The 72089-nt window shown below is 45.9% G+C and overlaps 2 protein-coding genes across 2 annotated transcripts; both read right to left on the minus strand.

Moving 5' to 3' along the window:
* Positions 1–22330: 22330 nt before the first annotated feature.
* On the minus strand, positions 22331–24016 carry LOC137824785 (uncharacterized). The gene has a single exon (XM_068630465.1). The coding sequence runs from the start codon at positions 24014–24016 to the stop codon at positions 22331–22333; it is 1686 nt and encodes a 561-aa protein (XP_068486566.1).
* Positions 24017–44877: 20861 nt separating this feature from the next.
* LOC137824786 (uncharacterized) lies at positions 44878–45816 on the minus strand. The gene has a single exon (XM_068630466.1). The coding sequence runs from the start codon at positions 45814–45816 to the stop codon at positions 44878–44880; it is 939 nt and encodes a 312-aa protein (XP_068486567.1).
* Between the last annotated feature and the right edge of the window lie 26273 nt (positions 45817–72089).

Raw genomic sequence — 72089 nt, forward strand, 5'->3', positions numbered from 1 at the left:
AAAAAAAGAAGAATCCTTAAAAAAGGCTTGCATAGATAAAAATATAGTAGATTATTTTACATACATGCCAAGATATCACCAAGTGAAGGTCAAGTCATCTATAGGCATCTACAAAGACAATTTTTTATGTGAGGTAGTGCCTAAAGAAACTTGTCATGTCTTATTGAGACAACCTTTGCAAAGAATTGAAATTTCCATGAACAAAGGCTGTATCAACGAGACTACCTTCACACATAAAAGAGAAATTCTTCATGAAGGAGAACTCATGGGTCAAATTAGAGTTGATAAAACTCTAGAGCTTTTAAAAGGAAAATTATTGTCACCCATGAGAAAAGATGCTCAAAGACATTACCCTAGATACATTCCGTGTTTTAAAAATACATCTAAGGCGATGTCTCATGAACTCTATACTCCTTCACCTTTAGCAAATGATCCTTGGGAAGCCTAAATTTCATATTAGATCTTCGTAGGACAACAAAAGGTTTTGATTCCATTTTCATGGACATGGATAAACTCACCCTAACTCGCCTGTTCCAGTAAAGATCATGCTCCCAAGTTAGCGATGCACTGGGCAGTACCATGCATAACTAACTTAGCCAAAAAGGGAGTCAGAAGTAGCGCCCAAGTCAAGGAGGCTCCAAATGATGGCACGTGTACGACTGGATGCGAGCCACGTGTCCCAGGTCTGTAACTGCCAGGAGAGAGAAAGTGACCAGGTATATAAGAGTTCTCAACGAACTTTCTGAGGTACGCACATTCAGATTATACTCTTTACGCTTGCGAATTCTAGAGCTTACTGTGAGAGAGAACATTGCACGGTTCCTTGAGATTTCTTGAGTGTTCTTGCTCTTAGTATTTGGTGGTTCGGTCACTGACTTGGGCGTTGAAGTGCGATCGGCCGCAGCGGCGCCGCTCTGTTCTTTTGCTGGTTCTTGAGGTAGATCTTGGAGGAGGACGGAGGTTCGAAGCGGTGCACAAGTCGATCCTTTGACGAGGCAGGTTCCAACGTTCTGGTCAACAGGCAGGATCATCAGGCGCCCACCGTGGGGTCGTGTAAAACCTGTTCCCATCCACAACGTGAGTTCTTGGAGGTTTTCATGATTTTCTGTGTGGTTGTGTGCTGGTGCAACCGTGGTTTGCTGTTAGCTTGAGATTTGTTCGGTGTTTTCGCATTTCCCACCGTTCGTTTGGATTTTTGTTCGGTGTAGTGAAGTTTTCTGTTGTTTACGTGCGATCTGTTCGGTGGAATTTGAGTTCCTTCGCTCGTTTGGTTATCTGTGGGAGAAGCGGTGGTTTATGGTGGAGTTGCAGGTTTCTTTGAAGCTGAAGTAAGTGTTGTTCGCTGCATTCTGTAATTCGCTAAGTTTCATGAGAAAAATGAGAAGCAATCGTTCAAGTCCGGTTGCGCCCGTCGCTGCTGAAGGCGCCGCCGCCATGACCATGGTGCAGATGGCAGAGATGATGCGTTCGTTGTAGACAACTGTGGAAGCCTCGCGCATAGAACAGGCGAGAATGCATGAGGACCTGGTTGCCTCTCGCGCCAGGAATGATGAGCTTAGCAAGGTGACTGAGGAGCTGCGTCAAGCCCTTCAGGAGCAGCAAGGGCGTTCTACTGCTGAAGAGGTTGCGCCGTCGTCGCCACCTCGTGTTTTTCCTATGCCTTTTGTTCAGGCGATTACTGACACGCCCATTCCTACGAGTGTGGTTCCTGTTAAGGCTGTTTTCACCGGCGTGGAGGATCCTGAAGCTCATCTCACCACGTTCCATACACAGATGATGTTGTCGGGGGGATCAGACGCCGTGTATTGCAAGATGTTCGTGAGCACGCTCCAGGGAACGGCGCTGGAATGGTTTGTGAGCTTGCCTAACGGTCACATTACCAGTTTTCAACAGTTCTCGAAGATTTTTGTCGAGCAGTACATTGTGAATAAGGCACCGCCCAGGGTGTCTTATGATTTGTTTGACATAAGGCAATATCAGGGAGAGTCCCTCAGGGACTACCTGAATCGCTTTGGGGCGCAGATGGTCAGATCGCCGGCCAAAGATGAAGAAATGCTGGTCTACGCATTCAAGAAGGGCGTGTTGCCGAGACCATTCTGCGAGGCGTTGATTAGGGCACACCCCGCCATGTTTGCTGAGGTTAGGCGACTTGCGGTGGCCCACATCGCCGACGAGAGCGAAGTCGCCGAGAAGAGAGGAAGCGTGGCTCCCGCTAGGCCACGTGCCCAGACCAGGATCCAGCCGCAGAGGGTGCTGGAGACAGCGGCGGCCAGGAGGGATCAAAGGACTCGCCATCCTTATGATCCAAGGAAGAACAAGGGCAGGGGCCAAGGGTGCCAGCAACCAGCACGCCGGGAATACAATCGCCCGCCTAAGCACAAGTTTGTCATGGGATTGGCGGATCTGATCGCCATTCCCAACATATCCGCTAGGTTGAAAGCGCCAGAAAAGGTGGGCGACAAGGTGTTGGGACCAAAGCCAGACGCCTGGTGTGAATTTCACCAGGGCTTTCGCCATACAGTGGACTCGTGCTTAGCATTAGGATACCAGCTCGACGATTTGGTAAAGAGCGGGTTCCTAAATGACTATTTGCTGGACAGAAGGACGGGGGGCGCGTCGAGCTCCCAACCAGCAGGTGCTGAAGCTCAGCAGCACGAGATGCCCACGCACGGAGAAATCCACACCATTGCAGGGGGTTTCTCAGGAGGTGGATGCACCGCATCACAGAGGAGGAAGTACGCAAGGTCTGTGATGACGGTGGATATGTTTGAAGACCACTCGCCAGAAGTGGATATTACATTCACCAAGCAAGATCTCCGGGATGTTGTGCCTCATGACAACGATCCCATAGTAATTTCGTTGATAACAGCAGGAAGAAAGGTCCACAGGGTGCTGGTGGACCAAGGAAGCTCGGCAGATGTGATGTTCTGGCCGACTTTCACGCAGTTGGAGCTGCCTCTTGACCAGCTGAGGCCCTATGGAGGGTGTTTGTATGGGTTCGCTGGTGACCAAGTGGAGGTCAGGGGGTACATAGAGTTGAGGACAACGTTTACAGATGTGGCGGGTTCAAGGACGGAGAAAATCAAATACCTCGTTGTAAACGCTCCTTCAGCATACAACATCCTGTTGGGAAGACCCACGCTCAACAGGATAGGTGCCATACCGTCGACCCGGCACATGAAGGTGAAGTTGCCGTCCATGGAGGGGGTGGTTATCACCATCAAGTCCGATCAGAAGGAAGCGAAGAAGTGCTATGAGAATAGCCTGAAAAACAAGAGATCGGTGAGTTACGTAACAACCACCCCGCCTCCTGGTGTGAAGCCCAGATCGACGGTAACAGAAGAGGTCGCCGGAAGGGACGTGGAGATGGTAGACGCTGAGCTGGGGGAGGGAAATGCTGGTCTGGAGGAGGAAGAGGCAAGGAATCGCCCTGAGGAAGCGAGAGAGCTGGGAATCGCCAGGGCGGTGATCGCCAGAGAAACCAGACCAAAACCCGTCGAGCAGTGGCTCGAGAGAGAAATCGGGGGAAAGATCTTCAAGCTGGGAAGATCCCTGGAGGTTGAGCTCCAGGACCAGATTGCCAAGGTGATTGAGCGGCATCTGGACGCGTTTGCATGGTCCGCTTCGGACATGCCCGGGATCGATCCCGACTTCCTGTGCCATCATCTGGTGATGGACAACTTGGTAAGACCAGTGCGACAGAGAAGAAGAAAGTTCAACGAAGAGAGGAGGCAGGCGATCAGGGACGAAACGCAGAAACTCCTCGCTGCAGGCCACATCAGGGAAGTTCAGTACCCTGAATGGCTGGCAAATGTCGTGCTGGTGAAGAAGAGTAACGGGAAATGGCGCATGTGCGTCGATTTCACTGACCTGAACAAAGCTTGCCCAAAGGATTCGTATCCTTTACCAAGCATAGACGCCCTGGTAGATAGCGCTGCAGGGTGTAAGTTGCTGAGCTTCCTGGATGCCTTCTCGGGGTATAATCAGATCAAGATGCATCCCATTACTGCTACAAGGTGATGCCGTTTGGGCTGAAGAACGTGGGGGCCACGTACCAGAGGCTGATGGATCGAGTACTTGCACCGATGCTGGGAAGGAACGTGCAAGCGTACGTCGATGACATGGTCGTAACCTCGCCGGAAAAGAGCAAGCACGTTGCAGACTTGGAAGAATTGTTCACGACGATCGCCAAGTTCAGATTAAAGCTTAATCTAGAGAAATGCATTTTCGGCGTGGAGGCTGGAAAGTTTTTGGGTTTTCTCTTGACTGAAAGAGGCATAGAGGCCAACCCTGATAAGTGTGCCGCCATCTTGGCGATGAGGAGCCCAGCTACGGTGAAGGAAGTTCAACAGCTGACAGGTCGGATGGCAGCCCTGTCTCGCTTCGTGTCAGCTAGCGGAGAAAAGGGCCATCCCTATTTTCAGTGCTTGAGGCGCAATAACAAGTTTGCTTGGACGAAGGAGTGCGAGGAAGCCTTCGTCAAGCTGAAGGAATATCTGGCGAGCCCGCCGGTTTTGTGTAAACCGCTGGTGGGAACCCCTCTCAGGTTGTATTTTGCTGTAACTGAGAGGGCGGTGAGTGCGGTGCACGCCCAGGATCAAGATCGGGCCCAGAAGCCTATTTATTTTGTGAGTAAGGTGTTGCAGGGCCCCGAAACGAGATACCAGGCCCTGGAAAAGGCTGCGCTGGCTGTGGTATTTTCGGCGAGGAGGTTGCGCCACTATTTCCATAGCTTCACCATTCTGGTGATGACTGACCTGCCCATCCAGAAGGTCTTGAAGAAGCTTGACGTTGCAGGAAGGATGGTGAAGTGGGCAGTAGAATTGTCAGAGTTTGATATTAAGTATGAGCCCCGAGGCCCGATCAAGGGGCAAATCATTGCGGATTTCGTGGTCGAGCTCTCGTCTGAGGCGACACGAGTTGAAGGGGACGATTTCCGTTGGGTACTCTCGGTGGATGGATCGTCGAACCAGCAAGGTAGCGGTGCTGGAGTCATTTTGGAAGGACCCAACGGCGTGCTGATCGAACAATCTTTGAGATTTGCTTTCAAAGCCAGTAACAATCAAGCAGAATATGAGGCGCGGATCGCCGGGATTTTGCTGGCCAAAGAGATGGGAGCCAGGGTGTTAATGGCTAAGAGTGACTCGCTGCTAGTCACAGGGCAAGTAACAGGTGAGTTCCAGGCTAAAGACCCACAAATGGCGGCTTACTTGGAGTATGTGCAGGAATTGAAGAGTTCCTTTGCCTCCTTTGAAGTGGTGCATGTGCCAGAGAGCAGAATGCCCGAGCTGACTTGCTAGCTAAGCTCGCCAGTTCAGGCAAGGGGGGTAGGCAGAGGACAGTAATTCAAGAAACTCTGAAGACGCCGAGAACATTTGTAGCAGATCACCTGGTCCTTCAGATAAGCAAGTCGACGGAGAAAGCAGCGAGAAGTCATAAGTCCCTGACGCAGGAAACATTGAGATCGCCGAGAATTAGAGCATGTCGAGGGGAGAAAGTGAACATGACGCAGGTCTGCGCTATCCATGAGCCAGACACCTGGATAACACAATACAAGCGGTGCCTGGCAGATGGCCTTCTCCCACTGGAACCGACAGAGGCTAGAAAGGTAAAGAAAAATTCTAGCAAGTTGATCCTGCCGGCAACTCGAACGTGGAGGAATCGCTTCGTAGCACTCTCTGCCCTGTCTACGCGACTGCGTCTTCTGCAGAACCACCCTCAGAACCTTCTCTTGGATCTCCAAAATTGCCCTGCAAAACACACAGACGGCGCCTCTGGCGGCCGTTTGCACTCCGACGATCAAGTTAGTCCACAGAACCACCAAAGATGAGAAAACTAGCAGTGTGTGTGAAAAACTCTTGCTCTCTGTTTTTTCTCCTCCTTTCCCACTCTCACCCTGATTCTCTCTTTTATGTCTCTTTCCCTGCTTCTGGGCATAACAGAATTCTGTTATGCTTTTCTGGCATATGTCAGAACCCTGTTATGCTTTTCAGAGAAAGCGTACCTTCAGAATCAGCAGTGGGAGCGTGAGAGTCTGTGCATGTCTGCGCGTCTCTGCGCTTGGCTGCGCCTGTCTGTACCTTTAGCGGTACGGAGTGCACTTTTGTCTGGACCGGACCCCTCTCAGATGGTCACACGTGGAGGCCTGCAACTCACATCTAACCACTCACGTGTCACTTACTGGAAGGGCTCTAGCGCTTCTCTTCGTGTGCCTAAGTTACGCCCTTGCAGAGTAACTTAGGATATTTCTCTCATCTGGGTAAGTCGCATACTCTTAGGAGAACGTCGGGTGTGGCTGGTTTAGGCACACTCACCAAACGTTGCTCTCTGCGTATACAGCTTACCCTTCACGAGGCCACGCACGTGATGGGTTGAGGGAATCACCAATGACTGACTGGTTTACTAGTTCCCTCAGGCCACTGTCGTGATTCCCTGAGGTGTGCTCATGCGAGATCCATGCGTAACGCTCTCGCTGGGAACCTCAATCCCAGTTTAACTGCGTGTAACACGAGACCCCGATGACAATACACCCGATGACTGATCAGTGTTTGTTTGCTTCTCGCGTTCTGCCTTCAGGCGTTAGTCTGAGAACTGGTCTGTTGATGGCCACTTGGCTGCTGACCACCGATCACCATTCTGGATGATCTGTCCCCCGACCTCTCTTCCGCCTGATCTGTCGGTGGTCACTTGGTCACTGACCACCGATCACCGCTCTTGGCGATCGTCTCCCTGACCTCTCTGCCACCTGGTCCACGTGTCACCCTGCGAGTGGTCCACGTGGTTCTCTGCTGCTGACGTCATCGACTACCGATGACCGATCGGATCACAAGCCCCCCAGTCTCGAGTCGAGAACTCGTTCTTAGCGAAGAGACTAAGTGGTCGTGCCCTCAGTCCACGTGGCAAGTGGGGCCGCCTCACGTGCCATCTCACGTGCTGCTTCTTTAACGTTTGGACTTCGTCTCTTAATCTCGCGACACGTGGCCCCATCGACGGCCAGCATTGTGTGTCGCTAGCGCTTCTCTTATTCAAATTAGCGCGCTCCTTTACTGTTCCTCCATCTTCTTCATTCGACTCCCAGACTCTCTGCGAACCTTTCCTCTACGCCCCTTTCCTTCCTCAAATTCTCTGCTGCCAAATCTCTTGCGATCATCCAAAGGTATGGTTTTTCTTCTCCCTGGCCCCGTTTTGGTCATCTTTACCGATTGCATTTATCATTCTGGTTATCATGCATTCATCTTCTCTATTTCCCTCTCTCGCACCCGCGCTAGGGTTTTTTCACGCCCTCACTCTGGCTTTTGCTTCTTTTTCTTCCTCTTTTCACTTGGGCATCTCCTTCTCCTTTCCTCTTTCTGTTTTCACCGAAACATTCATCATTTCCTCTTCTTCCATTCATTCTGACTTCCGTTTTTCCTCCATTTGCAGCTATCTCGCGATGGCTCGCATGAAACAAACTGCGCGTATAGTTGCCTCGTCCTCTGGTGCACAGCCTTCCGCGAGTGCGCCAGCTTCACCACCGCCTGTTGCTACCTCCTTCCATGACAACGCCAGGGTTTACGAATGGGCCTCCCTGGCGTTGCTCGCTGAAACCTCCACTCTATTGCCCTAGGGCCACCTCACGTCCTTGCTGAGCCACAATCCTGATGAGCCTTCCTGCGCCATCGACAGGGAGAATGACTTCAATATCGGAATTCGCATTCCTCCTCGAGGAATGCCCATCTGCGCGGATGACAGGGCCACCAATGGGGTGCCCTTTGTCTTTATCTACTCCGCCATCTTCAAGAGGTTGAAGCTGCGCCTCCCTTTCACCTTCTTCGAAAAGGAGCTGATGATGGAGTTAAACGTCGCGCCTTGTCAACTCCATCCAAATGCCTGGGCCTTCATCCGGGCATTTCAGATCCTCTGCAGTCATTTCGGGCACAACGCCTCCGTGGACGTGTTCCTCTACTTCTTCGAAGCGAAGAACCCTGGGGACAGGTCCTGGGTTAGCCTGAACGGGGTTGCTGGGCGGGTGCTCCTGGGCCTGTACCAGCAATCCTTCAAAGACTGGAAGGGCAGATTCTACATGATATTTGCTACCCCTCAAAGTCCAAATCTGCTCGAGGGATACCCCCTCTACTGGGTTCCTGGAGTTGAATTCAAGAAGTCCAGGGACCTCGAAGCTATGGCCCCCTACGAGCGCGAGCTATGTGGGCTGCTCCTGGGGGCCAAGTACAACTCCGCCCGCCTCATCAAGGATGAATTTGATGTGGTGGCGCTGAAAAAATATATAGGTAGCTCTTCTTGCACTTCTTAGGATACTTGTCTCTTCTCATGCATGTTTTTATGTGCTTTTGACTTACTTGCATAACTTGGCCAACTAACCCTTCCTTTTCTCGTCTATGCAGACTCAATGACGGGGAAAGACAGGAAGCTGGCCTTGCTAGAGCTTGCCAAGCGTCGGGGAACCAAGGGCACTGGGTCCTCCTCTTCTACGACTGAGCCCATCGCAGCCCCTCCACTCTCGGTCGCGCCAGCTGAAGGCCCCGAGCAAGGAAAGAAAAGGAAAAGGCTGGTGAAGGCTTCCACTTCACTTGCTGCTGCTGCTACCGTCGCCTCAACTGAAGAGGAGAGCTCTGGCTCTCCTCTTATACACCGTCAGAGGAAGAAGGCAGCAGTTGAGGGGGCTTCGTCTCTCCAGCCTGGAGAGATCGAGGTAGTGGAAGTAGAGGAAGGGTCTTCCCCACCTCCCTGTGCTCAACCTGCCTCAGAGCCCTCCAGTCTTCCTTCTCCATGCCAGCAATTGCCTCCAACTTCCCAACTGCCATCTTCCCCCCCAGCAGGCCAATCACCTGGTCCACCTGCTCATCCTGCTGGGGGTCCACCACCACCACTGCCAATCCCCACCGCCACTGCTGAAGGTGGGGGGTCCAGCTTGCGCCCAAGCTCTTCTGGGGCCAACCACGAAAACTTCAGCAGGGTCATCACCCTGGTTCGACAACTCATAAGCAACCGGGAGCTTGTCGAGTGGAGTGGTGATGAGGTGGATATGCACCTGGCCAAGCAGGTAGTGCTCTCTCTGGAGTTTTCCACCCAGCATCGCAAGCAACTAGCCCTGGAGAAGAGGGTGAAGGATCTTGAGCACGACAAGGAGTCACTACGAAGTGACTTCGAAGCTGCCCAAGAATCTGTGGAGTTGATGCGGGGCATGGTGGAGAAAGCTAGGAGGGAGTACCTAGCGCAGGTCCAAGAGACCATCAAGACAGAGATCTTGATGGGGCAAGCTGTTAGTTCTTTGGACTGCACGGTGGTGGAGCTGCGGGCCGAGACCTCCTCCCTACGCCAACTGAATTCTCAATTAGTGGGGGAGCTCGAGTCCACCAAAGAAGCAGCTGCTGCTGGGGAGAAGAGACTCGAGGAGGTGGTGGGCAAACTGTCTGAAGCTGCCTCCTCCCTTGCTGCCGTCACCACTGAGAGGGATGCTGCGGAGGCCTCAAAGCAGAAACTGGAGGCGGAGAATGCTGATTTGATGAATGTGGGTGCTGATGCCCTTACTGATGGATTCGAGCTAGCACTCGAGCAAATCAGATGCGTTCTCCCGGACCTGGACCTCTCGCAGTTCAGCATCTATCATGAAGTGGTAGATGGAAAGCTCATCCCTCCTGCCCCTTAATCTTTTCTCTTCTCTGTAAATTTAACTTCTGCACAAATTTTCTTACTACTCCAAAATTTGTATAAGTCTTGACTGTGAATACAAATTCTCAATGCTTCTTTTCTTGCATAAGTTTCTTCCCTTGTATTCTCTTTGAGCTTCACTTATCTTTATGCGCGCGACTAACTGTTAGCTAGCTTAGGTTCAGCGCGATCTTGGGCTTTCTCTTTCCTTTCGCACACGACTAAGTGTTAACCAGCTTAGGCTTAGCGCGATCTTGAGCTTTGTCTTTCACTTTGCGCACGACTAAGTGTTAACCAGCTTAGGCTTAGCGCGATCTCGAGCTTTGTCTTTCACTTTGCGCACGACTAAGTGTTAACCAGCTTAGGCTTAGCGCGATCTGCTTCTCTTATTCTTTCGCTTCTACTTGATCACGACTGGCTATTCCCTTAGCTTGGTGTTTGACAGTCCTCGTGCGCTGCTTCACACCACTAACCAATCACTGACGACTCGTCAGTGATCGTTCTTCGATCTTCACCTAGCTTCCCTGTTGCTCTAGCGCTAAGTGCATAGAGAACCTTGACATCGATCGCTCGAGGTGATGCCTTGTTCTGGGGAAATAAAAGTGTTTCTCGCTAACCCCTTTTACTTTCCCCAAGGTCATCACCCTTCGGGGCGTTGAGTCGTTCATTCCCTGCCTCACTCCTGGGGTGAGAAGGGTTTCGGACTAAGAGCTTTACTGGGCCAGTACTAGTGCATGCCAAGCGGGTAAGGACGTTTTTGTCAAAACCTTTCCTTTCCCTCCCTTGGTCTTCATAGCATCCCTGGCTTTTCAAACCTTTAACTGCTTGCGCTCACACCTGGGGTGAGGAAGACTTGGATCGGTGCCAGTACTTGCGCCTAGGGCAAGTAGGGTCTGACCAATCACCTGCACTTGCACCTGGGGCAAGGAGGACTTTAACCTTAATACTTGAGCACACTTGATATGCTGGAAATTTTTCTTTAATTGGGTGGCCTCGTTAAAAACCCTCCTTAGGGAAAAGAGTGCCCCCTTGTCTGTTCAACTGTTTCCACTACATACAAGGCATGTATTTTTTAGCGCGAGAACGCCATTACTGTACAATTTTAACTGAAATAAAATTTTAAATGGGTGGCGTTCCACGTTCTAGGGATTGCTCCTCCCTCCAAAGTCTCTAGGCGATAGGCTCCGTTCTCCAATGTCTCCACCACTCTGTACGGGCCTGTCTATTTTGGGGACAACTTGTTCAGCATTTCGTTCTGATGCGCCTTTCTCATCACCAGATCACCTTCCTGGAAGCGCCTGGGCCTCACTTTAGAGTTGTGCCTCCGCTCTACTCTTCTCTTCACAGCTTCAGCACTGACTCTGGCCTCTTCTCGCACTTCGTCTAGCAGGTCCAGATTCACCTTACGCTCTTCATTGGACTCTTCAGCAACGAAGTTCAAGAATCTGGGGGAGCTCTCCTGTATCTCCACAGGAATCATGGCGTCTGTCCCATAGACAAGGCTGAAGGGTGTCTCGTGGGTGCTGGACTGTGGGGTGGTGTGATAAGACCATACAATTCTGGGGACCTCCTCTGCCCAGCCTCCTTTGGCCTTGTCTAGTCTTCGCTTCAACCCCCTGAGCAGTATTCGATTTGCTGACTCCACCTGCCCATTGGTTTGTGGGTGTTCCATGAAGCGAAAACCTGTTGTATCTTCAACTCTTCACACATCTTCCTCAGCTGATGACTTGTGAACTGGGTGCCATTGTCGGAAACCAGCCTCTTGGGTATTCCGAAGCGGCAGACAATGTTCTTCCAGACGAAGTGCTCGACTTTCTGTGCGGTGATGTGTGCGACTGGCTCTGCCTCCACCCACTTGGTGAAATACTCGATGGCCACGATGAGGAACTTCATCTGCCTCACCGCCAGGGGAAAGGGTCCTAAGATGTCAATCCCCCATGTATGGAATGGCCACGGGCTATGGATGGACCTCAACTCCTCAGGGGGTGCCTTGTGTCAGTCTGCATGCAGTTGACACTGTTTGCAACGCTGAGCAAACCTTATGCAGTCTTCCTTCAGCTTTGGCCAGTAGTACCCCGCGCGGAGTACTCTACTTGCCAAAGCGCGACCACCTACGTGGCTTCCGCACACCCCCTCGTGCAGCTCAGACATGAGTCTGGTGCATTGCTCGCCGTGCACACAAATCTGCACAGGGTGAGAAAATCCAAATCTAAAGAGGTTTCCATCTATAAGAGTGAACTTACTTGAACTCCTCTTTATCCTTTTGGCCTCTGCCGCATCGAGCGGGAGTACACCATCTTCTAAGTATAGCTGGTATGGCGTTATCCAGGTGTCGGGTTCCTTCCCCGCGTGGACCTCCATCGACTCATCGGTCTTTGACGATCGCGATCTCACCCTTGGTGCTCTCAGCGTTTCTTGGGTCAACGACCGATGACCGATCGTTAGACGCTCCATTGACTTGCATATATGAAGTACCTGGTTGTCTGACACGAACGCGCGTGGCACCTTCAGGGTCTCCTGAATGACGGTTCTCTGCTTCCCCCCTTTGCCTGAGCTGGCCAGCTTGGCAAGCAGGTCTGCTCTGGCATTTTGCTCTCTTGGCACGTGCACTAATTCAAACTCTGCGAAGGACGTCTTCAGGAGCCGCACATACTCCAGGTAGGCTGCCATCTGGGGATCTTTTGCTTGGAACTCCCCTGTAACCTGCCCGGTGACCAGCAAAGAGTCGCTTTTGGCCAGCAGATTTCTTGCTCCCATTTCTCTTGCTAGCAACATTCCTGCGATCAGGGCTTCATACTCCGCCTCATTGTTGCTAGCTTTGAAGGCAAAGCGGAGGGACTGTTCGATCAGTACCCCGTTCAGTCCCTCCAGGATGACTCCCGCGCCGCTCCCCTGCTGATTAGAGGTGCCATCCACCGATAATACCCATCGGAAGTCTAATCCTTCCGCAGGTGTCGCGATCGATGAAAGCTCGACGACAAAGTCCGCGAACACCTGCCCCTTGATCGGTCCTCGGGGCTCGTACTGGATGTCAAATTCTGACAATTCGACCGCCCATTTGACCATCCTTCCTGCTACATCAGGTTTCTTCAATACGTTCTGGATAGGCAGATCAGTCATCACCACCACTGTGAAGCTGTGGAAGTAATGTCTGAGTCTTCTGGCTGAAAACACCACCGCCAGAGCAGCCTTCTCGAGGGCCTGGTACCTTGTTTCAGGGCCTTGCAGCACCTTACTCACAAAGTAAACAGGCCTCTGGGTCTGGTCTTGTTCTTGCACCAGGACTGAGCTGACTGCTTTCTCCGTCACAGCAAAGTATAGACGAAGAGGGATGCCTACCTGGGGTTTTCGCAAGACTGGTGGGCTCGCCAGATACCCCTTTAACTTGAGGAAGGCCTCCTCGCACTCCTGCGTCCAGAGAAATCTGCTGTTGCGTTTGAGACACTGGAAGTATGGGTGACCTTTCTCCCCTCCAGCGGACATAAACCGGGACAAAGCCGCCAAGCGACCGGTGATCAAGCAGAGTATGAGGCGCTTATTTCCATAGCTTGTTGAATGTTGGCCAGAACATGACATCCGCCGAGCTTCCTTGATCTACGAGTACTCTATGCACCCGTCTTCCTGCTGTGATGAGAGAAATGACCACAGGGTCGTTGTCGTGCGGGACAACGTCCCGTAGGTCAGCTTTCCTGAAGATAATGTCCACCTCAGGGTAATGACTCTCATTCACTGCATCTACCGCCATCACCGATCGAGTGTATCTCCTTCTTTGTGAAGTTGTGCATCCCCCACCAGAGAAGCCTCCAGCGATCGTCTGCACTTCCCCATGCACAGGGACTTCATGCTGTTGCTCTCCAGTTTGGGATCCTGACGCGCGATCACCCTGCGGCTCACGCAGGTAATCTGCTAGAAAACCAGACTTCACCAACTCTGCCAGTTGGTGTCCCAGCGCCAAACAGGAATGAAGTGTATGGCCAAAGGCCTGATGAAATTCACACCATTCATTCTTCTTCCTTCCAAGTACCTTATCTGTCTTCTCTGGTACTCGTAGTCTTGCTGCTACGGCAGGAAGGGCGATGAGATCCGCCAATCCCACCATGAAGTTGTATCTCGGGGGTGCGTTATTCTCCCTTGCACGCCCCTTGCTCTGGTCTTTGCCTGGTGCATAGGGACGAGGTTTTTCCCGCACCTTCTTCCCCTCCTTGGCCTCATGCACCCTTGCTTGCTGTGGCTTTCCTTGCCCTCCACGCGGTCTGGGTGGTGCAGCACTTCCCCTCTTCTCAGAAACCTCTGTTTCTGCCACTATGTGCGCCACCGCACATCGTCGAATCTCTGCAAAGGTGCTGGGATGGCTCCTGATGAGAGACTCGCTGAAAGGGCCAGGCAGCACACCCTTCTTAAAGGCGTGCACCAGCATATCTTCATCTTTGCTGGGCAGTCTAACCACTTGTGCTCCAAAGCGGTTGAGGTAGTCTTTCAGCGACTCACCTTGGTACTGGCGCACGTCGAACAGATCGTAGGACACCACTGCAGGTGCCTTGTTGACGATGTATTGCTCAGTGAAGAGCTTCGAGAACTGAGAAAAAGACGTGATGTGTCCTTCTGGTAGGCTTACGAACCACTCCATGGCGATTCCGCCGAGCGTAGTCATAAACATTTTGCAGTAGACAGCGTCTGAACCCCCAGACAGCATCATCTGGGTGTGGAACGCCGTCAGATGCGCTTCCGGGTCTTCTACCCCCTTGAACGATGCTTTGACCCCCACCAGGTTGGGAGGCACCATGGTTCCCATGATCTCAGGGGAGAATGGCATGGGGAACGCTCTTGGAGGTGAGGGCATCCTAGACACCCTTTCGTCAACCACGTGTTCCCTCTGCGCTTGCAGCGTCCTTCTCAACTCCTCATTGACACGATTCAGCTCGTCGTTCCTGCTCTGCGACGTAGCTAACTCCGTCTGCATCCTCTCTTGTTCAACCTTTGGCGCTGCGGCATTATCCTGCAGCGTGCGCACCATTTCCAGGACCTGCGCCATTGTCACAGCTCCTTCGTCAGTGGATGGCGCAGGTGATGGCTGTCTGTTTCTAGGCATCTTTCCCTAGCAAGGAAACTGACAAAACTCTGGTAAGCTTTAAAACTGTGGTATATATGGGACAACGATTCACTCGGGCCCCACGGTGGGCGCCAAATGATCCTGCCGGCAACTCGAACGGGAGGAATCGCTTCGTAGCACTCTCTGCCCTGTCTACGCGACTGCGTCTTCTGCAGAATCACCCTCGGGACCTTCTCTTGCTGTTCCAAACGTGACCTGCAAAACACACAGACGGCGCCTCTAGCGGCCGTTTGCACTCCGACGATCAAGTTAGTCCAACAGAACCACCAGAAACTGGAAACTAGTAATGTGTGTGTGAAAAACTCTTGCTCTGTTTTCCATCTCTCCTTCACTCTCCCCTGATTCTCTCTTTTATCTCTCTTTCCCTGCTTCTGGGCATAACAGAATTCTGTTATGCTTTTCTGGCATGTGTCAGAACCCTGTTATGCTTTTCAGAGAAAGCGTACCTTCAGAATCAGCAGTGGGGAGCGTGAGAGTCTGCGCATGTCTGCGCGTCTCTGCGCTTGGCTGCGCCTGTCTGTACCTTCAGTGGTACGGAGTGCTCTTTTGTCTGGACCGCACCCCTCTCAGATGATGACACGTGGAGGCCTGCAACTCACATCTAACCACACACGTGTCACTTACTGGAAGGGCTCTAGCGCTTCTCTTTGTGTTCCTAAGTTACGCCCTTGCGGAGTAACTCAGGATGTTTCTCTTATCTGGGTAAATCGCATACTCTTAGGAGAACGTCGGGTGTGGCTGGTCTAGGCACACTCACCAAACGTTACTCTCTGCGTGGGCGACTTACCCTTCACGATGCCACGCACGTAATGGGTTGAGGGAATCACCAATCACCGACTGGCTTACTAGTTCCCTCAGGCCACTCTCGTGCATGATTCCTTGAGGTGTGCTCATGCGAGGTCCATGCGTAACGCTCTCGCTGGGAACCTCAGTCCCAGTTTAACTGCGTGTAACACGAGACCCCGATGACAATACACCCGATGACTGATCAGTGTTTATTCGCTTATCGCGCTCTGCCTCCAGGCGCGAGTCTGGGAACTGGTCTGCTGGTGGCCACTTGGCTACTGACCACCGATCACCATTCTGGGTGATCTATCCCCCGACCTCTCTGCCGCCTGATCTGTCGGTGGTAACTTGGTTACTGACCACCGATCACCTCTCTTGGCGATCGTCCCCCCGACCTCTCTGCCACCTGGTCCACGTGTCACCCTTCGTGTGGTCCACGTGGTTCTCTGATGCTGACGTCATCGACTACCGATGACCGATCGGATCAAAATCCGAGAGAGCTCGCCGAGATTCTAGAACTTTGTAGCGGAAGACTCGAATGAGGAAAGAAAGCTGAATCTGGATTTGCTGGATGAGGTCAGGGAGGAGGCGAGATTGAAAGCTGAGGCGGTGAAGAGAAGGATTGAACGAAGATATAACTCGAAGGTGATGCCAAGACAGTTCAGAGAGGGCGACCTGGTGATGAGGAAGGCCCACCAGTACGAGATGGAGAATAAGCTGTCGCCTAAGTGGACGGGACTGTTCAGAATAACCGAGGCGCTCGGGAACGGCACCTACCGCTTAGAGACATTGGAAGGAGGGGCGATTCCTCGCACTTGGAACGCCACACACCTCAAGTTATATTACAGTTAAGAACTTTGTAAGTAAAAACAAACACGAAGAGCTTTACAATGTTTCTGTTAAAACAGTTTGGAGGGGGCACTCTTTTTTCCGTAAGGAGGGTTTTTAATGAGGCCGCTCAATAAAGAAGAGTTTTCGAAGTTTAAAATGTTTTAGATTGCATGCTTGTTGTTTTCCGAAAGTTTTGAAGAAAGACCTTGTCACTTATATGTGACTTAAGGCAAGTTGAAGTTATGTTGCATGCTTTCTAAAAAGTTTCTAAGCCCCCTTCGTCTTTCGGCGATTGGCGGCATCAGTTAAAGTTAAAGTCCTCATCGTCTTTCGGCGATCGGAGGCACCAGTTAAAAGACCTCAACGCCCTCGCGCGTCCTGAGGCGAGATAAAGACCTCCTCGCCGTCGAGCGAGTGCAGACGAGAAAGAGTAAAAAGTCCTCAGTGCTTCCAGAGGAGAGAAGATGTAGCCTCTGGGGCAATGTAGAGGCACCCGCGAAAAGTCCTCAGTGTTTCTGGGGGAGAGAAGATGTAACCCCTGGGGCAATGTAGAGGCACGAGTTAAAGACCTTCTCGCCGATGAGCGAGTTCAGGCGAGTTAAAGACCTTCTTGCCGATGAGCGAGTTCAGGAAAGATAAAATCCTTATCGTCTCGAACGAGTTCATGTATGGTGTAAAGGGTGGAAGAAGTTTGGAGGGTGGCTAAGGTAGGTTCGAAGAGAACGCCTAGCCACCCGGTCTTTTGTTCTGAAGCTCAGGGAGGTAGAGAAGGATCCGAAAGGCGCCTCTACCCCCAGATAAAGGAACAATGGCCAAGTTGTGAAGGCAAGAGGAAGCTGGAATCGCCAAGAGTCTTTGGCGACCAGGAGAAATTCAAGCAATGGCGAGAAAGTCAAGACCTGTTTTGATAAGACAAATTAGATGAGCTGTGTCTCAAGCCATTAGTTGGGTTGAGGTTCGATATTTGAAGAGCGATTTCACGCTAAGGTTCATTACCTTGAGGTTACAAGTTGTTAGAGTGTTATTGTTCGAAAACTGATGGTTCGAGGCGGATAGTATACAATTGCGCTTACGAAGTTACTAAGTTAATTTCATTGAAGTAAATTATACGAGGAGAGATAAGGCAGACAGAGAAGTTGTAAGAAGAAGCACAAAGACTTTATAATAAAGTATGATCAGTTCAAGATACATGAGCAGAAAAGGGAAAATTTATTACAAGCAAAATGGGGTAAGAGAGAGGCAGATGGGTAAGTGGTGAAGGGAAGCAACGAGCGGCTAGTCTTCAGAAGGAACAACCTTCCCGTCCACCACCTCGTTGTTCAGCGACACCATGGAGAGATCTAAGTCGGGGTACAGGCAGGCGAATTGTTCCCGGGCAGCATCGAATCCAGCAGCGAGAATCTGGGCGGAGCTCAGCTCAAGTTCTTCAATCTGTTTCTTTAGCCCCTCGTTCCGCTGCTTCAGTTCTTCAGCCCCCTCCCGAGCTTGAAGAAGGTCTTCAGTAACCTTCTTGGATTCCGCCTGCGCCTGGGCCAGCTTTGTGGTGATCTTCTCATTTTCCTCGTTGGCATCGGCGAGTTTAGCCATGGTGTCGTCTCTCTCCTTTTCGACTTTGCCCAAAAAGACCTCCCGATCTGCTGACCTTTTCTCGAGGGTTTTTACCTTGGCGGCGTCCGCTTTGATCAACGCCTCTAGGTCAGCCACTTTGACGCGATAAGGGACCAGCTTGCTCTCCAGCTCGATCTTCTCTTGAGCTAAGAGCTGCACCTTATGGCGTAGATCGGTGGCCTCCTTGCGTGCCTCCCGAAGCTCGGTGCTCATAGCATCCTCCACTCGGGAGTGATCGATCTCCGCGAGCATGAGATTGCAGGATAACTTCTCCGCCTCGATCCTTATCGTGCGATTCTCCTCTTGGAGCACGGAGATGTCATCCTGGAGCTTCTTGTTGGAACTCTCCACAGCTTTGGATATGATGGAGGGGAAGTCCTCCGCCATCATCTTGAGTTTCGCTGAGAAGGGTTTCCACACCCTTTTTACCTCAAGAGAGAGGTTTGCTCGTGGGGGCACCAGGGGAGCTTGTTGTTGGTTCTCGCCACCACCTTCTTGAGTTGGTCGTTGAATGGGAGCTTCTGGGCGTGGTGGCGACGTCAGGGATTCGGTGATGATGATAGGCGAGTTGTGAGCACCTTCATCCCCACCTGGTGCAGCATCCGCGGTTGAGGCGTTTGAAGGAGGACCCCCTCCAGCTGATACATAGGGTGTGGAGGCGCTCGGGGGGTTCTCCATGAAGTTGGGCTCAGCAGCCTCAACCACAGGAAGAGCAGCCGCCAAAGGAACTGCTTGGACTGGTGATGCGGGAACTGGAGGAGGGAGCAGTGTTGGAGGTGGAGCTGGTGTGGAAGGTGGTGTTGATGTTGGAGGAGGAGGTAGAGCAGGTGGTGAGGAAGGCGCCACCCTCTTCCTCTTAGTGATAAGGCCATCTTCAGTCGCCTCATCGTCTTCTTCGTCATCCTCTTGGACCACCTGAGGGGTCTTCCTCTTTGGCTTCCTGAGGATGAGCTTCTTGCGCTGTTGGGCGGGCTGGGCCTTTGAAGGAGTTGGGCCTTTGGGGGGCGATCTGCCCTGGGCAGCGGCGATCTCCACCACTGAATTTGGCACGGTCTGGGAACCCGACGCCAACCCATGGGCTCGGGCGAGCGCCCTCAATTCAGCTAGGTTTCCCTTGCCCAACATACGATCTGCATAATGCAAAGGTACATGGGTTAGCTCAGAGAGAAAGATAAACACATAAGTCAGTATGCAACAAAAGCAGATAAGTGGTGCAGAAAATAAAACCAAAGTCTTGTGCACAACAGACAAGACGCCCAGAAACAGTTAGCAGAAATAACGTCAAGTGTAATGACTTAGACACTGAGTTGAGCTCTAACCAATGCGAACTTCGAGTTGATCTTCGAAGAACTCGAAGGAGCTGAGCGCAGTGGTGAGGAAGGTGATATTGGCGTCTGCCACGCTCTTCTAGAAGAGGCACAGATCCTTGTCCAAAGCACCCATGCTGTCAGGACTTCTTGGCCTCCTGAAGCTTCCCTTGGCGTCTTTGTTTCCCTTGTTTACCCAGTACAAGGGAAACCCGTCGAGCATCGAGGCATCCTGGTCGTTTTACGTACTTGGACAAATTTGCCCTTCCAATCCTTGTAGGATTGCTGGAAGATAGAAAGGATCGACCTCCCAGCAATCCTGTTCAGACTCACCCACAGGCGATCCCCCGGGTGTTTGGCTTCAAAAAGGAAAAGAAAGACGTCCACTGACGCTGGCAACCCCAGATGCACGCACATGATTTGGAACGCCCTTACGAACGCCCAGTTGTTGTGGTGAAGCTGGGCGGGGGTGATATCGAGCTCACTTAGCAGCTCTCGCTCGAAATGAGTGAAGGGAAGTCAGAGCTTCACCTTCTTGAAAAACGTTGTGTAGAGGAAGCAGAACGACTCGCCACCGCTCGCTTTGTCGTCAGCACAGATCGGCTCCTCAGGGTGGCAAGGCAGCACGGTCACTTTGTTATCGTGCTCCTTGTGAAAGGAAAGATCCGACTGATCCCCTTTCCTTAGTCGGAGTACCGCCGTTTCAGAGTTTATCGAAGATGTTTCTTTCAGCAGTGCCGAGCTGGCCCAAGGGTAAAGTTTTTTGTAATCTGGAGTGGGGGCGGAGGCTCCTTCGTCGACCGGTGGAGTAGCCTGAGCCAGTTTAGGGCGGGAGGTTACAGGCCTCTCAGCCTGGGAAGAAGAAGCACCAGGTGCTCGTGGTGGGTTGTGAGCTTGAGATGAAGGGTTTCGTGACGAGGGAGGAGGATTCGCGGTGGTCTTTGTTCGAGCCATCGCGGAAACTGCAAAGGAAAAAGAAAAGGAAAGGTGATCAGGGTTCGCAGAGGCTGACTCGATCGTGAACGAAGGGTGAAAAAACGAACGAACGAAGGTTCGTTGTAACGAAGACGAAGCCCTAAGTTACGAGAAAGGAGAAATAGAAGAAACAGCCCACAACGTATGCACCAGACAGTTAATGGATGATGCGAATCGGTTAAAATGCAGGAAAACTCAGCAGAAGAAGTAAAGGGAGTACCTTTCTATGATCGGATGAATGCTGAAAAAGTTGAGGATTCAGGAGGTTGAAGAGCGTCGTGAGCTTTTGCAGAAGAAGCTTGAAGCGTTTGAGAAAACGAAGAAGTGATGGAACAGTAGAAGTGGAATGGGTTTAAGGGTTTTTTCGAATGGGTTTTGGAAGCGCAAACGATAGTTAAAGGTAACCGTTGATGAAGCCACGTGTCGAGTGATTGGAAGAGTGTTTGGTGGAGCGTCAGGAAAGCAGAAAGTACAAACGTTTGGAATTCTACGCCAGCGCCACGTAGATCGGTATTGATGTGACTCCTTTAGTCTTTTCGCTGGACAAGTCTTCGCTTAAGACTAGGGGGCTTGTGTACCGCCCTGGTAGTCGGAAGTGATGACGTGGCATCAAGCTATTGTATAGGCGTGTTGATGGACGCCTGGCTGGCAGAAGGGAAGGAAGTCGGGGGGCTCGTGTAGTCGCCAGTTATTAAGTTGGCGTGCTCCGATCTCCAGCACACCAGAACCGGCGGTCACCAAGTTGAGGATGAAGTCGCCAGATGTGAATCCAGGCGACCTAGTGGTTAGAGATCGCCGAAACAAGGACATCGCCGGAGATGAAGGCAGATGGTCATTTCCCAGCTGGCCAGAGAACGAGCTCGGGAGATAGCACACTTGAACATGCACGGTGACGCAGGTAGGGCAGATCATGAAGGCGGCCGGCGAGACCACAGGGAAGGTGTGTACGAAGGCACCCGAACTCGCCATCCAGAAGAGATCACGCTCCAAGGCAACTATGCACTGAGTAGTATCATGCATAAGTAACTTAGCCAAAGAAGAGTCAGAAGTAGCGCCCAAGTCAAGGATTCTCCAGATGAAGGCACGTGTACAGCTGGATGCGAGCCACGTGTCCAGATGTGTAACTGCCAGGAGAGAGAAAGTATCCAGGTATATAAGAGTTTCCAACGAACTTCTGAGGTACGCACGCGTTTAGAATTACTTCTTTACAACTGCGAGAACGAGAGTACACTAAGAGAGAACTGGTTACGGTTCCTTAGAGTTCTTGAGTTTTACTCTTGAGTAATTGGTGGTTCAGTCGCTGATTTGGGCGTCGGAGCGCGATCGGCCGCAGCGGCGCCGTTTCGTCTTTTGCAGGTTCTTGAGGTGGATCTAGGTGAAGGACGAAGGCTAACACGGCGCATATGTCGATCCAAGTTTGACGAGGCAAAGCTCCAGCGTTTTGGTCAACAGGCAGGATCAGTTTCATAACCTTAAATGCGCTTTAAGACGCTTTAAATGCTAGAGTAGTTGAAATAGAACCTTGGACGTGGGAAACAGGGTTTGAACTTTTGGCAGATTTTCTCAGAATACACTCTAGTTGCTTGCTCGAGTATTGAGGCTACGCATAAGGGACTAGAGAAAGGTTGTTTGCCAGAGGGAGAAAAGAGACACAACACATAGTTCTTTTTACCACCTTCAGAGTGCAATTCACGGTGCTCCGATACGGAGGTGCAGAGTTTTTGGTGTTTCTTGCTAGCTGACTTGAGCGTCGGAGTGCAAACGGCCGCTAGGGCGCCCTTTTGTCCTTCTTTGCAGGTATCCACAAGTAGCCAGAGGGAAGGTGTCCCTAGCTGACGGGAAAGGTTGCGCACAAAGACGTCCCGAGTCAACCGACCGGAACAACTACCGATGACCGACCGGATCACATGGCATGTCCGCCGTAGTCCACGCGAATGCATCTAGGTGGCGCGAGATCACTGCGGCTACTTCTTCTTGTTCTCCCTGGCTCAACAAACGTCCTAATTTGAACACCTTACCACCTATCTGCCTTTCCACCACGTTGTCTACTGGTTGGGGTCACTCACCCTGCACGAGACTCATTCCTGTGGTCCTCTTCTATAGGCGTCGCACTATCGAATGCATCGGGGATCGCCTCCTCCGACGCTTCTTCCATGAGCGAGGCCTCTGGGTATCCTTCTTCCATCGGCGAGGCGTCACCGTAACTTTCTTCTGCACGCACATCCTCTATAGGCGTCGCCCCTATGGGCGTAGCCTCTTCCAATGATTCTAACTCCATTCGCGAATCTGAAATGGGTGGTCGTTCAATCACCATGACCACGCCTCTCTTTGTCTTCAGGCTGTTTTCATAGCATTTTCGGGCCTCTTCCTGATCCGACTTGATCACAATTACTTTGCCACTAAGATCTGGAAACTTCATCTTCATGTGGCGCGTGGAAGACACTGCCCTTAACCTATTCAGCGCTGGTTTGCCCAACAAAATGTTGTAGGCTGAATTGGAGTTTACCACCAAGTACCGAATGCTCTCGGTACGGGACGCCGCTCCGTCAGTGAACGTCGTCCTCAGCTCCAGGTAGCCACGGACCTCCACTGGGTTATCTGCAAATCCATACAAGCATCCAGTATAGGGTCTTAGCAGGCCAGGGGATAACTGTAGCTTGTTGAAGGTCGACCAAAACATGACGTCTACAAAACTGCCTTGGTCGACGAGAACCCTGTGTACTTTTCTTCCCGCTGTGATTACTGAAATGACCACAGGGTCATTATCGTGTGGGACGACATCTCGCAGGTCAGACCTTATGAAAACGAGGTCTGACTCCCACGGGTCGTCCGGAAATTCCTCAGCAACTGAACTCACTGACCTCACATATTTCTTACGTTGAGAGGCAGTGGGTCCTCCTCCGGAAAAGCCGCCAGAAATGGTGTGCACTTCTCCGTGAGTCGGTATTTCGTGCGCTTGACCCTCCTCTGGTATCGCCAGGGCTGTGGTCGTAGTAGACCCAGCGAGATAATCTTTTAGGAAACCATTCTTCACAAGTTCATCCAACTGATAACCCAGCGCTAAGCAGTTGTTAATATGGTGCCCGAACGCTTCGTGAAACTTGCACCACGACTCTTTGTGGGGTCCCAACACCTTGTCGGACTTCACCGGTGGCCTTAACCTATCAGCTATGTTGGGCACAACGATGAGGTCTTTAAGTTCCACCATGAAATTGTGCCTTAGGGGTCTATTTCCTTCTCTCCTTCCCTCTGCTCGAACCCTAGGCTGGATCCTTCTTGCCTCGTAGGGGCGCTTCCTGTCTTGGTTCTTCCTCTCTGTGGCGGCTTCGTGGACCCTGGCGGGTTGTGCGCGCATATGCACTCTCGGGCCTGTGGGCGCGACAGTTGTGCGCTTCTCGTATACCTCACCCTCAGAGGCAATATGTTCTACCGCGCGACGCCTTATTTCAGCAAAAGACTTGGGGCGATTGCGTATGAGTGATTCGCAGAAAGGCCCAGGAGACACCCTTTTTCTGAATGTGTACACGATCATGGGCTCCTCCTTGGTGCCAACCTTCACCACATGCGCCCCAAAGCGGCTTATGTATTCCTTCAAAGTCTCACCTTGATACTGCTTCACGTAGAACAGGTCGTATGACACTGGGGGTGGAGCCCTGTTGGCTAGATACTGTTCTCTGAATAACGGCGATAGTTGTGTAAAGGACGTGATATGACCCTCTGGGAGGCTGACGAACCAGTCCATGGCCATCCCAGTCAAGATGCTCATGAAGAGCTTGCACCTTACGGCATCAGAGCCGCCAACCAGCATCATCTGCGTGTTGAACGCAGTGAGGTGCGCCTCAGGGTCCCCTATCCCTGTGAAGGTTACTTTGGGCCCCGTGAATGTGTTGGGAATCGCTGTCTCTAGGATCGCCTGTGAGAACGGCGTTGAGAATTCTCTTGGTTGGGTGACAGCCTCAGGCTCGTCTACGTTGCGCCACCCTCGGCGCAGCTCCTCGTTGGTACGGTGGAGCTCATCGTGTTTCTCGCCTGAGATGCCGTGAGATCCGCTTGCATGCGCTCTTGCTCCGCTTTCAATGCTGCCATTGCTTCTTGCAATCCCTGCATCATACCCATGACCTGCTGCATGGTCATCTCTTCACTCCTAGTGCGTGCAGGTCTCATTTTTTATGGAGACCTTTCTGATTGTCGTGCAACTTGAGAACTGGAACTGGTGAACTGTACTTGTGATGGAACTGATGTTTTAAATCGGCCCCACGGTGGGCGCCAAATGTTCCCGCCGGTTGACCGGACTGTCTTTGCGCGTGGCTTGTCCTTGCGAGCTAGGGCACCTTCGTTTTGCTCCGTCTGTGAGTACCTGAAAAGAAGTAGACAAAGGGGCGCCCTCGCGGCCGTTTGCACTCCGACGATCAAGTCAGCTGGCGATAAACATCAAAGGTGACACACCTTCGTATTGGAACACCGTGAAGGGATGCTTTGAAGGTGGTCGAATAACATTGAGTAGCTAATAATGTGTGCCCTAATTGCCTGTGCACACAGTGGGTGCGCCGTGAAACAACTAGGGTTTTTTCGGCTCTGTGTAAACTGTGAGAATTAGGTCAAAACTCGGATCCTACTTCAAACGTCTCAAGGCCCTTTTTAAACACCTTCCGCATTATAGCGCTTTAAAGCGCATTGAAGGCGTATAAAAATATCCCTTGAAACATTTGAAACGTAATCTAAATTAACGCGTACCTTAGCAAACTTTCAGGAAAGCCTTGATGTTTCAGTGCTTATTGCCATGTGTCCTTCTGACTTGATCGCTACTCTACGTAGTGGGCCTCATAGCGCCGTAACCCAACTTAGGGTTATTCCATTGTGTGAGTCCTGTTTCCTCGAAGTGCATGTGGCGCAGGGGGTGACTTTCTGGGTGCCAACTCATGTGCCCCAGCCTCTAGTCATTCGCCCTGAGAGTGTATCTTATTTACTCTCGCACCACGCACCTGGCTCGCCCCCGGGGTTTGGCCCTCTCATCGGTCGTATCTACCCCAGGGGTCTCCCTGAGGTGGCATGGGTACTTCACGAGTCAGGGTACTCCCCACTAGTACTAGAACTATGGCTTTGAAGCCACCTTTCTCTTCTTTTTATTACTGTTCTGAGGTACCGAGGCCTCTCGTGGTGTCACCCCCTCCACGGTCTTTCCTACCCATGGGTATCGAGGGGTGACACTGTCGATGCCTTAACCTGGCGACGCCTCATCTTGGCGACGCCTACACCTGGCGACGCCTCATCCTGGCGACGCCTTAAGCGGTCAACCTATTGACTTTCCTCCCTGGGCCCCCTGGATGGGTCCCACCATACGCTTCATTTTGACTTTGACTTTGACTTTGGTCAACGCCCGGGGACGGGACGGTACAACCATCAAGGCTTCATCCTGGGTCTGGAGCTTCATTGTGAACGCCCCAAATCTGTTCAAAAAATCCTTCAATGGCTCTCCCTGTCTTTGCTATATGCCGAAAAGGTTGAAAGAGACTGGCGGTTGGGCTTGATTGACAATGAATTGTTCCCTAAAAAATCCAGAAAACTTATCAAAAGATGTTATGTGGCTATCAAGAAGGCCAACAAACCACTGTAATGTCGTACCTATGAAAGTACCCATGAACATCTTGCAATGCATAACATTTGTTCCACCTGAAATCATCATCTGGGCATTAAATGTTGTAAGATGGATCTCAGGGTCTTCTACTCCTGTAAACACGATCTTGGGTATCATGAAATTGGTTAGTATGATAGTGTCCATGATCGCTTGCGAAAACGGTCTGGGACGAGCCCTTAGCTGAGAAATCGGGCCTCGTTCCCTTGCATAGCGTTCACGAAACTGTTGTAGACATCTACGCAACTCATCATTAGTTTTTTGTAGCTTGTCATTGCTTGCTCGAGACACGTCGATTTTTTCCATCAGCTGGTCTTGCTTGAGCAACTGCTTGGCTCGGACCTCCGCCATAAGTCTCTCCTGTTCAGCCTTGGATGTCGTTATCGTATCCTGGTGAGCACTCACAGTCTCCATAAGTTGTTGTATGGTGGAGTTGTCACTCTTTCAGATCCCAATGGGCCTTGCCATGTATTCCTCATCACGTCTAGGAACTCGAGCACAACTGCGGGTGGGACCTGGTTTTATTAGGCCCCACAGTGGGCACCAAACGTTCTTGCCAGTTAACCTACTCACCAATTGACTCTAGTGGCAGGCTCTAGCTTCGTTTGTCTCTGCTATTCTCTTTGTTGCGTTGGAACGCGGCTCCGTTGAAACAGAGGGGGCCGTACCTGTTGATTACACTCCAACGATCAATTCAGTACAGGGCTTATAAGAGTATAAGAAGTAATCAATTTCAGTCTTAGAAACAACGTACCTTAATCTGGGGTCTCAAGCCCCTTTTATAGATTACCTCTTGTAACAGTTTTTGTTCTTGCCAGTTGACCTAGTCGCCAGTCGACTCCAATCCCAAGCTCTGGCTCCTTTTATCTCTATTGAAGTCTAGTTTACTTCGTGGCTCCATTGAGACAGAGGAAGCCCTACCTGTTGATTGCACTCTGACGATCAAGTCAGTATAGGGCTTATAGAAACAAGAAGTAACTAGTTTCAGTCTTAGAAACAGCCTACCTTTACCTGGGATCTCAAGTCCCTTTTATAGCCTACCTCTTGTAGCAGCTTTTTATCACGAGAGTCTCCCCCTCCCTGAAAGCTTGCGTCATTGGAAGATATTCCATTCTAGGGCACATTCTCTTATCATCGCATCTCAACAGAACTCTTTCACTCTGGAGTGCATAAAATATTAACAGAATAACCACTAGGGTACCAACTCATGTACCAGCATCAGAGTTTCAATCTGTTTCACATAGGCACCCTCGGCTAGGCGCTACGTATCATACATGCAACCTAGCTCTTCGTGCCCTAGCATACATGGGCTTGGTTTTAGTTTACTTGTAGTAGATCCATATGTACTAAGCGCACACCTAGGTCTAGTTCTGCCCCTTGCTGACTGCCTGGGCCACACATAAGGGGTTACGTTAAGCATATAGAAAGAAGTTAACACACATATCTTGAGCCCAACCACATGACCCATATAGAAAAAAGTTAACACACATATCTATCACGAGAATCTAATCTCAACTGAAAGCATACTCAATAGGAAAATATTTTGTTCAAAGGCACACTCTCTTGGTGTTGCAACAGAACAGAATCATTCCTCCAGGGATTGCATAAAATAATAACAAAATAACCACTAGGGCACCAACTCATGTACCAACATCATGGGCTTAAGTTTTAAAAGAAAGCATTTCACTTGAAATAGACCCTATGCACATTAAGTGCACCCATAGATCCATGATTGCCCCTTGCTAGCCGATCAGGCCTTATGCATGAGGGATCACCTTAATTATACAAAAATGAACTTATACATACATATGGCGCCCAATTACATGGCCTGCTATCCTGGCCCAATAACTTATCTGATATTTCTATTATGGGTGCCGAGGTCCGACCACCGAGTGTCTAGCTGTGAGCACTCTGCTCTAGTAAAATTTGTTTTAATTATTTATCATTACTAGTTTTATTTCTTATTTTTACGTAAGTTATTTTTGTTTTAGCTTTATTTTATTTTGTTTTTATTTTATTCCTAGTATTTATTTGTTATTTTTATGTAATTTGTTTTTTGTATTTTATTGTTTTCTTTTATTTGGTCTTTAGTTTTTATTTTACGTAAGTTTTTATTTTATTTATTTATTTTTCTTCTTCTTCTTTTCTGAATATTTTTGTTAGAATTTTTCTTAATTTCATTTTAGTGTTTTATTCTATTTTGTTTTATTTTATTTTATTTTTAAGTTTTAATTTGTAGTTTAGACATTTATTGATTTTATTTTAGTTAGCAATTTAAATATCTATTAATTTTTGAAGAAAAAAAAAATATACTCTATTATTTTCTTTTCCATTAATATTTTAGGAAAGCAACATGGCGGAAGTGGAAGCAAAACGTCCTAGGAGAACACTTGGAGATTATGTCACGATCAAGGGGCCAATGCCTTTTTCTAGTATGGTCATACCTACTACCACAAAGACATTGAAAATAGATCCCGATTTTCTGACTCTCAGCAATGCCCATCAATTCACAGCAATGGAACATGAGGATCCATATTCACATTTGGATACATTTTATAATGGCTTGTACATTAGGTGATGTTGAGAATTTTTATATGCGCTTTTTTCCTTTCTCATTGGCAGGAAAGTCTAAAGAGTGGCTCAAATCATTACCAAATCAGAGCCTCACGAGTTGGAAGGATGTAGAAGAAAAAATTCTGCAAAGACTTTTTTCCAATTTCTCGCTACATTAAAGCTAAGTCTGAAATCTCTATGTTCATTCAAGGAGTAGAGGAGTCCTTTTCTAAGACATGGGAAACATTCAAGATGAATTGAGAAAATTCCCAAATCATGGGTTTGAAGACATTGCTAAACTGAGCATATTCATTAATGGTTTCAAATCTGTTATGAAGATGCTCTTAAATGTCGCAGTTGGTGGCACAATGATGACTCTTGATGCAAAACAAGCAATGAGGATTATCAATGCATTGACATCAACAGATTCTCAAGCTCGGTATGATGGACGAACTACTCAGAAGAAAGGATGGAAGGAAAACACACTATGATGGAAAATTCATGGAGCTCTTCTCGGAATCATGTGAAAAATGGTGCGGAAGCTATGGTTGTAAATGTGCAAGATCCTCCTAGGAGCAATGGTGATCTTGAAGGTGCATGATGTGTATGGAAGTAGGGAGGTTCAGCCAACCCTATGGTAGGTGATGAAGGTGAAGATTAGATCCTAGAAACTAGGGAAAAGCAAAGTATGGCCCAATGTTGGCAGCATAACTTTACTCTCATTAATCTTGAAAAATACAAGAGATGGCTTCTCCTTTTATAGCCAAGGAGGCCGTAAATCCTAAGCTAATTACACATGAAATGTGAGCAAAATGAAATGCAAATGAGAAGGCACATGGCACATGGACCACATGGCCGGTCATGTGTGCTAAGGTTCTAGAATATGCACAAAATCTAGGGTAAATCACATATAAGACAAGTTTGTGCTTTCTAACACTACACTAATTACTTAGCCACCCCTAATGGGCCTCCATGTAACATATACAAGGTCTTCTCTCTTCCATCCGTGGCTAGATCCATTTGGGCATGAATATGCTTAGCCATTGACCTTGTAATAGGGACTAGACGGTCTAGGCCTCCTCCTAGACGCTCCATGTGTAGCCTCCCCTCATCATGTCCTAGACGCTCCCTCCTTGAGTCTAGACGCTCATCACGGTCTAGTCTTGGGTCTTGGCTTCCATGGTGAGGGGTGCTTGGCCCTCCTCAATCATCCCCTCCCCCTTGGAAAGGATTTGTCCTCAAATCCAGCTCGTCCTCGTCGTCATTGGAACCTACAAATGGAGAGAGATCAATTACATTAAAAGTGTCATGTACTCCATATTCAAGAGGTAGGTCCAATTTATATGCATTGTTATCGACTCGCTTGAGGACTTGAAAGGGTCCATCACCTCGGGGACTTAGTTTGGACTTCCTTTGAGTTGGAAATCTATCTTTGCGAAGGTGAAGCCAAACTAAGTCTCCTTCCTCAAAAATTATTTCTTTCTTCCCTTTATTGTTGTATATTGTGTACTTCTCATTTTGTTGTTGTATTTGGAGTTTAATCTTCTCATGCATTTTCTTCACAAAGTCGGCTTTAATTACTCCTTCCTTATGCACAAATTCCTGTGGATTAGGAAGAGGTAACAAATCCATGGGTGTGAGAGGATTAAAACCATATACTAGTTCAAAAGGAGAAGCATTAGTAGTCTTGTGAACTACTCGATTGTAAGCAAATTCAATGTAGGGAAGATACTCATCCCAAGATTTGTGGTTGCCCTTCATGATAGCCCTAAGCATAGTCCCAAGAGATCTATTGACTACTTCGGTTTGGCCATCCGTTTGAGGATGACAAGAAGTTGAAAATTGTAGTCTTATTCCAAGTTTGCCCCAAAGAGTTTTCCAAAAGTGGCTTATAAACTTGGGATCTCTATCGGATACTATACTTTTAGGGAGACCATGAAGTCTCACCACTTCTCTAAAGAAGAGTCTAGAAATATTTTTAGCATCATCTACCTTGTGGCAAGGAATAAAATGGGACATTTTGCTAAAACGGTCCACTACCACAAAGATAGAGTCATGGCTTCTTGCAGTCCTAGGAAGTCCTAAAATGAAATCCATGCTAATGTCTTCCCAATGAGCATTTGCAATCGGCAAAGGGGTGTAGAGTCCATGAGGCATTGTTCTAGACTTTGCCTTTAAGCATGAGATGCATCTAGAACAATGTCTTTGGACGTCTTTCCTCATGTGTGGCCAACAAAATTTTGCTTTTAAAAGGTTTAGAGTTTTATCAACTCCAAAATGGCCCATGAGTCCCCCCTCATGTGATTCTTTGACAAGGAGGAGGTAGAGAATATATCTTCAAATTCACTTAAAAGTTTTTCTATTGGAGGAGGTAGATTCATGAGTTCACTACTTGTGGCAGTGCATGTAAGTGCTCCTTTACTAAAGACAAGGCTTGGTTGTTCAACAAGAAGCAAATTTTCAAAAGGCTTTTCTTGTTGAGCAACCTTGTGGGAAGGAACACTCTTCTCCCACGCCTTCCTATCCCTAAGGATTTTCTCTTTTTCTAGCGCTTTTTTTTTTGTTTTCCTCATCCCTCTTATGTTTCATTTGTATTTGGTCTTTCACCACTTGAGAATGTGGTAAAAAGGACTAAGTACAAATTTCTTATGCTTGTGGGTGAAGGAAATCTCGTTAGTGAGACCATCATGCAAGGTTTTCTTGTCAAATTGCCATGGTCTCCCTAATAAGATGTGGCAAGCTTCCATAGGCACTACATCACATAAAACTTTGTCTTTGTAGTTCCCTATGGAAAACTTGATTTCCACTTGCTTGTCTACACTTAGTTCCCCATTTTCATTAAGCCATTGAAGTTTGTAAGGTTTTGGGTGAGGAACTAATTGTAGATTAAGCTTTTCCACCATTCTAGCACTACAACAATTACAACTAGATCCACTATCCACAATGAGGGAACATATGTTTTCTAAAACATTACATCTTGTATGAAATATGTTCTCTCTTTGTGTTTCCATGGATGTGCTAGGGTGATTGTTGAGGGTTCTCCTAATCATAAGCAATTCTCCCTCTAGTGGAGCTACCCTCTCATCCTCTCCCCCTTCCTCTCTCTCACTAGGCTCATCCTCGCCACTAGTGTATTCATCTACACCCTTAAGAAAAAAAGTCCTTTGGTTTGGGCATTGTGCTTGCACATGCCCCCTACCATAGCACTTGAAACACTTAACATCTCTAGCTCGGATGGGTGGGGTTGAGGTTTCTTTGGTTAAGGGTTTGGTAGGTTCTTTTGGTTTTTCTTTTGATGTACTACCCTCCCTTCTAAACTCTTTCTTGGGATAAAAGCTAGAGTAGGAACTCACCCTTTGACTTGAAGTTTTGCGCAAGATTTGTTGTTCAACTTTAATGCAAAGTTGAACCAAGTCATTCAAGTCTTGGTAAGGTAGGAGTTCTACCCTATCTCTTATCTCAAGTGATAGGCCACTAAGGAACCTAGCAATGGTGGTGTCTTCTTCTTCCCTAATGGATGCTCTCATCATGTAGAGCTCCATTTTTTGCCTATACTCTTCCACACTTATGCTCTTTTGTTGGAGCCTTTGGAGCTTGTCCATCAACTCCCTATGGTAGTAGGAAGGTATGTGGCGACGTCTTAGGGCTCCCCTAAGGTCATTCCAATATTCTATGGGAGGCTCCCTATGAAGACTTCGGCCTCTCTCTAGAGAGGTCCACGAATACATGGCATTGCTTTGGAAACTAAGGGTTGCTAAGGGTACCTTCCTTTCTTCACTCACCCTATGGCAAGCAAAGAGTTGCTCTACTTTCATCTCCCAATCTAGGTATACCTCTACATCTTCCTTACCATAGAAATGGGGTAGGTCTACCCTTATTTCCCTTGGGCTCTTTTGTTGGAGTCTTTGGAGCTTGTCCATCAACTCCCTGTGGTAGTAGGAAGGTATGTGGCGACGTCTTAGGGCTCCCCTAAGGTCATTCCAATATTCAATGGGAGGTTCCCTATGAAGACGTCTTTCTCTTTCAAGAGAGGTCCACCAATACATGGTGTTCCCTTGGAAACTAAGGGCGGCTAGGGGTACCTTACGTTCCTCACTCACCCTATGGCAAGCAAAGAGTTGTTCTACTTTCATCTCCCAATCTAGGTAGATCTCTACATTTTCTTTACCATGGAAGTGAGGTAGATCTACTCTAACCTCCCTTGGCCCCTCTTGTTCCCTTTGTTGATCCTTTTTGCTATTGGCACTTCCTTGGTTGTCTTTTCTTGTTGGGCCCTCCAAGTGTTTATGGTGTTTTGAGAAGTGTTTGATTCTGCCTTTGCCTTTGTTCCCCTTAGAATTAAGGACTTAATTCTCCAATTCCAGCACCTATCAAGAAGACTAGACCTTACTCAAGTCAATTTTCCACTCACATAAGCACCAATTGAGAAAAAATTCCAGCACCAAATTTAGAGGCCAAAGAATTAAAGCAAGAAACAATTTAATTGAAGAAAACAGTACCACACAAATGGAGTTAGATTGTGACAACTAGAAAGAGTTCCAAGAATATTAGACAAGCAAATAAAGGTACTCAAATAAAGGTAGGCACACAAAATGAATCCTAAGAATAACACTAGAATTAGATTTCAAAATAAAAAACAGCACCACTGGAAAGTTGTTGTGGGCCAGAGAACGTGTTTTTCCCCAATTTATGCTGAGCTGACCTTTTAGAATTTGCCACTGAAAATTGATATGCAAAAGATTCAAGATCTTAACTAAAATCTGGCGTTGGAATCACTTCAAACGCATGAGCCATTTTTTTTAATAAATTTTTCAATTTCAGTGTTCAGTTGCGCCAACTGTAGCGCCCAGATTTGCACACTCTTTTTAAAATATTTATCATTTTTTTTCTATTGACTCTTTTGAGCTGATTCTTTTTTTGTCTTTTCTGTAACACCTCAATCTTGCATAATCCAGAGAATCAAAAATTTCTTATGAGGGAAAATAATTTTCTGAAACAAAACAGCCAGCACAGAGAATGTAAAACAGGGGATTCTGTAAAAACTGAAAAAAAAACAGCAAGAGACCAAAAGATAAACACAATGGAATTAATGTAAAGGAATTTGTGTAGATCTAAACACAAATATGAACTCAAACTAAAAATAAAAGGTACCAAAAGATCAATATTACAGCAGTTTCAAATCATGCAAAAATTACCCAAAATCAAGAAACAATCAAGCCAAACAAAGGACTACTATGAATTGATGACATTGTGGATGAACATGACTTGACAAAACATATATGGATTCAGAAATTAAAAGACTCAAAGAGCATAAAATGAACCAAATCAAAGTGCAATAAAGACTCAAATACCTAAAATAAAAAAACAGCAACTCAAGGTGTATGGAATCCTATCACAAATTGCACAAGGATTGTTCAAGATCCATTGAACAAAGTGCACCGGTTGGATCTTCCAAATAGCACACCAAAACAAAGTAAAAAATAAAAAAGAGCAAGACAATTATGGAAACAAGATGAACAACATGAAATAAAGAAGAACTCAAAATCAAAAGACCAAGAACTACTCATCTTTGAAGAACCTATGCTCATGATACCAAATGATGGCAAATTCATGGAGCTCTTCTCGGAATCATGTGAAAAATGATGTGGAAGCTATGGTTGTAAATGTGCAAGATCCTCCTAGGAGCTATGGTGATCTTGAAGGTGCATGATGTGTATGGAAGTAGGGAGGTTCGGCCAGCCCAATGGTAGGTGATGAAGGTGAAGATTAGATCCTAGAAACTAGGGAAAAGCAAAGTATGGCACAATGTTGGCAGCATAACTTTACTCTCATTAATCTTGAAAAATACAAGAGATGGCTTCTCCTTTTATAGCCAAGGAGGTCATAAATCCTAAGCTAATTACACATGAAATGTGAGCAAAATGAAATGCAAATGAGAAGGCACATGGCACATGGACCACATGGCCGGTCATGTGTGCTAAGGTTCTAGAATATGCACAAAATCTAGGGTAAATCACATATAAGACAAGTTTGTGCTTTCTAACACTACACTAATTACTTAGCCACCCCTAATGGGCTTCCATGTAACATATACAAGGTCTTCTCTCTTCCATCCGTGGCTAGATCCATTTGGGCGTGAATATGCTTAGCCATTGACCTTGTAATAGGGCCTAGACGGTCTAGGCCTCCTCCTAGACGCTCCATGTGTAGCCTCCCCTCATCATGTCCTAGACGCTCCCTCCTTGAGTCTAGACGCTCATCACGGTCTAGTCTTGGGTCTTGGCTTCCATGGTGAAGTGTGTTTGGCCCTCCTCCATCACACTATTGGCTCAAAACAAAGCTTTCACACAGCAAATTGAGCAGTTAACCACACAAATTTCTAAATTGCCTAAACAATTTCATGTTGTTCAAAGTCAGAATCAAGAATCCAATGAGCACTGTGCTTACCAGGATATTTCTTTTGAAGAAAAAGTGTTTTACATGGAAGATCAAGGAAAGCAAGGCCTTTTTCAACAACTCCAACTATTAGATCCTGTGTCCCAAGAGAGAATGGGCAAAATGGAAGATTTTACAGAAAAATCTACACACACCATGTTGGTCGTGCAGAAGAATGTTGAGAATTTGAAGACACAAATTAAGCAGCTTACACGAGAGTTGAGGGAACTCAGGGAAAAATGTAATTGAATCACTACTAGAAGTGGAGTAGTTGTAGGAAAGGGAATTGGTGATAATATACAAAGTAAGGAAAGAGATATAGAGAGCGGGGAAGAGAGGAAAAGTGAGGAAAGAAAAATTGAAAGGGAAGAGAAAAATAAGAGTGAAGAGGGAGAAGAGAAGGAAAAAACTGAGAGGGTATAGGAAGAAAAGAAGAAAAAGGAAAAAGAAAATGAAAAAAAAAAGTGTTCCAATTGTAGATTTACCTTATCCACATGCTCCCTCCAGAAAGAATATAGAAGGATAGTTTATTAGATTCTGTGAAATTCTGAAACAATTAGAGATAAGTATTCCATTCACTGATGCTTTGGAACAGATGCCTACTTAAGCCAGATTTATGAAGGATTTGTTCACCAAGAAGAGAAGATTAAAAGAACAAGGAATTGTGGAGCTAGAAGCAGGATGTAATGCCATTATTCAAAAATCAATGCCACAAAAATCTAAAGATCTTGGGAGTTTTACTTTTCCAGTCACAATAGGAAATTTTACAGTGGCCAAAGCTTTACTAGATCTTGGGACAAGCATAAATCTGATGCCACTATCTATGTTGAAGAAATTTGAGGATTTTTAAATTTTCCCTACAAGGATGGCATTGCAATTAGCTGTCAGATCAATAAAATATCCACATGGGATAATGGAAGATCTTATGGTGAAGGTATACAAATTTTACTTCCGAGTTAATTTTGTGATCATGGACATAGAGGAAGATGTTGAAGTACCTCTCATTCTTAGATGCCCATTTATGAAGACTGCAAAATTCATGATTGATGTGGATTAAGGAAAGTTAAAGGTTCGAGTGGAGGATGAAGAAGTTAGCTTTGATGTATTTGAAGCAATGAAACATTTGATTTATCAGAAGGATTGTTTTAGGATGGATGCACTAGGTGAATTGTATTTGGAAAATCACAAAGAAATATTTATAGATGACTCATTCAAGTACTAAATGATAATGAAAATTTCGAGGACTAAGAGGATAACGAAGTCTAGGAATGTTTGCTAGATCTGAATAAAGCCAACACCCCTCAGAGAATAGAGCTGAAATAGTTGCCAGTTCATTTGAAATATGTTTTTTCTTGAAGAAAATGGGGAGAAGCCAATTATCATAAGCAACCATTTATCCAAAGAGGAACAACAAAAGGTAATAGAAGTGTTGAAGGCAAATAAGGAAGTTATAGAAAGGACATTTGTTGACTTGAAATGTATAAGCCCATCATATTGCATGCATAAAATTCACATGGATAAAGATTTCAAACTTGTTGCTCAACCACCAAGGCCCCTAAATCCTTCCATGAAGGAGGTTGTTAGAAAGGAGGTACAAAAGCTTTTAGAAGTTGTTCCCGCCGGTTGACCAGGGTCGTCTTTGCGCGTGGCTTGTTGTCACGAGCTAGGGCACCTTCGTTTCGCTCCATCTATGAATACCTGAAAAGAAGTGAACAAAGGGGCGCCCTCGCAGCCGTTTGCACTCCGACGATCAAGTCAGCTAGCGAGAAACATCAAAGGTGACACACCCTCTAAAGGTGGTCGAGAACTATACTGAATGACTGAAACTGTGTTGCCCTAATCGTCTTGTCCACACAGTGGGTGTGCAGCGGAACAACTAGGGTTTGTGCTCTGTGTAATGCTGCGAGAATTAGGTCTAAACTCGGATCCCCTTTCAAACGCCCCAAGGTCCCTTTTTATACACCTCTCGCATTTAAAACGCGTTAAAGCGCATTGAAAGCGTATAAAAATATTCCTTGGAACGTTCGAATCTTAACTTAGCGAACTTTAACGCGTACCTTAGCGAACTTTTAGGAAGGCCTTGATGTTTTCAGTGCTCATTGCCACGTGTTCTTCTGACTTGATCGCGACCCTTCGTGGAGGGCCCTACAGCGCCGTAACCCAACTTAGGGTTAATCCATCGTGCAAGCCCTCCTTTCTCGAAGTGCTTCTGGCGCGTGGGGTGACTTCTGGGTGCCAACTCGTGCGCCCCAACCTCTAGTCACTCACCTTGGGGGTGTATCTACCTTTCTCTCGTACCATGCACGTGGTTCTCCCCTGGGCGTGGCCTCCTCTTGGGTCGTATCTGTCCCAGGGTTTCCCAACGGTGGTGTGGGTACTTCGCGAGTCAGGTTACCCCCTACTGGTACTAGAACTTATGGCTTTGAAGCCACCTTTTTCTTCTCTTCATTGCTGTTTTGAGCCATCGGAGCCCAAGGCTTTGTCACGGTGTTGCCCCTTCCATGTTCCTCCCTACCCATGGGTATCGGGGGGGTAACACCGTCGATATCTTAATCTTGACTGTTTCTTTACCTGGCGACGCCTCTCTTGGGCGATGCCCTTGTGAGGCGACGCCTTTCTTGGGCGACGCCCTTACCTGGCGACGCCTCTCTTGGGCGATGCCCTTGCGAGGCGACTCCTTTTCTTGGGCGATGCCCCAAGCGGTCAACCTGTTGACCTCCCTTCCCTTCGTTGGGGCCCTCGAGTGGTCCCACCATGTGTTGACTTTGACTTTGACATTTGGTCAATGCCCCGGGACGGTACACAAGCCCCCCCAGTCTTGAGCTGATAACTTGTTTTTAGCGAAAAGACTATGACCTCGCCCTATTATCCACGTGGCCTTCTGATGACGTGTCATTCTTCGTACCGCTGATGTGACGCACCTTCGAGTGCTCTGCCGATGTGACATTCTCTGAGCGAGAAAGGTGACGCTTTGGGTCATGCGCTAATCTCTTCATACGTGGCTCGATCGCACGGTCAGCGCTTGGTGCCCTTTGGACTTCAAGTTGGCGCTCAATCCTTCGACACGTGTGCGATCGAACGGCTGAGGGTGCGCGTCATTAGTGCTTCTTTGAGTTAACGTTATAACCTTCCAAAAAAATGCGCGCTTAGAATACTGTTCCAGCACTTCTCCTTTCTCTCGTACTGTTCACCTTCTTCTCCGGAATTTTCTCTGCACTCTTTCTTCGCACCCCACCCTTCGTTAACCCGATCACTCAAAGGTACGATTTTTCTTCTTCGATGACTCCTTCTCTTTACTGTATTGCCCTTGTAACTGCCTGGGACTGTTTATTTTCTCTTCATTTTTGTGTTCTACTTGTTTTCTTCGTTTTTCCCCGTTCTTCTCTTTTCCGCGTGGGTAGGATTTTTCTAGGGTTTTCTCCCCCCTTTACTTCTTCGAGCCTTCTTTGCTGAACCTTTGCCTTTTTCTTCTTTCTTCAGCTCTTCTTCCATCCATGGCGTGAACAAAAATAACTCCCAATCCCCCTCCCCCAAGTGCTCATTACAAGGCCCTCTACTCATGGGCTTCTGAAGAGCTACTGAACGAATGCACCAAACTGACCACCGTTGAAGACGTAGAGAATCACTTGGGTGACTTGCGGTTATAGAACTTTAACTCCTTCTGCAAAACCCATGATTCTCATATCTCTGTTCGTCATGGTACCCCTAGGGAGCTAGTTTGTGTGGACGACAGGTCCAATGGGGGAAAGCCTTTCTTCTTCCTCTACCAGGCGGTTTTCAAACGCATTGGTCTACGCCTCCCATTCACACCCTTTGAGAGGAAGCTGCTCACGGAGGTCAACGTTGCCCCTGCTCAACTACATCCGAATGGTTGGGCCTTCGTAAGAGCCTTCCAAATCTTGTGTGGGTATCTGGGCATCCTACCATCAGTGGATGTTTTCCTCTACTTCTTCGAGGTAAAAAAGCAAGGGAAAAGTCTCTGGGTGAGCTTTTCTGGGGTCGCCAGCAGGATCCTCTTCACCCTCTTCCAAAACTCCTTCAAGGGTTGGAAAGGCAACTTCTTCAGGGTGTGTTGCGCCAAGCGCAACCCTACAGCCTTGGATGGCTTTCCCCTGTACTGGACGGAGAAGCCCAACCACACCAAACCTAAGTCTTTGGATGAGTTGGCCTCCGCAGACAGGGAGGTCTGTGTGGCGTTGGCTGGCCTGAAAGTCATCTTTCACACCCCAACCTTGATTTCTCGTGAATTTAAGGCCGACGCCCTCTCTGCATACTTTGGTAGGGAGCCTCACCTTTTACTTTTTCTCCATATCTGATTCTTTAGTCATGCTTCTCTCTAATTGTTGTGATCAACGTTTGTCTGCTCTAATCTCCGTGCGTGTTGTTGCTCTGTAAATTTACTTTAGTAGTAGAATTGAATCATATGCCTGGTTCTGTGTCCAAACATCGATTTCATTCTTTCGTGTATCGCTATACACATTTGATACTTCCTCCTTAATTAACCTTTGTTGTTTGTTTGCCTTGGTGCAGCATCGGTGATGGATTCTGCTACAAGGGTTGAATTGGCCAGGTCTCTGAAGGCTCGCCTTGACGCGCAGTCTACAAAGGCTGGTGCCTCCATCACTTCCCCCCTCAAGTCCAACTCATCACCGCCATCATTGCCACCCCACTCTTCTGGAACACCCAACTCTCCCCACCAAACACCAAATTCCCCTCTTTCATCAGAGACACCTTCCACAGCCCAAACACCTCACTCACCCCCTCCCATTGTTGCAGTCCCTCTGGCTGCAGCTAGCGTCCCTTCCACTGCCCCTCTTGACAAAGGCAAGAGGGTGCTTACTGTTTCTTCTGATGATGATGACTCGGATGTGGGGCCTGCCTACAAAAGAAGGAGGACCAACCGGGTCGTCCACTCGCGTTCTCCTACACCTCCACATGGGGAATCCGTGAGGGATAATCCCCCTAGCGCCAGGTCTCCCCTATGCCAATCAGTCCAAGATGAGGGGGTGGTGGAGTCCATGCCCTTACCAGCACCAATACCAACACCACCTCCACCATCAACAAAAACACCAACACCAATTCCAACATCAACAACAACTCCAACACCGATTCCAACATCTACAACAACTCCAACACTGACCGCCCCAGCAACCATCCCAGGACTCATAGCAATTCCCCCTCCCATCATGCAGTTGATGAGGGGTTTTAATGATAAGACGTCACCAGGGGAGCCTTCCGGCACCCCACGGTCAGAGGGCATGCCTTACTACATGGGTGCTTTCTTGGCCGTAACCCTTGAGTGGCGTGCCCAAGCTAAGTCCAAAGCTGTTGAGGCACGTGCGCTTCAAGCTATCTGGAAAGAAGTGGCTGCCCTGAAGGAAGAGAAGGAAAGTTGGGCGTGTCAGGAGGAGGTATACAAGGACTTCTTGCGAGATGCCCGTGAATCCAATGTTGAAGCCTGCAACCAGCTTACCAAGCTTCTTGAGCCGGTAGCGTCCCGTCAGTCCAAGATCATCGCTCTTGAAGCGGCGATGCGAACCTGCGAGGCACAACAAAAACTGCTTGTTGATCAATGTGCTGCCCGGGGGCGATGGCTGGAGAAGACCGAGGGGGAGCTGGCTAAAAAGATGGATAAACTCAGCCTTCTTCAAACCGAGCATGATCAGTTTCAGACTGAACTGAACAGGCTTTAAGTGGAGAAGGAAGCTCTTGAGAAACAACTAGCCTCTGGTGACTCCACGATTGAAGAGTTGGAGAGGGCGAAGGGGGAGCTCATTGCAAAGAAGAAAATCCGAGACTCCTCCATTGCAGAATTGGAGAAGGCAAAGGGGAAACTTATCGATAATATGGCCGATACCTTTACGGAGGTATTCAAGGAGGCTCTGGCTCAAGCTTCTTGTGAAAACCCGAGAATCAACATCTCCAACTGCAGCCCTCTCCACCATGTAGTTGACGGGAAAGTAGTTCCCCTTGATCTTGGGGATTGAAGTCCACTTATCTAAACTTTATTCGTAATTTTGCATTTTCTAACACTTGCTCTGTAATTCTGACGCTTAACTTTATTTTAAATGTTCATTCGAGCTTTATTTCTGCATCCTCGTGTACTTGTAACTTCTCTGCTTTATTGCTTGCTTTACTAAATCAAAGGCGTAATTGGTACTTACTTTTGGTGCATCGCTTCTTTGCCTTGTCTTTAACCCTTTAGGTAGTACGTGACCTTCTCTTTTCATTCTTCCTTTCTAAGCAGCGGTGCATACCCTTCTCCTGGTCTCTTCACTTAGAACTCCACTTGGTCTTTCTGTCTGCGAGGAATCTTTCTTATGAAGGCGTCGTCTGCCTCGTCATTGCCCAAAGGCAAAAGAGAATTTGATCTCTTCTTTGACCTCAACATCGCTCAAAGGCGAGGGAGGACTGTATCTGTTCATTTCCGGTGCCCCGACATCGCTCAAAGGCGTAGGGGACTTATCGTACCTGTACTGGGTATCTATGCTCGAGGAGAGACCTGCTCTGGGTGTCCTCAACGTATCAAAACACTTTGGGACAAAAGTCGCGCTCTGGTGCCCACGCCCACGGAGAGGTCTATACAATAGTATCGTATCGTCCATGGAGTGTCTAAAACACCAGGGCGATTAGCCCTTATCTTTTTGCGTTTAGTGCCCACGACTGAGAAGAGGCCTGCTATAGCAACGTCGTATTGTCCTCAGGGTGTCTGAAAACACCAAGGCGAAATGTTCTTGAACATCAGACGCTGGGGCCAACTGTTCATACTTGAGAAGGGGCGTCCCGAAGTAATACCTTAACCCCTACTCAAGGACTAGGCACCCAGATTCTAGCTTTCCTCCATCGTCTGATACCGGGGCCAGTTACTCCTACTTGAGGAGGGGGTGTGCCAAAGGAATCCCTTAACCCTTGCCCAAGGACTAAGCGCCGGAGTTTTTCAACTTACACCGGTATCTGGTACCGGGGGCTAGTTATTCATACTCGGGGAGGGAGCGTCCCGAAGGAATCCCTTAACCCCTGCTCAAGGACTAGGCACCCAGGTTTTAACTTGTACTGATATCTGGCACCGGGGCTAGCTATTCATACTTGAGGAGGAGGCGTCCCGAAGGAATCCCTTAACCCCTGCTCAAGGACTAGGCTTCTAGACTTTCAACTTGTACCAGACGTACCTGTTATCTTGATTTGAGTTTGACCTCTGCTTGATTATCTGGTGGCGACGCCTTGTTCTGGTGACGCCTTATCGTGGCATTGCTAACTTGGCGATACCTTATCTGGGCGACGCCTTATCTTGGCGACGCCTTATCTGGGCGACACCTCATCTTTGTCTTTGTTTCTTTGATCTTACAATAAAGGGAAAACTAAGGCAGAAAATATCTTAAACTTTTCTTCTCTTTATTTGGGTGACCTCATTAAAAAACTCCCGGGGGGAAAAAGAGTGTCCCCTTTACAAAATTTCAACTAAAATAAAACTTTAAATTAGCCGCGTTCCAACTACGTGGGATGGGGCCCCCTTCTAGAGTTTCTAACTTATACGAACCATTCGCTTTGGCTTTGGTTACTCTGAACGGTCCGGTCCACTTGGAGGACAATTTGTTTTCTAACTCGTAAGGATGAGCTTTCCTCATGACCAGATCGCCAACCTGGAACTGTCGTAGCTTCACCTTACAGCTATATTGACGCTCCACTCTTCTCTTCACGGCCTCAGCCTTAATTTTCGCCTCTTCTCTGGCTTCATCTATTAGGTCCAAGTTGACCCTCCTTTCTTCGTGGACTCTTCTGCCACGAACCCTAGGAAACGTGGCGAGCAATCGTGGATCTCCACTGGGATCATGGCGTCTGACCCATACACTAGGCTGAAAGGTGTCTCCATGGTGGAGGATTGAGGTGTGGTGTGGTAAGGCCATACAACCCTCGGTGTTTCTTCTGCCCACGTCCCCTTAGCCTTTTCTAATCTGCGTTTCAAACCTGTACCGACCAGAAAAAGGGGTTTGGTGGAGCGTCAGAAAAGCAGAGGGTACGGACGTTTGGAATTCCGTGCCAGCGCCACGTAGATCGACGGTGATGTGACCTCTTAGTCTTTTCGCTGGACAAGTCTCCGCTTAAGACTGGGGGCTTGTGTACCGACCAGGTAGTCGAGAGTGATGACGTGGCATCAAGTGGTAATATAGGCGTGTTGAACGGAACACCTGGCTGACGGAAGGGAAGGACATCGGGAAGTTCGTGTAGTCGCCAATCGTTAAGTTGGCGTGCTCCGATCTTTAGCATATCTAAACCGGCGATCACCAGACTTGTGTTGTAGTCGCCGTATGTGAGCTTAGGCGACCAAGTGATTAGAAATCGCCGAGAGGGGGACATCGCCGAAGGGTCAGGAAAGCTTGTTCAAGGCTTTCAAAGGGCACAAGTACGAAGGATGAAGTTATCAGATGATCAATCCCTAGCCAGAGGTTGAGGCCAGGGAACAGTTTACCAGAACATACACGATGAGCAAGTAATGCAGATCATGATAGCGGCAGGCGAGACCACAGAGAAGGTGCGCATGGTGACACCCCGTGCTCGCCACTAGAAGAAGATCGCGCTCCAAGGCAGCTATACACCAAATTACTCCTTGCATGGGTAGCTTAGTCGAACAGCCTAAAGAGTAAGAAGTGACGCTCAAGCAGAGGACGTTCCAGATGGTGACACGTGTACAGCTGGGTGCGAGCCACGTGTCCAAAGGTGTAACCGTCAGGAGAGAGAAAGTGCACAGGTATATAAGGAACTCTTAACAGATTCTGAGGTACGCGCATTCAGAACACTTCTTTACGCTTTGAGAATACTTGAGTACGCTGAGAGAGTTTTTGCACGGTTCCTAGAGTTTCTAGCTTTTCTCTCTTAGAGTTTTGGTAGTTCCGTCACTGACTTGAGCGTCGGAGCGCGATCGGCCGCAGCGGCGCCACTCTGTCTTTTGCAGGTTCTTGAGGAGAATCTGATGGAAGAGGCCCAAGCACAAGCCCACATGCAAGCCCACCAAAGGGTAGATTTGGGCCAACCATAGAGTTATGGCCAAGAGGATCCAAGAAGACGTTCTTTTACATGTTCAAATGCCATAAACTCTAGTGTAGAGTAGACTTTAATTTCTTGTCAAAATTAGCATAGGAACTTTATTTGTAATTTTCTTAGAATTAATTTTGGCATCTAAAACACCAACCTAGGTAAACTTAGAGTTTCTAAAAAAACCTCTAAATTTACCAAGGCCGGTCTAGAAAGCCCATGGAGGGGGTGAGCATAAAAACTAGACACACCCCTCCCCATGTGCTCATTTGTGCACCCATGTGCCATGTGCACCCATGTGCTTCACATTTACATTTCATTTGGCTAGCATTAGGGTTGCATTATGGTCCTCCTTAGCCTATAAAAGGAGGAGCCTACACCTTGTATTTTCAAGTTTAATTGAGTAAGGTTATGCTGCCATTTTTGTGCACAAGCTTTACTTCTCCTAGAAATCTAGGCTCTAAACTTCAATCTTTTCACCTTCTCCCTTGAGCTGGCCGAACCACTCAAACACCATACTCATCATGCACCTACAAGACCAACACAACTCCTAGGAGGGTCTTGATCATCTCACCCATTGCTTCCGCACCTTATTTTTCTACTTTGATTCAAGAAGAACACATGAAAATGCCATCAGAATCGAGGTGTGAAGGACGGAAACTAGCATGGTGCAAAGTCGATCCAGAGGAAGATACCTTTGACGTGGCAAGGCTTTTGCGCTCTGGTCAACCGGCAGGATCAAAACCCCTCAACAAAACTCTGTTTGCTGACTCGACCTGCCCATTTGTTTGGGGATGTTCGACTGATGCAAACACCTGCTTGATTCCTACCTCTGTACATAGCTTCCCCAACTATTGGCTTGCGAACTGGGTGCCATTGTCTGAAATGAGACGCCTTGGCACCTCGAAACGACACACAATGTTCTTCCAAACGAAGTGTTGTACCTTGTGTGCGGTGATCTACGCCACTGGTTCGGCCTCTATCCACTTGGTGAAGTATTCGATGGCAACGATCAAGTACTTCATTTGTCTTATTGCCAACGGGAACAGGCCTAAGATATCAATTCCCCAGGTATGGAAAGGCCATGGGCTGTAAATGGATCTCAGTTCCTCTGGCGGTGCCTTGTGCCAATCAGCGTGCATCTGACACTGTTTGCAATGTTGGCCGTATCGCACGCAATCCTCTCTTACTGTTGGCCAGAAAAACCCTGCGCGTATTACCTTGGATGCCAAGGATCTTCCTCCCACGTGGCTCCCACAAATACCTTCGTGGAGCTCAGCCATTATCCTGGTGCACTCGTTACAACTCACGCACGTCAAGATGGGGTGCGTGAACCCGTGCCTCAATAATATCCCATCTACCAATTTGTACCTTGCGGCGTTCCTCTTAATCTTCTTGCCTTCTTCCGGCTCCTCTTGGAGGATTCCGTCCGCTAGGTATCGCCTGTAAGGGGTCATCCATGTGTCGCCTTCCTCTAAAGCACACACATGTACGCCTTTTTCTTCTTCTGGCGAGGTCGCATAAGTACTGATGCAAGGTGCCCTCGCCGTATCTTGACTCAAAGAGCGATGACTCCTTGGTTTTCCTCTTGTTGCACTAACGTGAAGAACGTCCACCCTATTGTCTGCAACAAACTTTCGCGGCGTTTTGAGAGTCTCTTGTATCAAAGTCCTCTGCTTTCCCCCCTTGCCTGAGCTGGCCAGCTTGGCGAGCAGGTCAGCTCTGACATTCTGCTCCCTAGGGACATGCACCAGCTCAAATGCTGCGAAAGCTCTTTTTAACACCTCGACGTACCTTAGGTAGGCAGCCATCTGTGGATCCTTTGCCTGGTACTCCCCTGTTACTTGTCCTGTGACCAACTGGGAGTCACTCTTTGCCAGGAGGCTCTGCGTACCCATTTCTTTAGCCAAAAGCATCCCAGCAATCAACGCTTCGTACTCCGCCTGGTTGTTGCTTGCCTTGAAGGCGAAGCGTAAAGCTTGCTCGATCAACACTCGTTAGGCCCCTCCAAGATTATTCCAGCGCCACTCCCTTGCTGGTTGGAAGATCCTTCCACTGAAAACACCTACTGTGACCCTAATTCCACCTCTTGAGGGTCTCCCCCTGGTGAGACTTCTGCCACGAAGTCAGCGTAGACTTGCCCTTTGATGGACCCCCTGGGTTCATACTGGATATCGAATTCCGATAGCTCTATCGCCCAGCGAACCATCCTCCGTGCTACATCTGGCTTTTGAAGTACCGCGAAGCTGTGGGGAGGTTTGTCATCACCACCACCGCGAAGCTGTGGAAATAGTGGCAGAGCCTTCGTGCTGAGAATACTACTGCTAGCGCTGCCTTCTCTAATGACTGGTACCTCAATTCTAGAACTTGCAAGGCCTTGCTCACGAAGTAAATGGGCTTCTGCACCTGGTTTTGTTCCTGGACCAGTACAGAGCTAATGGCCCACTCGGTCATCGCAAAGTATAAGCGGAGGGGGACGCCTACTTGTGGCTTGCAAAGCATAGGTGGCGTCGCCAAGTACTCCTTTAACTTGAGAAACGCTGCTTCACACTCATCTATCCATCCGAAACGGCTATTCCTTTTGAGGCATTGGAAGTAAGGGTGGCCCTTCTCTCCTCCAGCAGACACGAATCTCGATAATGCTGCCATTCGCCCTACAGTTGTTGAACTTCTTTCACTGAGGTTGGGCTCCTCATGGCGATGATGGCTGCACACTTGTCGGGGTTCGCCTCTATTCCCCTTTCAGTCAGCATGAACCCCAAGAACTTCCCTGCTTCCACGCCAAAAACGCACTTTTCGGGGTTTAATTTGAGGCGATACCTTGATATGGTAGTAAACAGTTCTTCCAGATCAGCTGCGTGTTGCCCTCTCTCGTGCGAAGTTACCACCATGTCATCTACGTAGGCCTGCACCTTCCTTCCCAGCATGGGTGCAAGGACCTTATCCATCAGCCTTTGATAGGTGGCGCCTCCATTCTTCAACCCAACCAGCATCACCTTATAACAGTAACTGCATGTTTCCGTCATGAATGTCGTTTTGCTCTCGTCCCTGGGGTGCAACTTGATCTGATTGTAACATGAGAATGCATCCAAGAGACTCAGCATCTTGCAACCCGAGGCGCTATCCACTAATGCATCGATGTTGGGAAGTGGGTACGAATGCTTGGGACATTCCTTGTTCAAATCTGTGAAGTCAACGCACATCCTCCACTTCCCATTCGCCTTCTTCACTAGAACAACATTGGCTAACCACTCAGGGTATTGTATCTCCCTAATGTGTCCAACACTGAGCAGCTTCTGTGTTTCTTCCTTCACGACGAGGCATCGCTCTTCGTTGAACTTCCTTCTCCTTTGTCTCACAGGGCGGACCTTTGCGTCCATGGTAAGATGATGGCACAAAAAATCTGGGTCAATACCTGGGATATCCGCCGCTGATGGCAAATTCATGAAGCTCTTCTCGGAATCATGTGAAAAATGGTGCGGAAGCCATGGATGTAAATGTGCAAGATCCTCCTAGGAACTATGGTGATCTTGAAGGTGCATGATGTGTATGGAAGTAGGTAGGTTCGGCCAGCCCTATGGTAGGTGATGAAGGTGAAGATTTGATCCTAGAAACTAGGGAAAAGCAAAGTATGGCACAATGTTGGCAGCATAACTTTACTCTCATTAATCTTGCAAAATACAAGGGATGGCTTCTCCTTTTATAAGCCAAGGAGGCCGTAAATCTTAAGCTAAGAGAAGATGAAATGCTTCTCAAATGAAATGAAAATGAATCCACATGGTAGCACATGGGCACATGGCCGGCCAAGTAAGCAAGCTTCTAGAATGTGCACAAAATCTATGGTAAATCATGTGTAAGACAAGTTTTATGCTTTCTAACACTACACTAATTACTAAGGCACCCCTAATGGGCCTCCATGTCACATGTACAAGGTCTTCTCCCTCCCAAACCGTAGCTTGATCCATTTGGGCGTGAAAGTGCTTGGCCATGGACGGTCTAGGCTTCCTCCTAGACGCTCCTTATGTAGCCTCCCCTAATCATGAGCTAGACGCTCCTATCTTGAGTCTAAACGCTCATCACATGGTCCTAGACGATCTAGTCTTGGGTCTTGGCTTCCATGGTGAGGTGAGCTTGGCCTTCTTCCATCATCCCCTCCCTCTTGAAAAGGATTTGACCTCAAATCCAATGCTTTTACTTCCTAGGGGGATGGTTGTGGCTGGATGGTGTCCATCATCTCCTCTTTCTTGAGAAGATCTATCCTCAGATCTTCGTACTTGATCTCGGATAGCAGCTTCTTGCTTTGCCAAAGCTTGTCCTCCTGGATCAAACGTCCACCTATAGAAATAATCAAATAAGGCATAGGTGTTAGTTTGCAAATTAATTATACTAGGTTGCCATTTTTGTTTTTCTTTTGGTTTTGGCAACCTTGGACAAAGTTTCTCTTTTAATGGTTGTGTGTGGTCTCTAATCATCTTATGCATTTGAAAATGTTCATTTGTGGTTACTTTCTCTTTAGGCATAAATCCTATAGGAGTTGGTAACAACTTAAAAGTAGAAAGATGATTTAGGCCACACATAACTTTAAAAGTAGAAAAATAAGTAGTTTTGTGAACTACTTTATGGTATGTTTGCTCATCTCTAGAGTTGTGTGTGTACTTAATGATTATTCTAGGAATAGTAGAAAGAGCTAGATTTTCCAATGTATTTTGACCAAGCGTTTGAGGATGATAAGATTTTAAAGTGTGCAACTTAGTTGCAAGTTTTCCAAAGGAAATCCTCAAATCATGGTTTGCGAAATTTGGAGCTCTATTCAACACTATGATTGAGGATAAACCATGAAGATGTATCACCTCTCTAAAGAAGAGTTTATCCATAACCATGAAGATTGAATCAAAACCTTTTGTTGTCCTAGGAAGCTCTAATATGAAATGTGTGTCTTCCCAAGGATCATTTACAAAAGGTGAAGGAGTATAGAGTTCTTGAGGCTTTGCTTTAGGTGTAGTTTGAAAACAAGAATTGTACCTAAAGTAATGTCTTTGAACTTCTTTTCTCATGGGTGACAAAAGTTTTCCTTTTAAAAGCTCTAGAGTTTTATCAACTCTAATTTGGCCCATGAGTTCTCCTTCATGTAGACTTTTTCTCTCATGTGTAAAGATAGTCGTTGATACAACCATTGTTTATGAAAATTTGTACACTTGACAATGGTTGTCTCAATAAGACTTGACAAGTTGCTCTAGGCACTACTTCACACAAAACTTTGTTTTTGTAGATGCTTATAGATAACTTGTCATTCTCTTGGGGATATCCTAACACATTTGAGAAATAGTCTTTATCTATGCAAGCTTCTTTTAAAGACTCTTCTTTTGTGCTCATGCTTGCAAGTGTTCCTTTACAATAGGTAAGGCTAGGTTGTTCAACAAGAAGCATGTTTGCAAAGGTATTTTCAAGGTGCTTGACTTGTTGAATGACCTTGTGGGAAGGAACACACTTCTCCCACACCTTTTGTTTCCCAAAAGTTTTCTCTTTTTCTATTTTCTCTTCATCCCTTTTATGTTTCATTTGTATTTGGTCTTTTACCACTTGGGAATGTGGTAAAGGGCTAAGTACAAACTTTTTGTGTTTGTGGATGAAATAAATCTCGTTAGTTAGACCATCATGCAAGGTTTTCTTATCAAATTGCCATGGTCTACCTAATAAGATGTGGCAAGCTTCCATAGGTACTACATCACATAAAACATTGTCTTTGTAGTTACCTATAGAAAACTTGATTTCCACTTGTTTGTCTACACGTAGTTCTCCATCCTCATTGATCCATTGTAAATTGTAAGGTTTTGGATGAGGCACTACTTGTAGATTTAGTTTCTCAATCAATCTAGTGCTACAGCAATTGCAGCATGATCCACCATCCACAATAAGAGAGCATATATTTTCGAAAACATTGCATCTAGTATGCAAAATGTTCTCTCGTTGTGTCTCGATGGTTGCACTAGGTTGATTGTGGAGGATTCTTTGAATCATCAATAAGTCCCCCTCCAAAGGATTTATCCTCTCTCCTTCCCCCTTTTCTTGTGTACTAGGTTCATCCTCACCACTCGTGTACTCATCTTTTCCTTTTAAGAACAAAACCCTTTGGTTTGGACATTGCGCTTGCACATGCCCTCTTCCAAAGCATTTAAAACACTTGGTGTCCCTAGCACGGATGGATGGGGTGGAGGCATCTCTCACTAAAGGTTTGGTAGTTTCTTTGGTTTCGTCTCTAGACGTGCTACCCTCCCTTTTAAAGTCTTTCTTGGGATAAAAGTTGGAGTAAGAACCCACCCTTTGACTTGAAGTTTTGCGCAAATTTTGTTGTTCAACTTTAATGCAAAGTTGAACCAAGTCATTCAAGTCTTGGTAGGGTAGAAGTTCTACTCTATCCCTTATCTCAAGGTTGAGCCCACTTAGAAACCTAGATATGGTGGTGGTTTTTTCCTCTCTAATGGATGCTCTCATCATGTAGAGCTCCATTTTCTGCTTATACTCTTCCACACTCATGTTCTTTTGTTGGAGTCTTTGGAGCTTATCCATCAACTCCCTATGGTAGTAGGAAGGTATGTGTCGGCGTCTTAGGGCTCCCCTAAGGTCATTCCAATATGTAATGGGAGGTTCCCTATGAAGACGCCTTTCTCTTTCGAGAGAGGTCCACCAATACATGGCGTTCACTTGGAAGCTAAGGGTGGCTAGGGGTACCTTCCTTTCTTCACTCACCCTATGGCAAGCAAAGAGTTGCTCTACTTTCATCTCCCAATCTAGGTATACCTCTACATCTTCCTTACCATAGAAATGGGGTAGGTCTACCCTTATTTCCCTTGGGCTTTCTTCCTCTCTTCTTCTAGTTCTCCTAGGGGGTGGTGGATAGTAATCATGGATTCTAAGGCTTCCCTCCCCTAGAGACTCATTACTTTTAGATGCATGAGATTTTTTTGATTTTTGTGATTTCTCTTCTTGGGCTTTAGCCAACTCATTAATTTTAGTCTCATTCTCCAATTGTCTAAAAGAAATCATTTGCACAGCTTGTGAAACTTCTTTCAAAAGAGTTTTTATAGATTTTACTTCACTTTCAATAGACTTTGGAGAGTGAGGAGAAGAAGACATGGCTAAAGTTTTGTGTATACAAGTATTTTACCTTGAGAAAATTTAGGAAAGTCAAAGAAGGTAGTTTTCCAGGTAAGGGAGGTGAGTCACAAAGGACTACTTAAGTACCAAGCCTTTGCCTTAGCCAAAAACTATCCCTCAATGTCTTCACACAAAGCTTTCTCTTAGTAAACTACTTAGAACACAATTAAGTTGAGAAATCAGATTTTAATGCAAGAAAACACTGCAAGCTAACTAATGAACCAAGCAAGACGAATTAACCAAAGCTTAAACAAAGCAATACAAGTGAAAAGCGTAGCTAATTAAGCAAGGAAAAGTAGCTAAAACAATTAACAATTTGCTAATTAATAAACTCTATACTAGTCGGCCCTAGGTGAGGCTTCTTGGACACTTGGAGCCCTTGAAGACACACTCACCGTCTAATCACATAATTCAAGAAGTAATTAACACAAGTTAAGTTGCAAAGAAAATTAAGAAAACTCCCTCTGTTGATCATTTTTGCAATTGGCACTTCCTTGGTTGTCTTTTCTTGTTGGGCCCTTCAAGTGTTTGTGGTGTTTTAAGAAGTGTTTGATTCTGCCTTTGCCTTGTTCCCCTTAGAATTAAGGACTTAATTCTCCAATTCCAGCACCTATCAAGAAGACTAGACCTTACTCAAGTCAATTTTCCACTCACATAAGCACCAATTGAGAAAAAAATTCCAGCACCAAATTTAGAGGCCAAAGAATTAAAGCAAGAAACAATTTAATTGAAGAAAACAGTACCACACAAATGGAGTTAGATTGTGACAACTAGAAAGAGTTCCAAGAATATTAGACAAGCAAATAAAGGTACTCAAATAAAGGTAGGCACACAAAATGAATCCTAAGAATAGCACTAGAATTAGATTGCAAAATAAAAAACAGCACCACTGGAAAATTGTTGTGGGCCAGAGAACGTTTTTTTCCCCAATTTATGCTGAGCTGCCCTTTTAGAATTTGCCTCTGAAAATTGATATGAAAAAGATTCAACATGTTAACTAAAATCTGGCGTTGGAATAACTCCAAACGCATGAGCCATTTTTTTTTAATAAATTTTTCAATTTCAGTGTTCAGTTACGCCAACTGTAGTGCCCAGATTTGCACACTGTTTTTAAAATATTTATCATTTTTTTTCTATTGACTCTTTTGAGATGATTCTTTTTTTTTCTTTTCTATAACACCTCAATCTTGCATAATCCAGAGAATAAAAAATTTCTTATCAGGGAAAATAATTTTCTGAAACAAAACAGCCAGCACAGAGAATGTAAAACAGGGGATTCTGGAAAAACTGGAAAAGAGACAGCAAGAGACCAAAAGATAAACACAATGGAATTAATGTAAAGGAATTTGTGTAGATGTAAACATAAATATGAACTCAAACTAAAAATAAAAGGCACCAATAGATCAATATCACAGCAGTTTCAAATCAAGCAAAATTACCCAAAATCAAGAAACAATCAAGCCAAACAAAGGACTACTATGAATTGATGACATTGTGGATGAACATGACTTGGCAAAACATATATGGATTCAGAAATTAAAAGACTCAAAGAGCATAAAATGAACCAAATTAAAGTGCAATAAAGACTGAAATACCTAAAATAAAAAACAGCAACTCCAAGGTGTATGGAATCCTATCACAAATTGCACAAGGATTGTTCAAGATCAATTGAACAAAGTGCACCGGTTGGATCTTCCAAATAGCACACCAAATCAAAGTAAAAAAATTAAAAAACAGCAAGATAATTATGGAAACAAGATGAACAACATGAAATTAAGAAGAATTCAACATGAAAAAGACCAAGAACTACTCATCTTTGAAGAACCTATGCTCATGATACCAAATGATTGCAAATTCATGAAGCTCTTCTCGGAATCATGTGAAAAATGGTGCGGAAGCCATGGATGTAAATGTGCAAGATCCTCCTTGGAGCTATGGTGATCTTGAAGGTGCATGATGTGTATGGAAGTAGGGAGGTTCGGCCAGCCCTATGGTAGGTGATGAAGGTGAAGATTAGATCCTAGAAACTAGGGAAAAGCAAAGTATGGCACAATGCTGGCAGCATAACTTTACTCTCATTAATCTTGCAAAATACAAGGGATGGCTTCTCCTTTTATAAGCCAAGGAGGCCGTAAATCCTAAGCTAAGAGAAGATGAAATGGTTCTCAAATGAAATGAAAATGAATCCACATGGTAGCACATGGGCACATGGTCGGCCAAGTAAGCAAGCTTCTAGAATGTGCACAAAATCTAGGGTAAATCATGTGTAAGACAAGTTTTATGCTTTCTAACACTACACTAATTACTAAGGCACCCCTAATGGGCCTCCATGTCACATGTACAAGGTCTTCTCCCTCCCAAACCGTAGCTTGATCCATTTGGGCGTGAAAGTGCTTGGCCATGGACGGTCTAGGCTTCCTCCTAGACGCTCCTTATGTAGCCTCCCCTCATCATGAGCTAGACGCTCCTATCTTGAGTCTAGACGCTCATCACATGGTCCTAGACGGTCTAGTCTTGGGTCTTGGCTTCCATGGTGAGGTGAGCTTGGCCCTCTTCCATCAGCCGCAGTCCATGCAAAAGCATTTAGGTGGCGCGAGATTACTGCAGCTACCTTTTCTTGTTCTCCCTGGCTCAACAAGCGTCCTAGTTTGAACACCTTACCCCCTATCTGCTTTTCTACTATGTTATCTTCTGGTTGGGGTTGCCCATTTTGCACATTCTCGGCAAAAGTCTCATTCATGGAATCCTCCTTCATAGGCGTCGCCCCACCGGATGCCTCGGGCACCGCCTCTTCTGGCTCTCTTTCAGTGCGCGAGGCCTCTCCGTGTATTCCTCCCACCGGAGAGGCATTGCTGTTTCATTCTTCTCTGTGCGCATCTCCTGTTGGCGTCGCCCCTAAGGTGACCACGATCGGCGTGGAATCCGTTGGCGTCTCCTCTTCCAACGGTTCTAACTCAATTTGTGAATCTGGAACGGGTGGTCGCTCAATCATCATGACCACGCTTCTCTTTGTCTTCAGGCTATTTTCATAGCACTTATGGGCCTCTTCCCGATCTGACTTGATCACAATCACCTTGCCACTAAGAGCTGGTAGCTTCATCTTCATGTGGCGCGTGGAGGACACCGCCCTTAATCTGTTCAAGGTGGGTCTGCCTAACAGAATGTTGTAAGCTGAGTTGGCGTTAAACACCAAGTATCGAATGCCCTCGGTGCGCGATGCCGCTCCATCAGTGAACGTCGTCCTTAGCTCCAGGTAGCCACGTACCTCTACAGGGTTATCTGCAAACCCATACAAGCATCCAGTATAGGGTCTCAACATGTCAGAGGACAATTGTAGCTTGTTGAAGGTCAACCAAAACATGACGTCTGCAGAACTGCCTTGGTCGACGAGGACCCTATGTACCCTTCTTCCTGCTGTGACTACCGAGATGACCACCGGGTCATTATCATGTGGGACGACATCCCTCAGGTTAGCCCTTGTGAAAACAAGGTCTGACTCCCATGTGTCGTCCGGAACTTCTTCTGCAACCAAATTTACTAACCTCACGTATTTCTTTCGTTGGGAGGCAGTGGGTCCCCCTCCGGAAAAGCCGCCAGAGATGGTGTGCACTTCTCCGTGAGTTGGGACTTCATGCACTTGACCTTCCTCTGGCGTTGCTCCAACCGAGGTCACAGTGGGCCCAGCGAGATAATCTTTCAAAAATCCATTCTTTACGAGCTCGTCTAACTGATAGCCCAGCGCCAAGCAGTTGTTAATATGGTGTCCGAATGCTTCGTGGAATGCACACCACGATTCCTTGTGAGGTCCTAGTACCTTGTCTGACTTCACTGGTGGCCTCAACCTGTCAGCTATATTGGGCACAACGATGAGGTCTTTAAGTTCTACGACAAAGTTGTGCCTTAGAGGTCTATTGTTCTCTCCTTCATATTTATCGACCCTTAGGTTGGGTTATCCTTGTCTCGTAGGTGCGCCTCCTATCTTGATTCTTTCTTTCTGTAGTAGCTTCGTGGACTCTGGCGGGTTGTGCACGCATCTGTGCTCTGGGGTGTGTAGGTGCAGTTGTCGTGCATTTCTTGTATGCCTCACCCTCAGACGCAATGTGTTTTACTGCCCGACGCCTTACTTCAGCAAAAGTTTTGGGGCGGCTGTGATTGAGTGATTTGCTGAAAGATCCTGGACTTTCACTTTCCTGAATACGTACACGATCATGGGTTCGTAGGTGGTTCCCACTTTCACCACCTACGCCCCGAAGCGGCTTATGTACTCTTTCAAGGTCTCCCCTTGATATTGCTTTACGTCGAAAAGGTCGTATGAGACTGGGGCTGGGGCCCTGTTAGCCAAATATTGCTCTCTAAATAGCCGCGACAACTGTGCGAAAGACGTGATGTGACCCTCTGGGAGGCTGATGAACCAGTCCATGGCCATCCCAGTCAAAGTGCTCATAAAGAGCTTGCATCTCACGGCATCAGAACCGCCTACCAGCATCATCTGGGTGTGGAACGCAGTGAGATGCGCCTCAGGATCCTCCATCCCTGTGAAGGTTACCTTGGGCCCTGTGAATGTGTTGGGGATTGCTGTCTCTAGGATTGCCTTTGAGAATGGAGTTGAGAATTCTCTGGGTGGGGTGGCAGTCTAAGGCTCGTCTACGTCGTGCCACCCACGTCGTAACTCCTCGTTGGCACGGTGAAGCTCGTCATTTCTCGCCTGAGATGCTGTGAGATCCGGATGCATGCGTTCTTGCTCTACTTTCGACGCTGCCATTGCTTCTTGCAGCCCTTGCATCATGCCCACCAGTTGTTGCATGATCATCTCTTCACTCCTAGAGCGTGCAGGTCTCGTGTTCATGGCTTTCTGGAAACCTTCTTAACTTATCTGGGTTTTGAGAACTGGAACTGAAAAACTTGAGTACTGGGACTGATGTTTTATATCGGGCCCCACGGTGGGCACCAAATGTTCCCGCCGGTTGACCAAGGTCGTCTTCGCGCGTGGCTTGTCCTCACGAGCTAGGGCACCTTCGTTCTGCTCCGTCTGTGAATACCTGAAAAGAAGTGAATAAAGGGGCGCCCTCGCGGCCGTTTGCACTCCGACGATCAAGTCAGCTAGCGAGAAACATCAAAGGTGACACACCCTCTGAAGGTGGTCGAAAATAACTGTGCTGGAATACTAAAACTGGGTTGCCCTAATTGTCTGGTGCTCACAGTGGGTGCGCAGCAAAAGCAACTAGGGTTTGTGTTCTGTGTAAACTGCGAGAATTAGGTCAAAACTCGGATCCCCCCTCAAATGACCCAAAGCCCCTTTTTATATACCTTCTGCATTTAAAGCGCGTTGAAGCGCATTGAAAACGTATAAAAATGTTCCTTGGAACGTTTGAATCTTAACTGAATTAGCGCGTACCTTGGCAAACTTTCACTTGAACATTTAATGAGCACGTGCTAATTGCCACGTGTCTTTCTGACTTGATCGTTATTATGTGTGGAGGGCCTCACAGCGCCGTAACCCAACTTAGGGTTAATCCATTGTGTGAGTCCTCCTTCCTTGAAGTGCATCTGGCGCGTGAGGTGACTTTGTGGGCGCCAACTCTTGCGCCCTAGACTCGAGTCACTCGCCCTGAGGGTGTATCTACCTTTCTCTCATACCATGCACGTGGTTCTCCCCTGGTCGTGGCCCACTCATGGGTCGTATCTATCCCAGGGTCTCCCAGCAGTGGCGTGGATACTTCACGAGTCAGGTTACACCCTACTGGTACTAGAACTTATGGCCCTGAGGCCACCTTTCTCTTCTCTTTGTTATTGTCCTGAACTATCGAGGCCTGAAGCCTCCTTGCGATGTCTTAACTTGGTGTTTTGTCTTGGCGATGCCGTTACTTGGCGATGCTTTAACCTGGCGACACCTTTCTTAGGCGACGCCTTAGCAAGGCGACGCTCCCTATTGGCGACGCATTAACCCGGCGATGCCTCAGGCGGTCAATCTGTTGACTTTCTTCCTTGGGTCCCACGAGGGGTCCTACCACACGTTGACTTGGACATTTGGTCAACCCCCGGGGACGGGACGGTACAGCTTCGTACTCCGCCTGGTTGTTGCTTATCTTAAAGGCGAAGCGTAAAGCTTGCTCGATCAACACTCGTTAGGCCCCTCCAAGATTATTCCAGCGCCACTCCCTTGCTGGTTGGAAGATCCGTCCACTGACAGCATCCACTGTGACCCTAATTCCACCTCTTGAGGGTCTCCCCCTGGTGAGAATTCTGCCACGAAGTCAGCGTAGACTTGCCCTTTGATGGACCCCCTGGGTTCATACTGGATATCGAATTTTGATAGCTCTACCGCCCAGCGAACCATCCTTCCTGCTACATCTGGCTTTTGAAGTACCTTTTGGATGGGGAGGTTTGTCATCACCACCACCGTGAAGCTGTGGAAATAGTGGCGGAGCCTTCGTGCTGAGAATACTACTGCTAGCGCCGCCTTCTCTAATGACTGGTACCTCAATTCTGGACCTTGCAAGGCCTTGCTCACGAAGTAAATGGGCTTCTGCACCTGGTTTTGTTCATGGACCAGTACAGAGCTAATGGCCCACTCGGTCATCGCAAAGTATAAGCGGAGGGGGACGCCTACTTGTGGCTTGCAAAGCACAGGTGGCGTCGCCAAGTACTCCTTCAACTTGAGAAACGCTGCTTCACACTCATATATCCATCCGAAACGGCTATTCCTTTTGAGGCATTGGAAGTAAGGGTGGCCCTTCTCTCCTCCAGCAGACACGAATCTCAATAATGCTGCCAATCACCCTGTCAGTTGTTGAACTTCTTTCACTGACATTGGGCTCCTCATGGCGATGATGGCTGCACACTTGTCGGGGTTCGCCTCTATTCCCATTTCAGTGAGCATGAACCCCTAGAACTTCCCTGCTTCCACGCCAAAAACGCACTTTTCGGGGTTTAATTTGAGGCGATACCTTGATATGGTAGTAAATAGTTCTTCCAGATCAGCTACGTGCTGCCCTCTCTCGTGTGAAGTTACCACCATGTCATCTATGTAGGCCTGCACCTTCCTTCCCAGCATGGGTGCAAGGACCTTATCCATCAGCCTTTGATAGGTGGCGCCTGCATTCTTCGACCAAAACGACATCACCTTATAACAGTAACAGCATGTTTCTGTCATAAATGCCGTTTTGCTCTCGTCCCTGGGTGCATCTTGATCTGATTGTAACCTGAGAATGCATCCAAGAGACTCAGCATCTTGCAACCTGAGGCGCTATCCACTAATGCATCGATGTTGGGAAGTGGGTACGAATCCTTGGGACATGCCTTGTTCAAATCTGTGAAGTCAACGCACATCCTCCACTTCCCATTCGCCTTCTTCACTAGAACTACGTTGGCTAACCACTCAGGGTATTGTATCTCCCTAATGTGTCCAGCACTGAGCAGAATCTGTGTTTCTTCCGCCACGACGAGGCATTGCTCTTCGTTGAACTTCCTTTTGTTGGGTCTATTAGTGTCTAAGTTCAAGAGGGGAGGGGTGAATTGAGCTTATAAAATTTTCGCAAGAGCACACAATTTTCAGTATTCCAGAGGCAAAAAGAACAGATTGTTTTTACATGAAATAGATTGATTCTTCAGAGCAGTCTTGGCACAATTTGAATTTGTTCAATGTAAAAATGTGATCAACAGAGAATTATAACAGAATCAGATCAATTTAATATTGTGAGGATGAAGGATACAACTATGCTTAGAAATCAAACAAAATTACTCAACACAGGGTTTTAAGAAGAATGATTATTTCTCAAATTTTAATGAATGGACAGTTTGTTCACTAATCACTTAAACCATCATATACAGCAACCTTGTTTATGATCAGAGAACTTTAACAAATCAGGAAGAACAGTTTTTACTCAAACCCATAATTAACAGATTCAATTTCAAAAGAACAGATTTAGTTCTTGACAGAAATAAGCAAAACCAGAAACGAGTGCAGGGATGAGAAGAAAAGGCACACAAGTTTTTATACTGGTTCACTCATACAGAGCTACATCCAGTCTCACCTTACCCCAAGGTGGAATCCACTAAAAAACAGTACCAAATACTTACAAACACAGCAGTTCTTGAACACTACAAGAACAACACAAACAATGCTGAAAAACCCTATTTCAGCACACCTTGCACTCCAAGAAACCCTATCAAGGAGTGACTAACACTTACACCTTTACAAACAAGAATAAAGGAAAGATTACACCTTAAAAGAAGATGCAAGAACTCAAAACCAGTAGCTCAATTTGCTGCAGACACTGCACCAGCACCTTCACCAAGATCAAAGGTTTCCTAGAACAAGCACACTTGAAAATCTCTTTGGAAAACCTTTCAAAAATCTTTCAATCCTTCTTCTCACATGGAAAATGTTTGATCTCTGTCAAAAACGTAATTGCTCAGCTTTTTTCATGTGAGAGAGACTTTTCTTTATATAGAAAACAGTTTCTAACTTATTTTCAAAAAACAGTTGAAAAGCAGTTATGAAAACAACAGATTCATTTTTGAACTTAACAGATTTATTTTGTGAAAACTGCCAACTCAGCTAACTGAAATAACTGTCTGAGTTGTACCTTTGGTGCCCTGACTAACTTATGAAAAACCTTTCAACTGACCAAAGGGCAAACCGATTCTTTCATAGTGAAACAGATTAAATGGAGGCAAATAGGCCAGCTCAGCTTTAACTGAAATAACGAACTAAGCTTTGCCTGTGGTGCCCTAACAGAATTTTAGAAAAGCCTTTTAACAGAGAAGAAATAAACAGATTCTTTCTCCATAAAACAGATTTATTTGTGTACTGATTTAAAACTTTTAAAAATACTTTAAAAAGCTTTTCAAAAACCATTTAACCATATCATGTGCTTGATCTAGACTTGGTTAGGCATCTAGGATAGGTTATATAGCAAAAGGCAATCCTACACAATTGCAAGCCTAATTACAAATGAATCTAAAAACCTATTACAATCTTCAAAGCACTCAAGCCATTTTCTTCATCAAACACATAACAAGCCTTGGTAGGGAAGAAGCTTCCTCCAGCTTCAACAATCTCCCCCTGTTTGATGGAGACAAATTCCCTTTGCTTTGCACAGCTTTGAAGAAAGATCATGACCAAACCTGTACAGAACTATATACAAAAAAAAAATACACAGGTGTCAAGGCAGAACAAACAAATTTAGAATTGATGTACCTGCAGATTTAACATTTGAATCATATCAGCAACCTCTGTGAATATCATCTGCAGAACCTGTACCAGGCTATTCTTCTCCCCCTTTGGATTCATCAAACAGAATGGGAGCACAAAATGCCAAAGAACAATAATAGCCATACATAACAGTTCAAATAAAACTAACATAGAGGTCCATTACAAATCAACTAAAAACCAGTACAAAATAAAACCAATATAGATTCATCCCAAATTGTTCAACAACATGTAAAAGATAAAGGCTTAGAAATGGGATCACTTGTTGTTGTAATAGAGCTCAGCTAGCTGCACTTAAACTCCTTCAAGTTGGTCATCCAAGTGTTGAAACCTGGCGTAAGTCATCTCATAGTGTGCCTTCTGCTCATCTGTGAGTATGTCCAGCCTGCTTAGCACCTGTCTTTCAAACATAGACAGAGGTTCACCTCTGTACTCAGGTGCCTCATATGCAACTATTGCATTCTGACTCATAGCAGCAACATCTTCATGTTCAGCAGAATGTACTGGTGATTCATCCATGTGTTGCACACCATCAGCATTTGCTTCTTCTTCATTTCCTTTAGGAGCAACTTCTTGCTCAGCCCTCTGTCCAACATTTCTTCTGAAAACCCAGCCATCTTCATCCTTATAGAATCCCATTTTCATGAGTGTGGAGTTATCTATTTCACTTGCAGCTTTAATAGAGTCATTCCTTTCATTGGTAGTGTCCACTTTAAAATGATCAATTAGTTTTGACACAAATATTGCATAGGGAAGACGATAATCAGGTAGTCTTGCAGATTTCAGCATATGTTCAACCATAGTACTTACCCAATTTACCTTAAGCTGGTTCATGATGCAGTACAACAGTATCAAATCTTCCTCATGAAGTACAACATGATTACTTCCTCTAGGGGTAAGCTGCCAAGCAATTATATGAGCTAAGAGTCTAGGAATTAGAGTTAGGCTACCTGCGTGATACCTAGCTACTGGTTCAGTAGGATTCCTCACACAGCTTCTATAAAATTGCAATTTGTTGAACCCTTGAATTCCAGCAGTGTTCCCTTTGCTCACTTTCAGTCTTGAATATTTGATTCCACCCACACTGCTCCAGATTTCCCTAGTGATCTTCAGCTTCACTCCTTTCACATGGGAAACCAGATTTTTACCATCTTGTTCAAGGTTGCAGTAAAACACCTTCACAAGATCTGGATAAACATTTCCATTCATCTCCAGAAATCCTTTCAGCTTTTGATGCTTGAGTAAGTTTTTGGCTTCTATCAGATTCTCCTCTTTCAGCCATGAGAACTCAAGCAACTTGGGTATATTGATTTGCTTTCTGCCAGTCTCATGTATGAACCTTGTCATTGCCTCTGAATCTCCAGCAAACCAGTTTTCCAGGATGCCTTGGCTGCTTTGAGATTGCTCCTTGGATTTCTTCTTTCTATGTGAAGAGGATGCCATGCTTAATCTGTTTTTCCCTGCACCAGTATATTAACATACAATTCTAGAAAAAAAACATTACAGATTATTACTCAAAATAGAAGCAAAACCTGTGATGAAGCAAGGTGCACCTGAACAACTTATAGTACAAGTGAGAAGGTATGAGAGACAAGCTAAATTGTGCTAGGTTTATATAGGATTATTAAACCAAAATTGAAAAAACACAAATTTTAATTCAGGGCAATGTGATCAGATTTTGGAAATAATGAATTTTGAAGAAAAAATCAAATCCCACAGATATGCTACAGATTTTATTCCAATGGTGCAGCAGGTTCAGGTGTGGATTCACGTAAGAATATCTTGGAACCTGATTTTGGCACATCAAATCTGTTGCATCTACACAAAATCCAATTAGTTAGGATACCCACACATTAATTTGCATGGACCTGCTGGTCAATAACCGTAAAAGCAGTCAACAATAAAGTGAGAGAGAGAAAAATAAATCTTTCTCTTTCCTAGTCACAGCTGTGATTTCTGAAACAGGAAACGAAACATGTTAAAACATAAAACAACAGATTGAAATTTTCACTGCAGAGGACAATTTAAGCTAATAATACCCAATTCATTTAGAAGAAAGTAAAACCTGTCTTTAGCAAGTGGTTTAGTGAATAGATCAGCTAGTTGAAATTCAGTACCAATGAATTGTATATCACATGCTCCATTAGCTATATGTTTTCTTAGAAAGTGATGTCTAATTTCAATGTGTTTAGTCCTTGAGTGCATGACAGGATTCTTAGATAGATTTATGGCACTAGTATTATCACAATTTATAGGTATGTTATTTAACAGAATTCCAAAATCACTTAGCTGCTGCCTTAGCCATAAGGTTTGAGCACAACAACTTCCAGCAGCTATGTATTCTGCCTCTGCTGTGGAGAGAGCAACACAAGCTTGCTTCTTGCAATGCCAAGAGATTAGACTTGATCCAAGCATGTGATAAGTTCCACTTGTGCTCTTCCTATCAACTTTGCAGCCTGCAAAATCAGAATCTGAAAAACCAATCAAATTTAAAGATACCTTGTTAGGATACCACAATCCAACATCCTTAGATCCTTGCAAATATTTCAGAATTCTCTTTGCTTCATTGTAGTGTGATTCCTTTGGATCAGATTGATATCTAGCACATAAACATACAGCAAACATAATGTCAGGCCTGCTGGCAGTTAGGTATAATAAGGAACCAATTAATCCCCTATACTTCGTTTGATCTACTGATTTTCCTGCAGCATCTTGATCCAGCTGACAACTTGTTGAAATAGGAGTGTTGATTGCTTTGCATTGATTCATATCAAACTTCTTGAGCAGTTCCTTGCAGTATTTTTCTTGGCTTATGAAAATTCCATCCTTGAGTTGCTTAACTTGTAGTCCAAGGAAGAAATTCATTTCTCCTAACATTGACATCTCAAACTCACTTTTCATGGTTTTCACAAAGTCTTCACACATCTCTTCATTTGTGGATCCAAAGATAATATCATCTACATAGACTTGCACAAGTATGATATCTTCACTTTTCTTCTTTAGAAAGAGAGTTTTATCTGAATTGCCACGACTATAACCTTGAGAAAGCAGAAATTCACTTAGCCTTTCATACCATTGCCTAGGTGCTTGCTTCAATCCATATAAGGCCTTCTTAAGCATGTACACATGTTCTGGATTTTTGTGATCTTCAAACCCTGGAGGCTGAGATACAAACACCTCTTCATTGATGTAGCCATTTAGAAATGCACTCTTGACATCCATTTGAAACAGCTTGAAACCTTGTATGCTGGAAAATGCTAGAAGAAGTCTGACAGCTTCAAGACGTGCTACTGGTGCATAGGTTTCACCAAAATCAATACCTTCTTCTTGGTTATACCCTTTAGCAACCAATCTAGCTTTATTTCTAGTGATAGCTCCATGTTCATCCATCTTGTTCCTGTACACCCACTTGGTTCCTATGATATTCATCTCATGCTTTCTTGGAACCAAAGTCCATACTTCATTGTATTCAAACTGGTTCAGCTCTTCCTGCATTGCTGTTATCCAATTGTTGTCTTGCAGTGCCTCTTCCAGGCTTTTAGGCTCAATCTATGACACAAAAGCTACTGTTCTGCAGAAATTATTGAGTGAATTCCTTGTTGAGACTCCTTTCTCAATATTACCAATTACATTGTCAAGAGTGAGATCCCTTGGAGTCTTCAATTCTTTAGGCAGTCCTGCATTCACAGTAGATTCTTTGATAGAATCTGAATTAGTTGTATCAAGCTCACTAGATTGATTCTGTTGCACAATAGTTCTTAAATCATCCATACCAGGTTCGTCCAGAACAGATTTGGGCACAGAAAAATCTGTTTCATCAAACACAACATGTATAGATTCTTCAACTGCAAGCAATCTTTTGTTATACACTCTATAAGCATGACCATTTATAGCATAACCAATATGTATTCCTTCATCTGATTTAGGATCAAACTTCCCCAGATTATCTTTACCATTATTTAAAACAAAGCATTTGCAGCCAAACACTCTAAGATGACTAATGCTAGGCTTCCTACCCTTATACAATTCATAGGGAGTTTTCTTAAGAATTGGTCTAATTAATGTTCTGTTAAGCACATAAGAAGCAGTGTATACAGCATCAGCCCAAAAATATTTAGGTAAACCAGATTCACTTAGCATAGTCCTATCTAATTCTTCTAGTGATCTATTCTTTCTTTCAACAACACCATTTTGTTGGGGTGTCCTAGGAGCAGAATAACTATGTATGATCCCATGTTTTTCACAATATTTATCAAACTTTGCATTTTGAAATTCTCCCCCATGATCACTACGAATCTGTTTTATCCTATTTTCATTTTCATTATGCAGAACCTTAGCAAGTTTCTTAAAGGCTTTATATGCATCATTTTTAGAAGCAAGAAACAAAGTCCATGTATATCTTGAAAAATCATCAACAATCACCAAAGCATAGTAATTTCCAGCTAAGCTAGCAGTCCTAGATGGTCCAAATAAGTCCATATGCAAAACATCCAAAGCTTTATTTGAAGAAACCATATCTTTTTATTTAAAGGAAGTTCTAATCTGTTTTCCCTTTACACAGGCATCACACAATCTGTTATTTTGAAACTTTATGTTTGGTAAGCCAGCAACAAGTTCCTTAGATTTTAGCTTATTCAAGTGATTTGTGTGAATGTGAGCTAGTCTCCTATGCCACAGCCATGACTCATCATTTTTAGATAGCAAACACTCATTTTCATAACAACTCTTTATAATGTCTAGGAGATAAATGTTGTTTACCCTTTTTCCAGTGAACAACACCTTACCAGAATTTTCATTTGAAATTGTACAAGTATTGGCTTCGAAATTGACCTTGTCTCCCTTGTCACACAGCTGGCTAATGCTTAGAAGACTATGTTTTAGCCCTTCAACATATAGGACATTCTCAATAGTAGTCGAGTCTTTAGTACCAAGATCTCCTCTTCCAAGAATTTTTCCTCTATTGTTATCCCCATATGTGACATGCCCTTCAGCTTTGAGTTTCAGATTTATGAACTGAGTCACATCACCAGTCATGTGCTTTGAGCAGCCACTGTCAAGGTACCACTGGTTTCTCCTGCTGTTTTTCTGCAACAAAACAGATTTAGCACTTATGGTACCCCTTTAGTCTAGGGTCCAGCATGATTAATACCTTTCCTTAGGAAGCCATTTCGCCAATCCTTTAGGAACAAGGTACCTCCTAGCTTTACAATTTTTAGATACATGACCAGACTTCATACAATAAAAACATGTTGCAATATGCATTGTTTTTGAATAACTAAAAGAGGAAAAACCTGTTTTGGAAGGAACAAAGAAACTGGACAGCTTTTTCAAATTACCTTTCATTCCAGGATTATACCCTAAACCATTTTTATTGAAAACAACATTTTGTGAACCTAATAAGGTTTCAAGATTTTCTCTTCCTTTAGTGAAATTTGAAAGTGTTTTTAACAAATACTCAACCTGTTTTTCCAGATTTTTACAATTATCACAAGTTTTAATTGATGCATGCAAACAAGTCAATTCAAGACTAATCAATTCAGTTTTAGCTTTGTGCAGTTCTTCTTCAAGAGCTTTGACCTTAGGTTCAAGTACCCTATTTACTCTATTCAATCTGTTGCACATTATAGCCAACCTGTTTGCTTCATCATGTGTTTCCTTAAAGGCTATTAGCAGCTGATCATAGTTTTCAGAGTCAGTGGAGAAATTACTTACTGAGTCAGAGTTGCATCCCTCATCATTCACCATGAAGCAAAGATTTGCTTCTTCACTTTCAGTTGAGGAATTACTAGATGAAGATACATCATTTTCTTCCCATGAGATATATGCTCTTCTACCTTTGCCTTTGTCATTCCTCTTGCTTGCTGGTTTTTCTTTATTTTGATTGTTTGGACAATCAGCTTTTATATGACCTGGTTTACCACATCCAAAGCACGTGTAATTGGAAGAATTTGAATCATTAGGTTGTTTGGAATACCTCTTTCTTTGCTGAGTTCTGTCACGGTTTTTCTTTCTGAGAAACCTGCTGAACTTTCTGGTGAGCAGACTCACGGTCTCATCATGTTCAGGATCACCTTCTTCCTCACTTGTATCATGTTCCATGGTAGTTTTCAGAGCAATTCCTTTGGCCTTCTTTTCCACTATTTATAGTTCTTTCAATCTTTTCAGCTCAATTTCTTGTTCTATCAGCTTTCCAAAAAGTGCAGCAGTGGACATCTTGGATAAATCTCTGGATTCTGAGATTGCTGTTACCTTAGGCTACCATCTCCTATCAAGACATTTTAGTACCTTTATGTTAAGCTCTTCCTTGTCAAAGACTTTACCAAGGCCAGTGAGGTGATTTACAATGTGTGTAAATCGTTTCTGCACATCTGCAATACTTTCTTCAGATTGCATTCTGAACAGCTCGTACTCCTGAATTAGTGAGTGCTTCCTTACCCGTTTCACATCATCAGTCCCTTCATGAGTCACCTCTAATACATCCCACATCTCCTTTGCTGAGTTACATTGAGAGACTCTAAAGAATTCATCCATATTCAGTGCAGAGGTGATGATATTCTTGGCTAAGGAGTCATATTGGGCCTTCTTCTTCTCGGTTTCACATTCAGACCAAGGCTTCTTTATTGTTTCATCTTTGACAACCTGCATAGGTATAAAAGGTCCACTGACCATTGCATCCCAGATTCCCATATCAATGGACTCCATAAAGATCTTCATCCTGATTTTCCAGAAAGCATAGTTAACACCACCAAACATGGGAGGTCTATTAATAGACGCACCTTCAGCAAAAGGCATTTTAAACTCAGACATCATGCACACACTTGAGCAAAATACAAGCCCTAGATCTTGATACCAATTGTTGGGTCTATTAGTGTCTAAGTTCAAGAGGGGAGGGGTGAATTGAGCCTATAAAATTTTCGCAAGAGCACACAATTTTCAGTATTCCAGAGGCAAAAAGAACAGATTGTTTTTACATGAAACAGATTGATTCTTCAGAGCAGTCTTGGCACAATTTGAATTTGTTCAATGTAAAAATGTGATCAACAGAGAATTATAACAGAATCATATCAGTTTAATATTGTGAGGATGAAGGATACAACTATGCTTAGAAATCAAACAAAATTACTCAACACAAGGTTTTAAGAAGAATGATTCTTTCTCAGATTTTAATGAATGGACAGTTTGTTCACTAATCACTTAAACCATCATATACAGCAACCTTGTTTATGATCAGAGAACTTTAACAAATCAGGAAGAACAGTTTTTACTCAAACCCAGAATTAACAGATTCAATTTCAAAAGAACAGATTTAGTTCTTGACAGAAATAAGCAAAACCAGAAATGAGTGCAGGGATGAGAAGAAAAGACACACAAGTTTTTATACTGGTTCACTCATGCAGAGCTACATCCAGTCTCACCTTACCCCAAGGTGGAATCCACTAAAAACTAGTACCAAATACTTACAAACACAGCAGTTCTTGAACAGTACAAGAACAACACAAACAATGCTGAAAAACCCTATTTCAGCACACCTTGCACTCCAAGAAACCCTATCAAGGAGTGACTAACACTTACACCTTTACAAACAAGAATAAAGGAAAGATTACACCTTAAAAGAAGATGCAAGAACTCAAAATCAGTAGCTCAATTTGCTGCAGACACTGCACCAGCACCTTCACCAAGATCAAAGGTTTCCTAGAACAAGCACACTTGAAAATCTCTTTGGAAAACCTTTCAAAAATCTCTCAATCCTTCTTCTCACATGGAAAATGTTTGATCTCTATGAAAAACGTAATTGCTCAGCTTTTTTTCATGTGAGAGAGACTTTTCTTTATATAGAAAACAGTTTCTAACTTCTTTGCAAAAAACAGTTGAAAAGCAGTTATGAAAACAACAGATTCATTTTTGAACTTAACAGATTTATTTTGTGAAAACTACCAACTCAGCTAACTGAAATAACTGTCTGAGTTGTACCTTTGGTGCCCTGACTAACTTATGAAAAACCTTTCAACTGACCAAAGGGCAAACCGATTCTTTCATAGTGAAACAGATTAAATGGAGGCAAATAGGCCAGCTCAGCTTTAACTGAAATAACGAACTAAGCTTTGCCTGTGGTGCCCTAACAGAATTTTAGAAAAGCCTTTTAACAGAGAAGAAATAAACAGATTCTTTCTCCATAAAACAAATTTATTTGTGTACTGATTTAAAACTTTTAAAAATACTTTAAAAAGCTTTTCAAAAACCATTTAACCACATCATGTGCTTGATCTAGACTTGGTTAGGCACTCAAGCCATTTTCTTCATCAAACACATAACAAGCCTTGGTAGGGAAGAAGCTTCCTCCAGCTTCAACACCTTCTCCTTTGTCTCACAGGGCGGACCTTTGCGTCCATGGTAAGATGATGGCACAAAAAATCTGGGTCTATACCTGGCATATCCGCCGCAGTCCATGCGAAAGCGTCTAGGTGGCGCGAGAGTACTGCAGCTACCTCTTCTTATTCTCCCTGACTCAACAAGCGTCCTAGTTTGAACACCTTACCCCTTATCTTCTTTTCTACTATGTTGTCTTCTGGTTTGTGGTTGCCCATTCTGCACATTCTCGGCAAGATTCTCATTCATGGAATCCTCCTCCATAGACGTCGCCCCACCGGATGCATCGGGCACCGCCTCTTCTGGCTCTCTTTCAGTGGCCGAGGCCTCTCCGTGTATTCCTCCAACCGGAGAGGCATTGTTGTTTCTTTCTTCTGTATGCGCATCTCCTATTGGCGTCGCCCCTAAGGTGATCACGATCGGCGTGGACTCCGTTGGCGTCTCCTCTTCCAACGGTTCTAACTCCATTTGTGAATCTGGAACGGGTGGTCGCTCAATCATCATGACCACGCTTCTCTTTGTCTTCAGGCTATTTTCATAGCACTTACGGGCCTCTTCCTGATCTGACTTGATCACAATCACCTTGCCACTAAGAGCTGGTAGCTTCATCTTCATGTGGCGCGTGGAGGCACCGCCCTTAATCAGTTCAAGGCGGGTCTGCCTAACAGAATGTTGTAAGCTGAGTTGGCATTAACCACCAAGTATCGAATGCCCTAGGTGCGCGATGCCGCTCCATCAGTGATAGTCGTCCTTAGCTCCAGGTACCCACATACCTCTACTGGGTTATCTACAAACCCATACAAGCATCCATTATAGGGTATCAACAGGTCAGGGGACAATTGTAGCTTGTTGAAGATCGACCAAAACATGACGTCTGCAGAACTTCCTTGGTCGACAAGGACCCTATGTACCCTTCTTCCTGCTTTGACTACCGAGATGACCCCCGGGTCATTATCATGTGGGACGACATCCCGCAGGTCAGCCCTTGTGAAAACGAGGTCTGACTCCCATGGGTCGTCCGGAACTTCTTCTGCAACCAAATTTACTAACCTCACGTATTTCGTTCGTTGGGAGGCAGTGGGTCCCCCTCCGGGAAAGCCGCCAGAGATGGTGTGCACTTCTCCGTGAGTTGGGACTTCATGCACTTGACCTTCCTCTGGCGTTGCTCCAACTGGGGTCGCAGTGGGCCCAGCGAGATAATCTTTCAAAAATCCATTCTTTACGAGCTCGTCCAATTGATAGCCCAACGCCAAGCAGTTTTTAATATGGTGTCCGAATGCTTCGTGGAATGCGCACCATGATTCCTTGTGAGGTCCTAGTACCTTGTCTGATTTCACTGGTGGCCTCAACCTGTCAGCTATATTGGGCACAACGATGAGGTCTTTAATTTCTACCACAAAGTTGTGCCTTAAAGGTCTATTTCTCTCTCTCCTTCCTTCTGATCGACCCTTAGGTTGGGTTATCCTTGTCTCGTAGATGTGCCTCCTATCTTGATTCTTTCTTTCTGTAGTAGCTTAGTGGACTCTGGCGGGTTGTGCACGCATCTGTGCTCTGGGGTGTGTAGGTGCAGCTGTCGTGCATTTCTCGTATGCTTCTCCCTCAGAGGCAATGTGTTCTACCGCCCGACGCCTTACTTCAGCAAAAGTTTTGGGACGGCTGTGATTGAGTGATTTGCTGAAAGATCCTGGACTCACGCCCTTCCTGAATGCGTACACGATCAAGGGTTCGTCGGTGGTTCCCACTTTCACCACCTGCTCCCCGAAGCGGCTTATGTGCTCTTTCAAGGTCTCTCCTTGATATTGCTTTACGTCGAAAAGGTTGTATGAGACTGGGGTTTGGGCCCTGTTAGCCAAATATTGCTCTGTAAATAGCCGCGACAACTGTGCGAAAGACATGATGTGACCCTCTGGGAGGCTGATGTTGTTGTATGGTCATCTCTTCACTCCTAGAGTGTGCAGGTCTCGTGTTCATGGCTTTCTGGAAACCTTCTTAACTTATCTGGGTTTTGAGAACTGGAACTGAAAAACTTGAGTACTGGGACTGATGTTTTATATCGGGCCCCACGGTGGGCGCCAAATGTTCTCGCCGGTTGACAAGGGTCGTCTTCGCGCGTGGCTTGTCCTCACGAGCTAGGGCACCTTCGTTCCGCTCCGTCTGTGAATACCTGAAAAGAAGTTAATAAAGGGGCGCCCTAGCGGCCGTTTTGCACTCCGACGATCAAGTCAGCTAGCGAGAAACATCAAAGGTGACACACCCTCTGAAGGTGGTCGGGAACTATACTGAATGACTGAAACTGTGTTTGATGGAGGAGGGCCAAGCACATCTAGCCATGAAAGCCAAAGCCCAACACTAGACCATGAAGAGCGTCTAGACCATGATGAGCGTCTAGCTAGAAGGATGGAGCGTCTAGGACGTGAAGAGGAAAGGCTACCCATGGAGCGTCTAGGAGGAGACCTAGACCGTCTAGGACCTATCACAAGGTCAATGACTAAGCATATTCAAGCCCAATTGAATGAAGCCACGGATGGAAGAGAGAAAGCTTTGTACATGTTGCATAAAGGCCCATTAGGGGTGCTTAGTAATTAGAGTAGTGTAGAAAGCATATTTGAGTGAAACATTCTAGAATGTGTTTTGTTTGGCCGGTCATGAGCATGTGCCATGTGCCTTGTCATTCTTGCATTTCATTTGGCTTTCATTTCATTAGACATTAGCTTAGTTTTTACGGTTCTATAGCCTATAAATAGGAAGGCTATCTCTTGTATTTTCCAAGTTTATTGTGAGTAAAGTTATGCTGCCATTTTGTGCCAAGCTTTGCTTCTCCTAGAATTCTAGGCTCTAAACTTCACTTCCTTCACATCTCCTTGGGCTGGCCGAACCTCCCTATAATCATACCTTTCATGCACCTTCAAGATCAACACCACTCTTAGGAGGATCTTGCTCACACACCTTCATAGCTTCCGCATCACTTTTGCTTACATGATTCAAGAAGACCTTCATGAAATACCATCATTTGGTATCATGAGCTATGGTTCTTCAAGATGAGTTGCTTTTGGTCTTTCATTTTTAGTTCTTCTTTTCTTTCATGTTGTTCATCTTATTTTCTATAATTGTGTTGCTGTTTTTTTACATTTTAATTGTTTTGGTGTGCTTTGTGGAAGATCCAACCGAAGCACTTTTGTTCAATTGATCTTGAACAAGTTCTTTTGCAAATTGTGATAGGATTCCATACACCTTTGAGTTGCTATTTTCTTTTAGGTTTTTGAGTCTTTATTGCTTTCTTATTTGGTTCATATTATGCTTTTGAGTGTTTAATTTCTGAATCTTATATGTTTTGTCAAGTCTGTTCATCCACAATGTCAACAATTCCTAGTAGTCCTTTATTTGGCTTGATTGTTTCTTGATTTTGGGTATCTTTAATTGCTTTGAATCTGCTGT

This window comes from Phaseolus vulgaris, chromosome 8 (genome assembly GCF_000499845.2).
Source record: "Phaseolus vulgaris cultivar G19833 chromosome 8, P. vulgaris v2.0, whole genome shotgun sequence".
Taxonomy (NCBI): domain Eukaryota; kingdom Viridiplantae; phylum Streptophyta; class Magnoliopsida; order Fabales; family Fabaceae; genus Phaseolus; species Phaseolus vulgaris.

Coding starts and splice junctions, on each gene's coding strand:
- LOC137824785 (XM_068630465.1), bottom strand. CDS start 24,016: ATGGCCATGGACTGGTTCGTCAGCCTCCCAGAGGGTCATATCACGTCC.
- LOC137824786 (XM_068630466.1), bottom strand. CDS start 45,816: ATGGGTACGCAGAGCCTCCTGGCAAAGAGTGACTCCCAGTTGGTCACA.